The sequence below is a fragment of the Nyctereutes procyonoides genome, unplaced genomic scaffold (assembly GCF_905146905.1).
Source record: "Nyctereutes procyonoides isolate TBG_1078 unplaced genomic scaffold, NYPRO_anot_genome, whole genome shotgun sequence".
Taxonomy (NCBI): domain Eukaryota; kingdom Metazoa; phylum Chordata; class Mammalia; order Carnivora; family Canidae; genus Nyctereutes; species Nyctereutes procyonoides.
The window spans coordinates 24,543,034-24,610,623 of NW_026575139.1; the positions used below are offsets into that span (position 1 = coordinate 24,543,034).

The 67,590-nt window shown below is 48.2% G+C and overlaps 3 protein-coding genes across 3 annotated transcripts in view; 2 read left to right on the forward strand and 1 right to left on the reverse strand.

Moving 5' to 3' along the window:
- Positions 1–6,947: 6,947 nt before the first annotated feature.
- On the forward strand, positions 6,948–22,440 carry RPS6KL1 (ribosomal protein S6 kinase like 1). The gene is made up of 11 exons (XM_055304541.1): positions 6,948–7,019; positions 8,285–8,572; positions 9,797–9,921; positions 10,800–10,892; positions 16,554–16,601; positions 16,968–17,100; positions 17,907–18,515; positions 18,946–19,035; positions 19,212–19,294; positions 20,577–20,672; positions 20,980–22,440. Exons 2-11 carry the CDS (start codon positions 8,308–8,310, stop codon positions 21,073–21,075), a joined length of 1,638 nt encoding a protein of 545 aa, XP_055160516.1. The 5' UTR covers positions 6,948–7,019; positions 8,285–8,307; the 3' UTR covers positions 21,076–22,440.
- Positions 22,441–23,697: 1,257 nt separating this feature from the next.
- Positions 23,698–45,599, reverse strand: DLST (dihydrolipoamide S-succinyltransferase). The gene is made up of 15 exons (XM_055304123.1): positions 45,478–45,599; positions 44,917–44,950; positions 42,252–42,300; positions 38,366–38,421; positions 38,161–38,235; positions 37,876–37,931; positions 37,292–37,403; positions 34,591–34,746; positions 34,042–34,118; positions 33,066–33,163; positions 29,201–29,331; positions 27,615–27,688; positions 27,039–27,122; positions 26,473–26,640; positions 23,698–25,173 (listed from the first exon to the last, which is right to left on the reverse strand). The coding sequence occupies exons 1-15, from the start codon at positions 45,538–45,540 to the stop codon at positions 25,039–25,041; spliced, it is 1,368 nt and encodes a 455-aa protein (XP_055160098.1). The 5' UTR covers positions 45,541–45,599; the 3' UTR covers positions 23,698–25,038.
- A 16,943-nt stretch (positions 45,600–62,542) lies between these two features.
- The window catches only part of PROX2 (prospero homeobox 2), a 10,166-nt gene continuing 5,118 nt past the window's right edge, over positions 62,543–67,590 (forward strand). Inside the window, 2 exon segments of the mRNA XM_055303609.1 lie at positions 62,543–63,431; positions 63,434–63,861. Of these exon segments, the coding sequence (XP_055159584.1) occupies positions 62,543–63,431; positions 63,434–63,861 (1,317 nt within the window).

Here is a 67,590-nt window from a genome sequence, read left to right on the forward strand (position 1 = left end):
AATAAATAGATAAATCTTTAAAAAAGGAAGGAAGAACGTCAGTGAAAGTCTTTGTAGATGAGATTAGCATTTGAATAAAGCAGATGACCTTCCCCCAGGTGGGTGAGCAAATGGATGGAGGAAAGGAGAATTCATTCTCTGCCTTGACTGAGCTGAGACCTTGACCTTCTGCCCTTGGCCTTGGACTTATACCTTCAGTTCTCAAGCTTTAGACTTGGAGTGGAACTTATACTATCAGATCTCTTGGTTCTCTGGCCTTTAGTTCAGACTTCTCTAGGTTGCTAGCTTGCAGATGGCAGATTGTGGGTCTTCTCAGCCTCCATAATTCCATAAATCAATTTCTTATAATAATAAATCTACCTACCTACCTACCTACATATCTATCCTACTGGTTCTGTTTCTCTGAAGAATCCTAATACAGTATAAAATGTCAATAATATATAGTATTGTTTTGTGTCTGTATTTAATGAATAAAAATCTAAAAGCTATCACACTGTAGGTAACATTTGGGAACTGTTTTTACTCAACAATATGTTTTGGAACTTGCATGTTCATACACACAGATTTAGTTCTGATTCATTCTTCTAAAATGCTGAATAATAGGGATATCTTGGGTGGCTCAATCAGTTAAGCATCCAACTCCTGATTTCAGTTCAGGTCATAGTATCAGGGTTGTGAGATTGAGCCCGGTATTGGACTCCATGTTCAGTGAGGAGTCTGCTTGAGATTCTCTTCCTCTCCCTCTACTCCTGCCCCCTCTCATACACACTCCCTCTCTCTAAAATGAATAAATAGGGATCCCTGGGTGGCGCAGTGGTTTGGCACCTGCCTTTGGCCCAGGGCGCGATCCTGGAGACCCGGGCTCGAATCCCACGTTGGGCTCCCGGTGCATGGAGCCTGCTTCTCCCTCTGCCTGTGTCTCTGCCTCCCTCTCTCTCTCTGTGACTATCATAAATAAATAAAAAAAAAAATAAAAAATAAATAAAATGAATAAATAAATCTTTAGGAAATGCTGAATAATAATAATTCGGTACATGAAATGCCACATTTTATTAATTTATTTTTATATTGATATTCTATAATATACTGAATTTGAAATGTTTTCCCAATTTTTTGATATGGCTGGCAATGCTGCCATGAATATCCATATACATCCTTATGTATGTGGGCAAGTGTTTTCCTGGATTAAATATCTAGAAGTGGAACTGATAGGTCATTGATTACATGTATTTCTACTTCAAATGGTTCTGAGAAACCAACATTCAAAATGTATAATTACATATCCCTCCCACTACGAATATTTAAAAGGCACTTTCTACCCAAAGATTGTACTGACATTCTTTGATATTTTCTTTTAATAATTTGAGATTGTTCTGGTTCTTTTTCATCTAGAATTTTAAACTTGGATTTATTTTTATTTATGAGTAGGGATTAATTTTTTTTCCACAAGTTGATTTAATTGTGCCAATACTTCTTATGAAGAATTCATCCCGTCTCACTGGTTTGAAATCGCTTTTTTATCCTAAGTCAAATCTTTCAAGATGCATGAGTTTGATTTTGGGCTCTATTCTATTCTTATCCTCTATTAATGCATACCCATCACCTTTTTTTAAAATTTCAGCTTTAAACAAAACAAAACAAAACAAACAAACAAACAAACAAATAAATAAAATTGCAGCTTTATGGTACATCTTTTTATCTGGTAAGGCGAGCTCCTAACCCATTTGTTCTTTTTCAAGGGGCTATTGTTGCACATTTATGTATACTGTCTATAATCACCATGAGATCTATGTGTTTATGATTCTTTAAAAAGATTTTTTAATTTATTTATGAGAGACACAGAGAAAGAGGTAGAGACATAGGCAGGGAGAAGCAGGTTCCTTGGAGGGAGCTCGATGCAATACTCGATCCCCAGGCCCTGGAATCAGGCCCTGAGTCAAAGGGAGATGCTCAACCACTGAGCCACCCCAGGGTCCCTATTATTGGTTTTCTCCCTTAAGAATGAAAGCTCCAGGAAGGGTTTTTTTATTTGTTTCATTCACTACGATATCTTCAGTACCTAGAACAGAGTCACACCCATAGCAGGCCCTCCGTAAGTTTTTGTGAAGTGAATGAATAGACATAGGAATTTTAGAAGCATCCTCTCAAGTTCTATGAAGAGTCCTTTTGAAATTTTGACTGGAATTGCATTGGATTTTTAAATTAATGGTGGGGGGAGAATCAACATCTTTACAATGGTAGTCATCCTATTACAAAACACAGCACTTTTATTTGGGTCTTTTTGTGTCTTTCAATACAATTTTATTGTTTTCTCCATGAAGGTCTTGTATTTCTAATTAGTTTATTTGTAAGTATTTCACAGTTTTTGTTACGATGATGAAAGGGATTTAAAAATTATTATATTCTCAAATTGTTATTGCTGACAAATGGGAAAGATCTTGATTTGTAAATATTGATCTGGCATCCAGCCACTTTGCTGAACTCATCAATTGTTGCTCTAGGTTTTCCAGGTAGATAATCACATTATCAAAAGTAATGGAGATTTGGCCTCTTCTCTCCCAATCTTTAAACTTCTTGTTTGTTTTTTTATTTCTTAGCCCATAAGTTGTAACATCCAATATATTTTTTAAGAGTAGAGGCATTGGTTCATTTCTGACTGCATTGGGTGTATCATTCCAGATGGGTCAGGGTACGCTGCAATAACAAACAGTTCCAGATCTTGTGGTTCTACACAATAATTTGGTTTCTCGTTCAAATTCATTTCTCACACCTCTTGTCCAATGCAAGTCACGGGGCAGGAGGAGTTCCTTGTTGTTTCTCAGAGAATCAGGCTGAGGGAGGCCATGTGCCTCCATGAGCACGCTTTTATGTTCCCCGTGGTAGGAGGAAAGGGGCGGAGTGAATTATACACTGGCTTTTGAAGCTTCCACCCTGAAGTAACTCTTGTTCTGTCCATTAACATTTCAAAGCAAGTCTCATGGCCAAGCCCCTTCCAAAAGGGCAGAGAAGTGTGATCCTACCATATGCCTGAAGGACAGCTGGACCCTGGGAAAGCTTCTAATGCCCTACCATTACATATGGTGTTTGCTCTAAGTTTCTGGTAGATAAGCCTTTATCAAGTTAAGAAGGAGGTTCATAAGTTTGTTTAGAGTTTGTTAAGTAAAGAGTTTGTTCTTATCATGAATGAGAATTAAATTTTTTCAAATGATTTTATGCCATGCCATCTGTTTGATGTGCAAATGTTATTTTTCTCTGTGAATTTGTTAAGACATTTATGCATGCCGTTTCTCTGCCCAGAAATTTTCCTCCATTGCCCTCTTCAAACACTTCTCCTGGTTAATTCTTTCTCATCCTTTGGGGCTCATTCATTCATTCAGCAAATATTTACTGAGCAATACTAGGTACCAGATGCAGTTGTAGCCACTTGGGATAAGTCAGTGAACAAAGCAGATAAAAGCCCTTGCCCATGTGGATCTTGCCTGGAGGCAAGGAAAGAAAAGAAACATATAAAAATAAGTAAGTAAGTGATATTGCATGCTAATGGGCTGAGAATAATGGAAAAGAAGTAGAATAGGGTAAGGGAGAGGGGGTGTTGGGAGGGTGTAGTCAGTAGGTCTCTCAAGAAAGTGACAGGAGGGCAATGAGTTGAAGCAAGGCTAGGGTTTACCAGGCAGATGTCCAAAGGCAGACTATTCCAGGCAGAGGGTAACTGCAAGGCAAAAGCTCTGGCATGGGAGCGCTGGGTGCATTCCAGAAGCAGTGAGGAAGCTAGAGTGACTGGTGTTGAGTGAGTGAGGCTAGGAGATGAAGCTGGAGAAATAATGGAGAAGGGTGATCATGGGAGCCTTGGGGGTCATAGTAGAGACTGAGTTTTTCTCAGGAGAAGGATGGAAGCTCTTGCAGACTTTGGAGCAGAAGAGGGACAGGATCTGACGTGGGCTTTGAAAGGATCCACTGACAGTGTTGAGAAGTGCCTGGAGGGTGGCAAAGGTAGAAACAGAAAGCCAGGAGGAATCCTCAACAGTAAATCAGGTATGAGAGTATGAGATGAAGATGGCCCTATAAAAATCATACCACTGGAGGTGGAGGTGAGAAGTGGCGGGGGTGAGAAGTGCTCAGAGTCTGGATATATTTTGCAGGAAAAACCAGTATGATATTCTCATGGATTGGATGTAGAGTGTGAGAAAATAGAAGCCAAGGTGACTTCAAAAATTTTGGCCTGAGCAATTGGAAGGATGGAGCTGGAAGAGAGTTTAGATAGACGTCTCAGGTTGGGGAGGATAAGGAGGTCCAGTTTTTTTTTCCTTTTCATTATGATCATTTTTAAATTGAGATGTAATTCACATACTGTTCACCTCTTCAAAATGTGAATTTGGTGGTTCTTAATATATTTACAAGTGGTATGACCATCACACTAATTCCAGAACATTTGTTGATCCCCAGAAGAAATCTATTCTTTAGCCACTCCCCATTACCCCCTCCCTGAAATCTATTTTCCATCCCTATGGATTTGCCTGGTCTGGAAATTTTATATAAATGGACTCATACAATCTGGTCTTTTGTCTCTGCTTTCTTTTCTTTAGGATAATGTTTTCAAGGTTCAACCACAAGTCAGTACTTCATTACTTTTTCTTAAAGATTTTATTTATTTATTCATAGAGAGAGAGAGAGAGGCAGAGGCACAGGCAGAGGGAGAAGCAGGCTCCATGCAGGGAGCCTGACATGGGACTCAATCCTGGGTCTCCAGGATCGTGCTCTGGGCTGAAGGCGTCAATAAACCGCTGAGCCACCCGGGCTGCCCTGTAGGCTGTATTTTAAGACTGCAGTTCTGGATTTGTTGAATTTGAGACATTTTATTAGACTATTAAACTTGAATGGTATGTGAATTATATTCAATTTAAGAAGAGCAATTTCATTTTTATTTTTTTAAGATTTTATTTATTTATTCATGAGAGGTACAGAGAGAGAGGCAGAGGGAGAAGCAGGCTCCATGCAGGGAGCCCGATGTGGGACTTGATCCCGTGTCTCCAGGATCACGCCCTGGGCTGAAGGCGGCACTAAACCACTGGGCCACTGGGGCTGCCTACAATTTCATTTTTAAAAAGATTTTATTTGAGAGAGAGACAATGAACAGCATGTGAGTGGGGAGGGGCAGAGGGAGAGAGATAATCTCAAGCAGACTCCCTTCTGAGAGTGGAGCCAAATGTGGGACTGGATCCCACCACCCTGAGATCATGACCTGAGCTGAAACCAACTTGGATGCACTGACTGAGCCACCCAGGCACCGCTCCCCCCCTTTTTTGAGAGAGAACAAGTAAGTGGCCAGGGTTTGGCAGAGGAGGGGCAGAGGGAGAGACTTAAGCAGACTCCACACCCAGTGCAGAGCTACATTCAGAGACCCACACCAAACTCCATTTCACCACCCTGAGATCATGGCCTGAGCCGAAATCAAGAGTTGACCACTTAACCAACTGAGCCACCCCACCACTCCAGCCAAGAGCAATTTCAGAGCAATGTTGAAGGGTCATCACAGCAGGTTCAAGAAAGAGTAGGAGAAGAGAAGCTGGAAACCGTGAGTATAGACCTCTCTTTCAAGGAGCTTTGCTGCAAACCTAGATAGAGGGAGGAGTGAGGAATGAGGCCAAGAGTGGTTTTATTTTGTTTAGTTTTCTTGTTTTGCTTTTAAAATGGAAGAATCAACAAAAAAAAATAAATAAAATGGGAGAATCAGTGTTATGCTTGTATCAGATGAGAATGATTCAGTGGAAGCCAAAAACTAATGATGCTCTCTACTTAATGATTAATTAAGGAGAGAGAGGGGAAGCTTGCTGGTGCCGTGTCCTGGAGTAGGTGATGGGTGGGGCTGATCCCAAGTGGAAGCTGGCCTTCAATGGGGCACAGACAGGTCATCTGTGGGAAGAGGTGGGGAGGCAGTATGTGGGTGCAGATCTGGCTGGTGGGCAGATAGCAAATAGAAGAGAGCTCCAGTGTTTTCAAGGAAAGGAGGAAGCACCTGTCTGACTGGGAGTGAGGACAGAGGAGGAGACATTGGGATTCAGGAAAGGGGAACCGTGTGATAAGGTATCTAGGGGAGAGCAAGTGCGCTAAAGTCAGTATGAGTGCAGCACTGGGGTGCAGGTGAGGTCTGCATGTCCAGTTCAGATATCACTTCCTCCAGAAAGCCTTCTGACCGCCGGCCCAGGTCATTCCCCTCCTTATAAGTCTCATAGGCCCTGTGGTGCTCCTTTCACACAGCTCTGACCACACCTGGAATGAAATATCAACTGTGTTCTTTAGTTCTTTAATCCCTATAGCCCTCCCTAGACGGTAAACCCCCTGAAAGACGTGAGCAGAGACTGTTCCAGCGCTGGGCCTTAGCATCTCACTCCTGCGTAGCACCGTCTCAATACAGAAGTATTACATAGTTGAATGAATGAATGAATGAATGAATGAATGAAATAACAAATGAGAAAAGTCCCAACGGTAGCATGCACGTTTTCTAGTCAGCCTAGATTTCCTTTTTTTTTAAAAAAAAATTAATTTATTTATTTGGAGAGAGAGCCCCAGGGCGAGCAGGGGGAGGGGCAGGGGGGCGGGGGAGAGAGAGAGTCCCAAGGAGACTCCTCGCTGAGCGCGGAGCCCTCCCAGAACTCGATCTCAGGACCCCGAGATCATGACCTGAGCTGAAACCAAGAGTCCCAGCTCGACGGACTGAGCATCCCTGCGACCGCGGCTGGCTTATTTCCGGGGCGGGCTCTCGCGCACCCCTGGGTGATGCTGGACACCCCCACCCCTTCCCGGGGAGCTGGGGCTTTAAGGGCCGGCAGAAACGCAGCCGGGAGCTGATTGGCGGTTTATTCTAACGCTAGAGGATGAGCTCATCCGCAGCCAATGGCCGGGCGCGGCGGCGGAGCCCTGCACCTGGCTGGAGGCGCGGCCGCGCGGCGGGGCGCGGGGTCGGGCGGCGCCGAGGGCTGCGGCAGGTGTGGCGGCGCCGACCGGGCTCCCGGCTCGGGCAGGTACGCGCTGGGCCCGGCTCCTCCTCCGCGCCTCGGTCCTGCAGGCGCGGGCGTCCCCTCCTCCCCCCCAGCACGCTCCCCCCCGCCCCCCGCCCCACCGCGCGGGTGGCGCACCTTGTGCCGGGGCTCGCGGGCTGGGCGCCCCGCTTCCCTGCCCCGCGGGACCCAGCCCGGGGGGTGGCCCGGGGCCCTGACTCGAGCGGCCCAGCCCCGGGCCTCGGCATCCCCCGCCCCCATCACAGGCCTCCGAGCTGCTTGTCCCGGGTGGGGGGGGGGAGCAGGGAGGGTGCGGCTTCCCTCCACCCGGCATCCCGGCCCGGGTTGAGGTCCCCGCCGGCTGGGGGATGTGGGTTTTCCTCCCCCCCCCCCCACTCCCCATCCTGTCCTATCCGGCCTGTCTCTCCGCAGAGGCAGAGGTGGCCTCGTCTTGGAAGTTCAGGCCCTGCCCTTCTCCCTGGGGCCTGAGAGCACAGGTGCCACTGAGGCTGCGGGGTGGGGGTGGGGGAGCAGAGGCGGCTCTGCCGGCCTCTCTCAGAGCCCTTTCCTTCTTATCCTTTTGGCCACTTGTGTCACCCACTGCTCAGGGAGGAGCTGCTGTCGGGTCCTTGGAGGCCATGTGGCCTCCCTGGGGCCCTGGCCCTGCCCTCCTTCCTCAGCCTCCATCCAGAATCTGTCACTTGGACGTTTCATTTGCCCACAGATTTAAGGCCTGGCCTTGTGCCTAATTCTCTGCCAGACTTCTGTTGGGGCGGTGGGGGGGGGGGGGTCCTCACTTGTTGACCTCCGCACCAAAGAAGATAAAGCAGGGATAATCTCTCCTGTTCAGGGAGGTGCCATTGAGCTGAACCCTGAAGGATAAAGGAGATTTCTGTGTGAGGATTATGACCAGGAACACAGGCAGGATGGAGGGAACAGTGTGAGGAACAGCCTCGGCGTGTGACCAACAGATGTTTACCATGTGCTAGATACCAGTTTGTCTGTGAGATGCTGTGAAGGCAGTTCTGGATCACAGATATCCTCCACTGTCTCCAGTGCTCAAGAAATACCTGTTGATCTGAATTTGAAATGAAAGAGCCCCAAGTATCTTGTTATTCTATTATCACCCTTTAGAAAAGGTCTGGCCCCGTAGAGGGATGTTACCCACATTAGCTCTGATCCCTCCAGGCCTTGGAGGAGAGTGTTAGTCTCCCACTTTTCAGGAAACCAGGGTGTGGACGGGGTGTTGTTCCCAGCCGGGTCCTCCCTAAGGTGTCTGTTTGTTTCAGGTCCCCACCACAGCGCAGCAGCCATGAGCCTGGTGGCCTGCGAGTGCCCTCCTGGCCCTGGCCTGGAGCCTGAGCCTTGCTCCCGAGCCCGGTCCCAGGCCCGTGTGTACCTGGAGCAGATTCGCAATCTGGTGGCTCCCGGGGCCTCTGACATGACCAAGCGTGACTACCTGGTGGATGCAGCCACACAGATCCGGCTGGCCCTGGAGCGTGATGTCAGTGAGGACTACGAGGCAGCCTTCAACCACTACCAGAACGGCGTGGATGTCCTGCTGCGAGGCGTGCACGGTGAGGGTCCAGCTGGGCAGAGAGGGGAGCTGGTGGGGAAGGGGGACTTGGGGCTCCCCCGACCACATCCTCTGTCCATCTGTGCTGAGTGAACAGGGCTCTGGCTGGCCCCGCAGTGCCTCTGTGAAGGGCGGTGATAATTGCTGGCATTTATTGAGCACTTCCTATATGCCAGACACTGGTCTAAGGGCTTTACCTGTATTAACTCATGGGAGCCTCACAGTAATGGGAATTACTATATATGTTGATGATGAAACATGTAGGAACTATTTTTATTCCTATTTGCCAGATGCAAAAACTGAGGTACCAGGCAGCTAAATCACTTGCTTAAGGGTCCATAGCTATCAGGGCAGATCTGAGGTTTCAACAGTTGGGGCTCTAGAGGCTGGCCCCCAACTCAGCACACTTGCCTGTCCCTAGACACTGGGCTCCTGCCCACTTGGGGCCTGCCTTACAGTGGGGGAGACTGATGAGTTGGCTGATGGGTAATTACCATCTTGGGTGGGAAGAGCACTGAGGAGGAAATGAGGGGAGAAAAGAGAGAAGTTGAGGCCAGGTTGGGCCAGTATAGGGTATTTTCTAGAAGTTAGAACTTTGAGCCCTGAAGAACAACAGTAGGCGTATTGTCCAGCTGAAGGGCCAGGTGGTGTTCCAGAGAGCAAGCTTGCCAGCAGCGTGTTCAGGGCAAAGGGAGGCATTTCCTCTCCAGGGGAAGGATCCCTGAGGGTGGTCAGACTGGGGGTCGGAGTCGGGCCCTGCCTCAAGCTTCCCACCCCCCCTGCCAAAGAGACCCCTGACACCTGGACTTCTGACCACTTGGTGAATCCGTTCCTCTTCCAGTCTGGGTCCCCACTCTGGTCTTTTCACACCGGGTATCAGAGATGGTTAGGGGAGTGTTCTCTGGGAGCTTCTGTCTCCTTCTCTGAAAACAGACATGGAAATCCCTACACTGCTCCTTCTCAGGGTGCAATGACAGCCAGTGGGGTGGCGGGTGCCAACCATGAAGTTGAGGGCTGACTGTGGTTCCCAGCCTCTCCCTCCATCTCCTTTCTCCGCCCCCACCTGCCAGTCTCCCACCCAGAGGAGGGCCGGGGAATGGGTGTGGGGGCACCGCCTGCAGACCAGCCTGAGAAGTAGGCACTGCTCTCCTGTGCGGGGCAGAGGGAACCAGAACCCCAGCCCTCCGGGGCCAGGGTGGGTCCTGGTGACACCCTCGCCCCACAGTTGACCCCAACAAGGAGCGATGTGAGGCCGTGAAGCTGAAAATCACCAAGTACCTGCGGCGGGCAGAGGAGATCTTCACTTGCCACCTGCAGAGGACCCTGGGCGATGGAGCCAGCCCTGGCACGGTGAGGAGGCCCTGCCTGAAGGCCTGCGGGCTCTGGGGGAGATAGGTGGGGCCCCCCCCTGCGGGCCAGAGGACTGTCACCTCCTGTCCCAGGCTGCAGGGCAGGCACTGGTACGTGGTGCATGCCAGGGGCAGGGCTACCCCCCTGCCGTTCCCCTGCTGGCGTCCTCTGTCTCCCACACCATCCTCGTCCTTTCATCTTCAAACACTTAGTGAATCATCTCCAGGCCTGTCTCACACCACCGCGCAGGGTAAACACACACACACACACACACACACACACACACACACACACACACACACCACCTCCAGACGCCCATGCGCAGCTCATGCACAAGCCTGATGTGCACACACTCAAAGTTTCCCACATCTGTGGAAGTTTGAATGGGTCCCAGTGAGCACAGCTGACCCGTGAAGAAGTCGGGTTTGAACTGTGTGGATCCACTTCTCGGATTTTCTTTGATAAACGCACAGCAGTGTTGTCAATGTATTTTCTCTTCTGCATCTTATTAGGCTGCCTTTCCCCAAAGCAGGTGCCTGGGCCACGTGCCTCGGTCTTTGAGGTGTGTTCCCTGAAACCCACAAGTTCCTGGGTTATGTCCCCAGCCCCAGGAGCGCCTACATCCCATGGGTGGGGCTTTCAAGACAGGGCTTCTGAGGCTTGAGGACTCCCTGGGCCTTGGAGGAGGGTTGGCTGGGGGGGGGCACGGAGGTGGAGAGGGCTGTGTGGGCCCCTGCCAGTCAGGGCCAACTTCTCTATTCCCTGGGGGCAGGAGGGAGCTCTGTGTACCCCAGTTCTGCCCACTGTGCCCCTGCTGTCCTGGCAGCTGGAGGAGGGCTGCATCCTGAGTCTGCGTGACCTGTCTCCCACCTCTGCAGGGTTTCAGCAGCCTGAGGCTCCGGCCCATTCGCACACTGAGCTCTGCTCTGGAGCAGTTGAGGGGCTGCAGGGTGGTTGGGGTCATCGAGAAGGTGAGTGACGTTGTGCATGCAAATGGTGGTGGTGGGTGGGGAGAGAGAGCAGCTCCCCCGGCTTCTGCAGAAGGGGCTGGAAAGGGGTCAGTGGGTCCAAGGCAGGGAGAGCAGCTGTGTCCAGTGGTTCCCTACTCTCCCCGCCCCCCTTTCCCCCCCCCCCCCCCGCCCCAGCACACATCCATCAGGTCCTAGAGAGGAAAGAGGGGAACTGAAGAGGCAGATGGTCCCTTGTCCACAGCCCGCAGCCAAGACAGAAAGGCCCTTCCTCAGAGATTCAAGACAGAAGCCATAGGAGAAGCAGTGCCCGGGGCACCCTGCCAGGCACACAGCACCCTGCACTCCCCCCATTTGCCCACACATTCCCTGTGCACCCCAGGGCTGCGGCCACCCTCTCCCCACCAAGCATTGCTGAGGAGTTCCTGTGGTGGAAATGTACACCCCTCTCCAGAAGCCTGTCCTGCTCCCACAGGGGCCTCGGCAGCTCTGCCCCTTTCCTCCTGCACCCCTCCCCATCCTGACCCCATCTGAGGCCCTTTCCCTTAATTTGGGGCAGGCAGGAAGATGGGAGCCGACATCGACATCGCAGCCTGTACGTGGCACACTCATTAGGGGGAGTCAGATGGATAGATACTTGGGTCAAATGAGACCTGAGCCTGTAGCCTTCGATCGCCCTCCACCCCCAACCCAGGCAGCACCTGGGTAGTTGCTAAAGTGGTTCTTTCTCAGGCCTGCTGTTCATCAGAATCACCTGGGGGGGGCTTCGTAAAAAGAGATGCCTGGGCCCCACCCCAGGCCTGTTGAGTCAGAATTTCCAGGGTCAAGCCCAGGCATCTGTAATTTAAACACTCATCGGGGGATTTTGCAGAGCCTGGGAGCCCACAGAGGATGGCTGCTTGGTGCACGGTGCGGCCACAGCAACCCCATCACCTCCCCGTTGGTTTTCCTCAGCTGTAAGTGGGATAAGAATCCACCCTCCCGCCCCCGAAGGGGGCATGTGGGAACTAAAGTGAAATAATTTTTGGGAAAGGCCTGGCACACGCTGAAACATTTGATACGTGTTTGATGGCTCTAAATGCTAGTGACAAGAGCGAGCCGGAGAGAGGCGTGCGGGCTTCCCGTCCCCCAGCCGCGCTCCAGCTGCTTCCCCGGGTCCCTGGAACAGGCCCCAGTCTGTCAGCCAAGGCCCGGCCAGCTTCCATCTGCCTTCCCTCCAACTACACTAGTCTGCGTGGCCGCAGCCCAGCACAGCGGCTCCCACTGCCAGGCCAGGAGGTGACCGCCACCGCCTTCTCGTCACCGGGGACCCCCGCTGCACTGTAGGTGTTGTGGAGAGAAGGGCTCCAGGTCAAACAAGCGTGGGTTAAAGTGACATGACTTTTTTAATTATCCCAGTTTGCAGAGCTCTCAGGATGTGAACGTATACCATGAGTTTCCGAGAAGGAGGTCTCTAGTAGAATTTCCCGAATTTGTTTGACCCCAGGACACACATAGGCAAAGGATTTTCAGAATCTAGTATTCTGAGGCCTGTGCACGTGGAAAGCATACATTAAGGCCAAGCCCAACCGTTCTGTCTTGAAATTGTCTTTCTTTGCATTTTTACCCTTTCTTGGGCACCGAGCTTACCTCCCCCCATCGCCCACCCCCCCTGAGATCTAGCTTCCTTTTCTTGTGTCATTTCCAAGTCGGGACACCATCTTCCACAAATAAGGAGAGGTGGTAGGGCCACTGGGCCAGGTCCCCGCAGCCAGGCCTGGATGTGCTGTGGGTGCAGTCAGTCCTACAGCCGTGGCCGGGCACATCCTGGCAGGAGGGCCAGCTGCCCAGGGGCCATGGAGGGGCAGAGGGCCTGCTCAGGAAGCCAGGAGCGCCCCCCAGAGATGCCCAGTTGTCAGGTTAGCTGGTCTGGAATGGGGGTTCCTAGGGGCTAAAGAGGTACTGGCAAGGGATAGGGGGCTGCGGGGAACTGTGGGTCGGGTCAGGGACTAGATAGGCCTCTGGCTACAATACCCAGGGGTTTGTTCTCGGGGAGCATGGGAGGGCCTGAGAGATAACACCACGTGTTTGCTGAGCCTCATGTAGGAGCCAGGGATGGGGAAGAAAATGAAGGCCATCCAAGTTTACTTCTTGTTTTTTTGGCTCACCCCAGGGGTGTTTTTTAAAATGATCATTACTTACCAACATTTAAAAATTGGCAGGTTTCGTATAGAAATCCAGATTTCCTGCTTCTCCTGTAAGATTGGAAGATCTGGAAATGCTGGCTCACATTCTCCAGTAGCAGCCAGGAGTAGGGGAGTGGGGGTGCTGTCCGTTTCCATGGGACACCAGTCCTCTGGTTTGCTCCTGCCCCTGCCCTGCCCCCTTGGTTCACATCCCAGGCCCCTGTGGGGCGTGGGGTTTGGGAATCTGTTTGGAACTTTTGGATTTGTTTGCTCCATGAGAGAGTCCTCCTGGGATTTTGATACTTTGGGCATTACTTAAAGGAAGGGTTAATGTGTCTCACCAAAGCTTTCATTGTTCCGTGTCTCAAGAACTCAGTGGGTATCTTAAAAAAAAAAAAAAATTCCCTTTATAAAAAGATGCAAAGGGGGCGCCCAGAACTACCTTCCACCCTCCAAATGGCAACACTCACCTGACATTAGTAAGGCACATTCTCATTTGCAAAACTGTTGCATTAAACCCTCTAGGTGGCCCTGGGGGAAAAAGCACTATCCTGCACAGCCCCATCCAGGAAGGGGCCACAGAAGACTATAGAAGTTCAAATTAGTTAAAATGAAATATTCTGCTTCTCATTCACACCAACCACATTTCAAGGGCTTGATAACTTTTCATATGGTTAATGGCTTCTGTATTGGACAGTGTAGCTATCTTTTTTTCATGTTCTATTGGACAGTACTGCATTTTATTTTTTAAAATATTTATTTGAGAGCTTGCTCGCAGGGGTGGGGGCAAGGGACAGAGGGAGAGAGGAGAGAGAAAGAGAGAGAAACCCAAGTGGACTCCGCACTGAGCACAAAGCCCAATTCTGGGGGCTCTGTGTCATGACCCCGAGATTGTGACTTGAGCCAAAACCAAGAGTCGGACACTCAACTGACTGTGCCCCCCAGGGGCCCTGGACAGTGCTGCGTATTAATAATTATCTTAGGGATCAATGGGTGGCTCAGCGGTTTAGCGTGTGCCTTCGGCCCAGGGCATGATCCTGGAGACCTGAGATCGAGTCCCACGTCGGGCTCCCTGCATGGAGCCTGCTTCTCCCTCTGCCTGTGTCTCTGCCTCTCTCTCTCTCTCTCTCTCTCTCTCTCTCTCTCTCTATCTCTCAGGAATAAATAAAATCTTTAAAAAAAATTGTCTTACAGAGAATGGAACGGAGTCATAACGTCAAGTGACTAGCTAGTGCTCTGTCCCCAGTTAAACTGAGCAAAAGAGGAAGGGGATTTTTTATTTGCTTGCTTTAAGGGGAAAAATGCTCCCTCTGCTTTTGAGATCGGAAAGAGAAAGGAGTTGAAACAACATCTATATATTCCCCACCATCCTACCTAGTTCCAAGATAATGGCTATTAATGTACTGGTTTAATTCTTTCTAGATAGGGATGTGTGTGTGCATGCGTGTATTAAATATACGTATATATTTAAACACACTCATTCCAGAATACTGATCAAGTTTTGTATCTGGCTCTCCCCAGCCATCACTGCTGGCTTTTTGGACTCTGTATGAGCGGACCTTTGCCAGGACAAGGTGGTAGGGAATCCCACTTGGCAAGCGACAGTCGGGACTTATCCAGGGTGTCAGTATTTGTGGGAAACTTGATTCTCTTAAATGACCCCAGAGTTTTCTTCCTTGGTTTTTCAGACATTGCACAAATTTGGTCAAGGAGCTGGGGCCAGGCTGGGATCCATCTCTGGCTGTTGGAGGAGAGACCTCTGGCGGTCGGAAGGCATGCATCTCTGCTGCCTCAGGAAGGGCACTGGTGATGGGGGCACTGAGGTCCAGGGTGGAGGGCAGCGCCCCCTTGCAGTTAGGTCTCCAGGGCTTGGGGATCAGCCCTGGCAGGATTCAAATCCTGGTCCCACCACCATTTAGCAGCGGGACTATTGGTAACATCACATCTCTGAATCTCAACTTCCTCATCACTAAAATGGGTCATTAATAATGCTCATGTGGTAGGGCTGTGGGGGCTACAGTGAGACAATCCCTCTAAAGCACCTAGCACAGAAGAAGAGCTCTGTAGCCAGCATGGGGTCCCCCGATGACAGTGTCAGGAACAGTCAGAACAGGTTACTGAGGGTGTCTTACGTGGCTGCTGTGATGGGGTCCTCCTCCTGACCCACAGGAGCTATGATGTGACCCCATTTTGCAGTTGAACAAGAGAGGCGGTGTGATGTGGCAGGTGGGAAAACTAGCATTCTCCTGGCCTTTATAGAAGCAAAGGGCTTTTCTGGTTTTTATTTTGTTTTGTTTTAAAGATTTTATTCATGAGAGACACAGAGAGAGGCAGAGTCATAGGCAGAGGGAGAAGCGGGCTCCCTGTGCAGAGCCCGATATGGGACTCGATCCCGGGACCCCTGGATCACACCCTGAGCCGACACTCAACTGCCGAGCCACCCAGGTCTCCCTAGGGCCTTTCTATTTATGACCTTAACAAATCAGTAATGTAATTTGTAATTCCTGTTGGGTAGATGAGAACATTCACTTGCCCAGGTTTTAAACTCATTGCCCCTTTGCCACCCCAATCCTCGGATGCAGCCTTTGTGATGGCCTGGTGGCCTGACCTCACCTCAGGGTGGCGAAGTGTCTGCAGGGCAGGCAGGCAGCCGAGGAGTCACAACAGCAGGGTGGTGGGCTTGCCCCCATCTGCCCCTCACCTGGCCAAACCTCCTGCGTTCCTGCCCCAGCTGCCCCTGCACTCTCCTGTGGCTGGGGCCCACCCCTGCCCGTCACAGAGATGAGTCAGGGACTCAACTTCAAACAAGGCCCTGACCCAGGGGTTGGCAGGGTGCTGCCTCAAACCAGAAGCCACAGGAGAAGAGGGCTGCTCTCCCAAGACAGCCTCCAGAGAGGGGGGTGGGCAGGCAGGGGAAGCGACCCGAAGGAGCATGCCGAGCCCGTGTGTTCCCGGGTACAGCTCGGCCCGTGGGTGACCTTGGGCCGCACTCTCAGAGCCTCAGCTGCTTCATCTGTAAAATAAGTGATCAGAAGAGGTGACTGGCTCCAAGGTCCCGCCCAGCTGTGACACCCACAAGCCTGCAGGATGGACCACTCGCCGTGCATGTATGAGGCACCTACAGCATCCCTCACTGTGCGGGACTCTGGGAACATGGGGCTCCCTGCCCTCATGTTGCTTATAGCCAAGTGGGGAAACAGGAAATGGGACGCTGTGCCAGGGTTCCCTAAGGGAGAGCCCAGAGAGCACTGGGGACAGATTCAGGCTCCCAGGCTGACCTGAGGGTTGGCACCTGCGCTAATCCTGCCGGTCTGACAAAGGTGGATGAGCAGGACAGGATCGATGCCGGCTTGGTGGGGGCCAGGGGCGTGGTCTGTACCACTACAGCCTGCCCTGGAGTGAGTTGGCCTCGATGGGGGGGCCTGGGGGGCTGGGGCTCGGGTCATGGAGCCCCAGAAACTAGTACGTGCCTTGACCGGTGCCTCCTGGATCTTGGCAGGTGCAGCTGGTCCAGGACCCAGCAACTGGAGGGACCTTCGTGGTGAAGGCAGGTGCCACCTAGTCCCCTGCCACTCTGCATTCCCCCTGGGACTTGGAAACCTCCCCTGTGGGGAACCTCCTACCCCACGCTCCCTCCAAATCTAGAAGCTGCTTGGTCTGCCCCTGAGCATGTCCCCTGCCTCCCAAAAGCCTGTCCTGTCTCACCCTTATTTCGGAGGGTGGGGGGCCTGGATTCCATGGTGGAAGTGAGGGTGAGGGCCAGGTCGGGAATTGGGGGGGGAGGCGGTTGCTCCTCAGGGGTGGCATCTACCCCTTGTCATCTCTTTGTGCCGAGAGCCAGGCTAGGACACCCCCTGGCAGGGCACCCTCTCTATTGGTCTGGCCCCAGCTGACCTGCCTGCCCTGCCCCCAGAGCCTGTCCAGGTGTCATGTGGCGAACCGGGAGCGGCTGACCATCATCCCGCATGGCGTCCCCTACATGACCAAGCTGCTTCGGTACTTCGTGAGTGAGGATTCTATCTTCCTGCAGCTGGAGCACGTGCAAGGTGAGGGGACCTCAGGGCCCTGAGCTCCTCAGGCCTTTGGCATGTCCTCTTTCATCTCCTTAAAATGCCAAGCACGAGGAGGGGGTAACTTGCACCAGATGTGCAGCCCCAGCCAGGGGACCCAGGTGCGCTGGGGGCGGATGGCAGGATCAGGCTGTGGCCTCCGTGAGGTGCTGGCAGGGGGCAGGGGACACCTTGAGGGGGAGGCTCACGTCCTGGGCAGTGAGGGAGTTGGTGCAGATGTACCCTTTGTCACCTTTTCCTCCAGTCTCGGCTCTTCACTTTTCTAGTCTGTGCCCATTCTTTGGAGTGGCCAAGTGGGATAGTGGTGCCTGAAGCCATGAGGACAGCAATGGGGTCACGGCACAGATATTTATCGATCACCCTATTATAGCGATTTTTTTTTTTTAATGAAGGACACATGGATCATGACATATGGTCTTTGCAGGTCCCTGCCTGGCCTTCTTTTATTTTTTTTTACTTAAGTTTTATTATACTGTTCTCTCTAAAAAAAAAAAAAAAAGAAAGAAAAGAAAAAAAAGAAAGTAGAAAGTGTAATATATTGAGCACTGGGGAACCTACCACCCAAACCAAGGACAGGAGTGATGATTTACAACTACCTTGTGGTTAAGCCCCTATTTTGTGCCAGCTTGTGAGGCAGGGTCCCCTCTGGGTGAGTCAGAGGGACAGCAGAGGGCATTCCAGGCTGAGGAGGAAGGGGCACAGGTGAGGACATGAGGGGAGGCAGGAGTTGGGGACCTGGTGTCCACACTCTTCCTCTCCCCTGCCCCCGCTGCATGGCCCAGGAGGCACTCTCTGGTCCCACCTGCTCTCCCAGAAGCACCCCCAACAGCCTGGGCTCAGGTCTGGCTTCAGCCCAGAAAGGACGAAGTCTTCACTCAACTCACCCCGCGGCCTCCAGACCCCAGCACTGCTCCCCATGGGCCCCACCCACCTGCAGGACAGGATCCTTCTGGAGCCTCCACGGACTTCTCGGAGTCTTTCCCCAGCCAGGGAGGCCCCATCCATCACTCCATGGAGAGAGACCGAAGGTGACCCCTCGGCCAGGACCCATACCTCCTGCCCCTCAGACCTTCTGAAGGCCCCAGGTGGCCGCCTGCACCTCCAAACTGGGCGAGGACCTGGCCAGAGCTCGGACATGAGGCCCTCTTGGGGGCTCCCTTGGGTTCATCAGGGGGCTGTCCGGGTGCTGGGGGCCTGTGGCCGAGGCCGAAGCCAGAGCCGCCCCTTAGCAGATCGGGCCAGCCCAGGGTGCAGCAGGGGTGCCTGGTGTGTGAAGGAAGAGCAGGTGAAGCAGTGGGCGGCCGAGACGCTGGTGGCCCTGGAAGCACTGCACGAGCAGGGGGTGCTGTGCCGAGACCTCAATCCCCGGAACCTGCTTTTGGACCAGGCAGGTAGGTGCCTAGGCCGGGGCGCAGGGATTAGGCCGCCCTCACCCCACCTCTCACACGGGGCCCCCAAATCCAACCCAGCATGAGAGGGCCCCAAGGTCAAGGGGACCTCGGAAGCTATCTGCTCCCTCTGCCTCCCCCCGGCCTTTTCATGCAGGACTCCGCACAGTCTGGTTGGCCAAGGTCGAGCCTGGAAAACCAGCCCTCCCCTCCTCACCCCGAGTCCAGGGCGGCCCTCCTCAGGGATACCTGGTTGTCTCTGGGCCTCAGGGGACCAGGCCCGAGGGTGGCTGTGCCCAGTGTGGCCGCTGGCTCCTGCTCTGTGACTTGTGGGGGGAGGCTCTGGAGTCCCCTCCCCATGTCACCTGCTCAGTGATGACGGACCATGATTTTTGTTCACCTTTATTCCTCCCTGCACGCACTGGATGAGAAGGTCACATCCGGCTCACGTATTTTGGCCAGTGGTCAGAGGTGGAGCCTCACTGCTGCAGGGAGGCTTTGGACAATCTCTACAGCGCCCCAGGCAAGAAGGGAGCGGGGATGGCGGGGGGGTGGTGTCTAGATCTTGGGTGCCTCTGTGGGTTGAGCTGGGGGGCACTGAGGGTGACAGAGGGAAGGGGCCACGTCTGGGTAGGACGAGTAGAGTGGAGACCAGCCCTCCTGGGTGAGGCTGGGACGTGTGTGTTCTCATTCCCACAGAGGTGGGGGGGATCTCTGAGCTGACGGAGGCCTGTGACTGGTGGAGCTTTGGGTCTCTGCTGTATGAAATGCTGACTGGAACTGTGAGTAGCTGGGCCGGGTGTGGAGCTCTGTGGGTGTCACTGTGCGCAGGATGGGCTCGGCTTAGTCCAACCAGCCAGTGTGGGGGCTGAGGCTACCTGGTTCTCCAAGACCTGGCTGTCCCCACCCCCCAACTGCCCCCACAGGCCATGAGAGACCTGGGAGGCCACTCTCACCCAGGTCACGGATACACGGAGCACCCCTGCCACACTAGTGGCTGTAACAAGTGACTCTGTCGGCTTGGGTAAATGAGAGTTGAGTTGGGATAGTCAGGGAAGGTTTCTGGAAGAGAACACATGGGTGCAGGGCTGGAGGGAGGATGGAATGTGACACAACTCTTCTTCCCAGGAAGGCTCCTGAATCATCATCCCCCAAGCTCTTCCCACTGCTCGTTCCCCACCCACACACATCTGGGCTGTAACCTCCAGATTTTGGCTGAAGGACGGGAGAGGGCCTCCATCCTGGCCGGCAGCTGCCCTGTCCAGCCCCGCTCAGCTGAGGGCTCAAAGCTGCCCCTGCAGGCAGCCCTGCTGGGGGCGGGGGCCTCCGCCCTCTGTGCCCTCCATGAGCTCAGCACCACACCTGGGGCAGGGAGGGAAAGGCCAGACCACAGTTGGGCAGGAAATGACTGAAGTGTGGCCTGCCATCTGTCCAGGCGCCCTCTTGTCATTGTCCCATAGCTGGGGCCTCTGATGCTCCTGGCTGTAAACAGCCCCCAAGAGTGGGGTTCTCTCTCACCGCCTCCCACCGCTTCTCTAGCCCAGGGCTCCTGGCCTTCCTCCTGGTTGCCTCTTGGGGCTCTGACCCCCAAAAGGCCTCTCTGTGCCCCAGGGCTGCACCGTCCTGGGGCGCAGGGAGGTCTTGCCGTGGCCCTGATGGTGGCATACTGTGGCCTGCTGTGCACATCTTCTTTCTGTAAGGAGACAAGGGCCAGTGCTGTTCCTGGTAGAGTGCCTGCCCCGAATGCAACCCAAGATCGATGCTTCTGGCAAGCTGGGAGCCAGGGGGACTTGGGTTCAAACCCTGAACTCCACATAAATCTCTCTACCTCCCCGAGCCTGCTTCTTACCTTTAAATTAAGGATACTAGGACTTACTCTGATGGCTGTTGTGGAAATTATGGATCAGAGATGTCGGGCATCTCCCACTGCCTGGTGTGCAGTAGCTCCAAAGCAAAAGGCAACCATCATCCCCATCGGAGGGGACGCGGGGGGGGGGGGGAAGCAAATCTTGGCTGCCACTAGGGTGTACACATCCTGGAGTTGCCCCCTCCGTATCTTCCCAGGCACTGTCGCAGAGCCACCCCTCGGGAATCCAGCCCCATACCCAGTTACAGCTGCCCGAGTGGCTCAGTCACCCAGCGGCCTCTCTGCTGACTGAGGTGAGCTACAGCTGGCCTTGCGGAGGTGGCTTCTTGGCCCGAGGGTGGGTGCTGGGAGGGCACAGCCCTGGTATGAACGGCAGCCCCACATGCTGGATGTCTGATGCCGGGTGCAGGAGGGTGATGGGGACAACAGATCTGTATATGCTGGTGGCCAAACAACACAAGTCCCCCAGGGTACCACTGGGGGTTCCGAGGGCCAGGAGGCTAGGAGTGGTGACTGGGGACCCCCATCATCCCCCAGACAGCCCATGCCTCTGCGAAGGGGCTGGGAAGGCCTGCTAAGCCCTCTGGGCTTTTTCCACAGCTGCTGCAGTTTGATCCTGCCCGGCGCCTGGGTGTCAACAAGCTCAAGGCCCACCCCTTTTTCAGCACTACCCAGTGGAGCAAACTGGTGGGGTAAGAGAGGGCAGAGTGGGTCGTGGAAGCTGCTGGACTGGTCTGGATCTCCTTTCCCCTCTGCCTGCCACCCAGAGCTGGCCCTCTAATCAGTGACCCTCAGACAAAGAAGCCAGGGCAGCTGCCCTTCCTGCTCAGCGCCATTCCTGGGCACCATCGTCCCCCTCGCCACCGCCCAGAAGGGCCTGGGCGTTCCCCAGCCGGCTCTGCAGACCCTCTCTGGTCATTGCTGAGGGGGAGGGACCGGGAGCTCACCCGCCGGGCAGCTCGAACCCTCGGCCCATCCATCCTCCACCCGCCAGTCAGCAGCTCCCTCTACCTTGGCTGCAGACCTGCCGTGCTGAAGGGTGCCTTCCACAGCACGGCTCCGAGCTCCTGACCGCCTGCTCGGTGGGCTGCAAGCTTTCCTGACTCACTAGCTGCCACGCGCCCGCTTGGGACAGCTCTGGAGACTCATCTCAGGATACTGGTCCACTGGCTCAGTGGGCCCCAACCAGGGCTGCCCCGCCTGCTCATCCTAGCCCGGCAACGAGCGGGCCTCTCTGGCTCCCAGGCTACTCCTGTGGGGGGTGGGGAGGCTGGGGAAGCAGGAATGTCACAGGCATGAGGTGAGCTGGGGGACAGGATGAGCCACTCCCCTCCCTCCATGCCCCCTTGTGAGTTCAGACTTTGAAGAACCAAAGGCAGGCAGGAGAGGAAAAGGGGTGGGGGGGGGAGCATGGCTCTGCCACTGTCCTTTTGAAAACTGAATAAAGAGCTCCCTTCCCCAGCTAGCCCACCAGTGTGGAGAGGGGGCCCTGCCTGTGGGCCTGAGCGGGGACCACAGTGCTGCAGCCTCCAGGCTGAAGCCACTACCACACTTCGTGCCCATTAGGACTCCCTTCTCTCTTCTCGGACGTTTGTCCTGTTTACCATTTTGCATTTTCGTCGTGAGGGTCCACCTCAGCTCACCGTCCACTGTGACTTCACAAAACACATGGAATGATTGCCTAAGCTTTTAGCCAGAAGCAAAATATTTCTGGTCCCTGAAGAGCTGGGGTAAGTAGTTACCCCAAAGACAGCCCCCTCCCCAGGTTTGGGGGCCGTCTTATTCCTCTCGGTGCTCACCCTGTCACTGGGGTGTGGCCCCTAGGACACATTTCCACCAGACCTCTGCCCCCAACTCCCTGGTTCCAGTGTGTCCCCACCACCACCAGGTGGCGCCTCTGACAGCTCCAGTCGGGCTGTGAAGGCCCAAGGCTAAGTCTAGGGGTAGGGAGCGCTCCTGCAGAGGGCACCCGGGGAAGCACAGCCTGTGTGCATTTTCCCTGGGGCTTGTCCATACCGCCCCCCCACCCCCCTGCCCCCCAATAAAGTCTACTGCTGCCTATGGTGTCCTGGCCTCCTGAATGCAACGAGCAGCCCTGCCAAAAGGGAGAGCGGAGGGCTCCCCCAGAGAAGCTCCAGGACAGTAGAGAGCTTGGAGTCCACCAGAAGGTAGGAGGTGGGGCTGGTGAGGGGCCTGCCAGCCTGTGCCCTGCAGAGAAGCTTTGACCTGAGGAAGCGATGGCATGTAGGGGGGCACTGGGATCTGTGGGAAATACAAGTAGCAAAATAAGTCTTAAAAGAGGGTCAGGTACCTGGGAGAAGGGGGTGGGGGAGACAGGACACTAGTCTTAATCCTCAGTGACCCCAGAGATGGGTGGTGGCTCCCATTAAAGACACTACCGATAGGACCTGGTCAGAGCCTAGTGGAACCTGTCTGCAAGTCTGTTCCTTTGGCTACACAGCTTGGACTGCTTCCAACCACTGCCACATGAAGTGTGACTTGCTTCTGGAACTTCTGGGCCTCATCCGTGCAATATTTGCACACTTGCGGCTTTGCTGGGCTCTGAAAACTGTTGTCCCCACCCTTATGGGGCCTATAGTCTACCTTGTTTTGACATAATGGGGCTAACACCTCCTTTGTAGGTTTACTAGAACTTCTAGCACCAAGCCCAGGACAGGTTAATTCTATAATTTGGCCTTCATTGAACCCATTTCCCCCACCTATGAACTCTAGTTCTACCCTCTGGAGCCATCTGTTCCTGTGACAGACCTTCACCTAGAGGTGACATCACCACAGGACCAGCAGGTGGGGAACTGTGTGCAAAGAACAGGCTGTTTTCAAGCTCAGACACCCTAGGCCAGGGACCTGTGGTCTAGGTTAGCTCCCCACCCGGCCACTTGCTCCCTGGTGGTGTTCCGCCCCAGTCTGTGCTTACCGAGCCCCAGCACCCTGGTATACATGTGGCAACCCAGTCCAAAATGGGACACTAGGAGTTGCACCCACCTCCTTAATCCATCCCAGAGATGCTGCAAGCCCCCACAAAAATGCCAGATGTTGGTAACCTTTGTGAAGTCATCGCCAAGTCTCTTCAAGGGTGTGGCCTGTCAGGCTGGAGGGGCCCAGCCAAAGGAAGCCAGGCACATTCCTGGCAGCACACAGCTAGGGTTCCACCTGCTGTCAAGTTAACACAGGGGGAGCCTCAGAAGTCTGGGATCTCACAGGATAGCCACCAGGACACACTGTGGCTTCCAAGGCTTGGGATGGACGCAGCAGCAAGGATGGGTACAGTGGGAACTAAAAGGAGCGAGGAAGCAGAAACCTTTTGAGAACATTTGCCCTTTAATTTGCATTTAAAATCAGTTTCTTTAAATATTTTAGTTACAAGTTCTGAATAGTGAAGACAGAGTAGATGCTGCAGGCACTCAGTATCAGCTCCCAACCCCCTCCTGCCCCAAGCCTTGCTTCTCTGCTCAAGATCCAAAGGGGCACTAAGTGGCTCCTGGTGTCAAGTGGCCACTGCCTCAGACCTGGATGCAGCTGGATACAAAGTGATGAAGCTCCTGACAAGTATTTAAACTTGCTCCAGGCAATTCCAATGATTGTACCCAGACCCAAAGGACAGTATCACCGCAGAGGTGTGTTAGCATCTTGGGGCTGGTTTCAACCACGGTCCACCCTTCCCGAGACCCCGCGTTCTGCAGATGAAGCACTTAGGCCCCACTCCCCAAGGGCCATGATGCAGAGAAACAGCTGCCGCTTCAGTCCGAGTGCTTCCACCCAGGGCCTTTAAAAGCTCAAATCAATCCAAGCCAGTCCACAGGAAGCCTCCTCACCCCAACCTCACCAGGCTCTCGATCTTGGCACCACACCCTGTCTCACTGCCATGTGCTAGAATGGTTCCAAGCAGCCCAGAAAGGTCAGCACGATCACAGCTGTTATTGTGCCAAAATAGAGCTCTGATGGAGGATGGGCTCTGTTCCTGTCCTGTCTACACCATACTACCTCTGGGGGGGGGGGGGGACGACTTTGTACCACCCCCTTTAACAGGGACCTACTCCCCCCTTCCCTGAGCCCCTGGCCTGTGCTTCCTGGACGAGGTAGAAGAGACATCCTAAAGTCCATGGCAGCAGAAAATGAACGTGTCCTTTAAGCAGCAAGCAGCACCTCTGGGCCTGTGGTCAATACCTCTACCTAGGTGGAACCAAGTGAGAATGTGCACAGCCAGGCCAGAGGCTGCCGTGAGCTTGGGAGACACCACATCCTCCGAGGCGGCTCTGGAGAACAGACTTTCAAAAGATACAAACTTGATCACATGGTCCCCAGTGGTTTCCCTATATATAGTACACTGGCACAGGGGAGAAGCAACATCACCTTTGCAAAAGACTACTGGGAGAAGGGGAGGAATAGTGATGAGCATCCACTATGGCTCTCTTTCCCTCAAGCCTCAAGATATTCGAGTGTAAGAGAAGGGTGGAGAGAGGGGGAGGGTAGAATACCACGAAAAGACCTGTGGGTGCTGGTTACACAGTGCCCTGGTTTCCTTGCTTGAGGCCAACAACATGTGCCTGGCACCAGGGTAGCCTGGGACCCATGAGGGGACAGGGAGAAGACTGGTTTTCAGTTCCTGCATGGTTGGTGTGTAGGGGGTGTGGCTTCCTCCTAGATGTCCAGTAGTAGGACTCTGGGATCCTCTACCGCCGCCTTGATTTTGCGGAGAAAAGTTACTGCCTCTCTCCCGTCGATCAGCCGATGATCATAGGTCAATGCCACGTACATCATGGGCCGCACCTCCACCTACAGACAGGACAGGTTGACAGATTTATCTGCAGCAGAGGAAGCCCCACTGGAAATGGGGAGATGAGAAAGCATAGCCCATAGAGAAGTTTCCAGTTCCAGAGCTTTTCCTATTGATGTTGCTTCTGGATACTTATATTTTCAAAGACCAAGGCTTACCGTTAGTGCAAAGTTTTCCCATTCAAGAAAGCTTAACCAAGAAAATAGTTTCCTCTTGTGCCTTTTAAAAACATTCTTGGGCCGGCTGGTTGGCTCAGTTGGGTTGAGCACCCAACTCTTGATTTTGGCTCAGATCATGACCTCAGGGTCTATGCTCAGCGGGGAACCTGAGGAGCTCCCCTCCCACCACACACATGTCCTCCTCTCTCAAACTTTGAGGGGGGGGAAAAAGTCTCTGCTCTTTCATTTATCTGTTGTCTAAAGGAAAACTTTTCCCTTCAATTCTGGCAACTGGAAGTTTCTTCTTTAGGGTCAGAATTTTAAAAAGTAACTAAAGATCCTCAAAGTTCTGTGAAATTGTATGCGAAGTTGGGTATGTGAGCATTTTCAAGGGAGAAGACCTAGGATTTTTGGATTCACCAAGGAGTTAGTGACACAAAAAGGTTCCAAACAGGAGTCCCAGAAATATTTTCTACCAGCTTATCTTCTAAAGCCAGCTCAGGACCCTTTAACTTCATTCCCTAAATTCCCAGGAAACCACTAAACCTTCATACAACCTGGGTGCTCGTAAAGTTCTTCATTGCTGCCCTCTGTTTCCCAGGGGCAAGGACGTTTCCAACTGTGTCCCCACTACCAACAGCACCTAGAGAATGGAGCTCGAGGACCACTCCAGATGAAGGAGCAAGCCACCTCAATTCCATGGTCTTCACACTTTAATTTGTATTAATCATCTGCAGTTTCTGCTTCATCAGGTCTGAGAAGGGGTCAAAGAATTCTGCATTTCTAACAAGTTCCCAAATGATGCTGACACACACCATTTGAGGATCAATGCCTTAGCTATTAAGGAACTAAGAGATGGGACACCTGGATGGCTCAGCGGTTGAACTTTACTTTCACCTCAGGGCATGATCCTGGGGTTCAGGGATCATGTCCCGCAGCAGGCTCCTTGATGGGAGCCTGCTTTTCTCTCTGTGTCTCTGCCTCTGTGTGTGTCTCTCATGAATAAATAAATAAAATCTTAAAAAAAAGAAAGAAAAGAAACTAAGAGATGGAACTCAGGACAGATTCGCTATAATTTCAGGCATGATTAATAGCTTTCTCTTATCTAGCTGCTAGGACATTAGCAGTGATAGTTCCTACCTTGCCTCCCACAGCCACTGGCCTATCAAAGATGCCGTGCATGCCCAGGATGGCCGACTGAGGGGGGTTGATGATGGGTGTTCCAAACAGCGAGCCAAAAACACCTCCGTTGCTAATGGTGAAAGTACCACCATCCATATCTTCAATAGCAAGTTCATTCTTTCGGGCCTAAGAATGGAGATTTAATAACTGAAACGTTAAGTGCAACCCAGCTTTCTCCACCTAAAGAGAGCCCAGAAGACTTCTGAGACTGACAGTTCAACTTCTAGCTACTGTTCAGTTGAGATGCTTGTAGCCAGGGCTCCACAGAGGATAGGCACGATGCCGTAAGGACCTTTGCTTTCCCCAAGAGGCCTCCCGATGTCTTCCATGACAGAAACACGCTAAGCTCTGCCAGAGAGCTAGCCTCTGGCTCCTGGGTGTGACTGCCAGTCTCGGGCTCTGCACACCTTAGCCAGCAGAGTGCAGCTCCCATTCCCTGACAACTGCCCACTGGGGAGCCTGGCCTTCCCTGACTCCTCCTCTCTGACCCAGCAGCTGACACACATGCTGCTTTTCCACTTTACCTTCTCTCCCAGTTCACTGATGGTTCGCTCGATATCTGCGTAATTCATAGCTTCCACGTTCCTGATGACGGGAACCACCAGACCCTGATTGACGGTGAAAAGCGGTTTTCAGTTGCAAATTAATAGTACCCTTTATAACTATAACTCCCTTGTTTCAAGTAGAGGTTTTCCCCTCCCCATCGAGTATCTTAATTATTCAATAGGATTCAGAGTCTAAAATACTTAGGCTTGACATTAAAAGAATGTGGTAGGGGGATCCCTGGGTGGCTCAGCGGTTTAGCACCTGCTTTTGGGACCAGGGCGAGATCCTGGAGACCCGGGATCGAGTCCCATATCAGGCTGCCGGCATGGAGCCTGCTTCTCCCTCTGCCTGTGTCTCTGCCTCTCTCTGTCTTTCATAAATAAAAATCTTTAAAAAATAAAAAATAAAAGAATGTGGTGTGGTCAAGAGGTTACTCTTTTACTGACTCCCTTCTGAAAAGATAGAATTACAGAAATGTTCTCTCCCCCAAGGGTCTGCTTTTTCATACAAAGTCAGTTTAAGATCAGAGCTCACCACCTCTTTCCCTAACATACCCGTGGGGTGGCCACCGCGACACTGATGTCAATATAATCCCTATACACCACCTCTTTGGTTGCGTCATCAATCACTGTAAGAGAAAATATAGGTTACATACAACTCCCTAAGCCTAGGCTAATGTGGAAATACTTGCATTAACAGAGTGAAAATCCACATGCTTGGTATAGTGTGGGCTGAACAACCAGTTGTAACATCTCCTAGGTGCCCTGAGCCCAAGCATAGGAGCACCCATTTTTAAGCAGCCCTCAGAAGGGCTCAGTACACTGGTTCACACAGAACAGGTATGCAAGAAGTTCTCTTTAACTAACTCTGCCCAAACCCTCCCTTAACAGAGAATGGCTAGGTTTAAAAAGTGCTCCCAAGGGGCCTCTGGGTGGCTCAGTCAGTTGAGTATCTGCCTTCAGCTCAGGTCACAATCCCAGTGTCCTGGGATTGAGCCCCATCATTGTGCTTCCTGTTTGGCTGGGAGTCTGCCTCTCCCTCTGCCTTTCTCCCAGCTCATGCTCTCTCTCAAATGGATAAATAAAATCTTAAAACAAAAAAAATAGTGCTCTCCAAAAGACAAATTAGCAAAGGGAGGGGTGGGAGTGCCATCCACTCCACTGCCTACTGTCAAGAGGTGAAGGAAGCCCCTTCTAGGAGACTCCGGAGGAAGCAGGGTAGTGTAAGACAGCAAACCAGCAGCTGAAAATGCAGGTCTAGTGCTCATGAGAAAATACAGGCTTGAGAATCTTTTCCACAGAAAGTCTATGTTGTGTTGTTAGGTCAGCCACCAAGGAAAAGCACGTAAAGTGAGAAAGAGGCCAAAATAACTCGGAAATGCCTCCATGTACAGGCGGACAGAAGAAAGGAATAGAGAGCCAATCAGGAAGCATGAAAAGAACAGAAAAACAAGGAGGTACATACTTGGGCAAAACAAAGACAGCCCTCTACCTACCTAGAGCACAACACACATGAAAAGGACTAGGGCTTCTGTTCCTAAATCTTTAGGGACGCTGGCACTGCTGAGGATTGCAAAAGTGTACTGTCCTCTAACCTTCCAGAGAACAGAGAAGTGTCTCAATAGGAAAGAGAACTGCTTGTTAGGTCAACATTTCAATGACGTAGGTGAGCAGAAAGGAAGGAAAATGAGCACCAAGTCCATGAAAAAGGGGCCAAGCCCAAGGCCTTCCATTGAGGTCCATCGACCAGAAATCAAAGGTCACCCTGGAGCATATGCCAAGTGGGGGAATCAGGCCCCAAGATCCTGGGGCCCATAGGAAGGCAGGAGCAAGATAGAACATGAGCTTCCACCCTGACATGAGAAGCCCTGAGAGCTGGGCTCAGAAATGTTTGCTGGCAGAGCAGCTGTCAAGCTATGAATTAGGAAGAAAAACCATTCTGTCCAGCTAGTGGGTAGAAAATCATCATGATATCATTTCAGGAAGGTGAAACAATAAATATCTGGGCAAAGACACTCATGTTTTCACAGGTATGAAAGAAAAGTTTCAGTGTGTTGACCCCAGCTTTCTGTGTATAGGAGCAAGTCTGTTTCTGCACACACCTCCCAGGACTGCTTCAAGTCCAGCCACCACAAACTCACCTGCATTTACAACAGGCTGCTCCTGCAAGGCAAAGGCTGAGGCTTTCACGAATGCTGACATGAAACCTAGTTTGAGGTTATGTTTCTTCAGAAAAGCATCTTTGTGCCGAGCCCTCATCTCCTGGATGTTACTGTAAAAACATATTACAAAACAAGGTGACCACAAAGCCTTTATTCTGACTTTCATACCTGTTTCTAACTCCGTGTACACACTGGATAAGCGTATCTGAGGCCCAAACGCTCCCTTACTCTGGACCATCTACCTAAGTTCAAGTTTTGAAATAGTCCAGCAGAGGTCAATACAATAACCTCGCTTCTTTACAAAACCTGGAATCAAAAAGAATTGGGTCCAATTAGTCTTTAAGGTAGGCTGAGCCCCTTACAAGACTCCTTATTTCACAAGTCACAGAATTCAGTGACAAATAATATGAATAAGAGATCACAAAGCACACCAACATCCTTGCCTGGATGAGAAAGTGATTTCTAGCTACCCTAAAATGATGAGCTCTCTCTTCTAAAAAAAATGCTTTAAGCATAAACAAAGTCTACAAGATAAACAACATTCTTATTATTTGTTAGAATTAGGTCCAAAAAGCCTACCATACCTGATTATGACTTCCTTGTGACATTCTTCCTATCTCTTACTTACTGAAAACAAAAAACCTTAAAAAAAAAAACAAAAAAAAAAAAAAACAAAAACAAAAACCCACAGGTGTTTGGGCTCCATGTGAGCAAAAGCATCCATGACTATATATGGTCAGGCATATAGACCAGTGTTCTGTTAGGCTCATGGGAAAGTCAACAGACTCCTTTCTAATCTCCCCAAAGTTAGTTCCATATACTTGTTCCTTCAAACAGGTGCTAACACTCACCACATGTAAGGGCCAAGGCTGGGCATCAAGATAATAAAAACACCGCTCTTGCCCTTCCTATCAGTTTAATGGATGTGGTTTCCTTGGTATTTTAGAAAGGTAGAGGGATCCCTGGGTGGCGCAGCGGTTTGGCGCCTGCCTTTGGCCCAGGGCGCGATCCTGGAGACCCAGGATCGAATCCCACATCGGGCTCCCGGTGCATGGAGCCTGCTTCTCCCTCTGCCTATGTCTCTGCGCCTCTCTCTCTCTCTCTCTCTCTCTCTCTATCATAAATAAATATCATAAATAAATAAATTTATCATAATCATAAATAAATAAAAATATCATAAATATCATAAATAAATAAAAAAAATTAAAAAAAATTAGAAAGGTAGACATGTGTGGACCTAAGCTTTTAAAGTACAAGCAGCTGGAGCTTCTGGGAAGCCTTATGCAATACACACAGCCTTTGGTCATTTAGGATTGGTTTTCCACAGATGTGCCACATACATACTGCAGTTAGTGGGAAATGGCTTTCCCATTATTTTGCCACAGAAACCTCAGTATTTATCGGAATACAGTTCTGTGATGGAAATTGAATTTACCTCAGACCCAAATGCTCAGTTTCCCTTTCTCCCCATAATGGCCTAATTCGTCATTAGCATGAAAGAGAAGATGGTCTAACTTTAACTCCCCCTTCAGACTGTTTGCCTTTGAAAAAGGAAGTTTTCCTAAGGGGGGGGGGGGTGGTGCTGATGAGGTTTAAATGTTTGTTTTCCTGAGTCTAACCTTATTTAGTGCTAGGATTACCACCCTAAAGACATTACTGGTTCCCAAGACACAAGAGCTGCAGAAGAGGGAAAGAGATGTGATAAACATCTCTGCTCTCAAACCTGCCCAAATGCTATTGTCTGGTCATTAAGTAGTTTCTATTTCAGAGCTCTGCCCTTGGAGGCAGGGCCTGGGACAACAGGGCAGAGGAGAAGGTCTCAGAAAGGCCCCTGATGGGTAGCTGATCAGCACAAGACCCAAGGGCACTCAATCTAAACCACATTACCGACTGCAGTGAGACCCCAGGCCATCATTAAGTGACACCTCGATTAGCTGCTGAAACGAGAGCCAGCTGCTGCATTTACCTTCCAATCAAACCTGCTGGGCCAACTGCATCTCCCAAGGCCACAAATATTTACATGTTTTGTCTTAAGGAATGAGGTAGAATTTCAAAGTTCAATTCAATTTGTGTACAATTTGGCCCTAATGCACTGAAACATAAGCTGCAGCCTTTGTGATTCATTAGTCAAGGTCCTTCCCTATGTCCTACAAATAGGAAGGAGAGAAATCTTTGGCTTGAATGACATCCAGTCTTTTAAAGAAGCTTCACAAGAGCGTGGATGACATCTAGTGAAACCTGCCACAGAGCCCAACTCTGAACAATACCACAGCATACTGTCCATAAACCACTCGCTTCTCTATGCTTTTCAGATCCCTTCCAAAAGAAAACAAATATCCCTAATGAAAAGTAGGTTAGCAGACTAAACAAGAAAAAGCAGCAAAGGGATGACCTGAAGACTTCATGATTTACCTCCTGAATTAAATATAAACTCTTATGTCTGGCATTCAAAAGATTCTGAAGTATGGATCCAACTTTCTTCCTATTCTTTCCCACATATTCCTCACAGCAGATAATTCTCAAATGCGTCCGGTACTTTCCTGTGTCAGGTTCCTATTATTTATTTTGTCTGGAATGACCCTTCTCCACAATGCTACCTGTGTCAAAATGCTAGTGGACCTTAAGGCCTATTAAAAATCTTTCCTCCAGGAAACACTGTGAGCACTTCCCCTCCCCACCTCTACCCTCCATCTCAAAAACAAATGATCTCATTCTCTCCAATTCATACTCTGTACCCTTCTGATACTTTTTCTAGATTTAACTTTGGGTATGTGTGGTTTAAGATTTATTTTGGAGAGAAAGAGTGCTCAGGGGTAGGGAGAGGCACAAGGGGCAGGAGAGGAGAGAAAGAATCCCAAACTGATTCCCCACTGAGCCTGAGATCCTGACCTGAGCCGAAATCAAGTGTCATTCAACCAAATGAAGCACCCAAGTGCCTCTTGCTTTGTGTTTATCCAAATCAGATGGTGAGCTCTAGAAGGGTAGTGCTCTTTTCACTTATCTTTGTATGCCCCTCAAATACAGTATAGCATCTTATACACAGTAAGTGCTCAAACACTGCAAAATTTAACTATATTCTGTTCCCTGCAGTGCTGACACTTGTACACATCAAAACCTTGAAGAAGGGGCAGCTGGGTGGTTCAGTGGTTGAGCATTTGCCTTTGGCTCAGGGCATGATCCTGGGGTCCTGGGATCGAGTCCCGCATCGGGCTTCCCACAAGGAGTCTGTTTCTCCCTATGCCCATGTCTGACTCTCTATGTCTCTCATGAATAAATAAAATCTTAAAAAACGAAAAACCTTGAAGAAAATGGGTAAGTCAACAGCTCACCAAAGAAATGGGTATACTAAATTTGCCCCTTTGGTTATACATTTTTGAGGTTTTTACTGAAAAACACAACTTGCTTTCCATTTCATTATCACAGCTGGGAAAGGTGAAAGCTATGACAAGCCTGCACCTTTCCACCACTCAAAACTTAGGAACGTGAATCAGGAGCAGTTGCTGTGAGAAAGGAGCAGGGTACTGGTCTCTGGCTGAGCGTGCAATCAACTGGTTCTCCAACCCAAGGGCAGGCCAGCTGCCCTCTACTTGGCAACTGGACACTAGTCAGAGTTTAACACCGTTACCAGCCTCATTTATTAGACATCACAAGATTCAGGTATAAAAGGCTAAGTTTTTTAAGTTACAGAGGTAAGCAAGTAGAGAACGAGACCAGTGGGTCACTCTTTCAGTCAACGAGCAGTGCAAAGTACCTCTTCTTGCTGTTTTGGAATCAACATTAGGTAGTGCTGGGGAAAGTTGAAGTGTTCTCCAAGAAAAAGGGCACAGGGAGTAAGAGTTCTCACCTCATGTCGATCTCATTGAAAGTAGTCAACATCGCACACGTGTTCTGGGCCTCCTTCAGACGCTGGGCGATGCGCTGCCGCATCCTGTTCATTTTCTCCTGAAAACAGGACAAGGATTGATAGTCTGGGTTCTCTGGACCAAGCCCCCACCACTCATTCTAAGGGGGCACTCAGCTTACAAGGACCAGATGGCCAGACTATGATACCTAAGTACAACAGGAGCTCCAGGCTCTCTTTTTCCCGTGTGGTGGCCTTGCTCCTCTGAGCAAGGAGGTAGCCAGACAAAAACTACCCACTTAGATGCGACTGAGTTTGACCAAGAGTGGAAGTTCAGGAAATGGTGTGACTTTAAAAATCAGAATCAATTTATGAAAAGGAAGAGTGTGGTGTACGGCTAGTCAGCCCAAGAATCACTACAGATTTCTAGTGATAAAGACTTACATGAGAACAGCTACTTGTGGAATGGAAACAAGTAACAAACTTTTGAGGCTATAGTATTTTTAGGAGGTACTCTCAGGCAGAGGAACCCACACTCTTGACCATACTTCCTTGAGGTTTTACATCAGCTCCTGCCAGCTGCTGCTACCATGTAGCCCTCAGCTAAGTGTCCCGGAAGAACAGGAACAGGGCTCACTAAAACACCTCTCTGCAGTGTGTTACTGTGGGAAGGAGGGAGCATATAACTTAGCTCCCATCCCCCATTTCCATCCCCTGCAAATATTTTACCCACCCAAAGGCAGTTCAGTGGTAGCACAACACGGGGGGGGGGGGGGGGGGGGGGCGGCACACTGGAGAAGCGCTCAGAAGACTTGATGTTCTAGTTCTATCATATGTCAAGCATGTAACTATGAACAAGGCACTTCCTAAACTCAGTTTCCATGAACTGCCAACAAGTCAAAGGTAACAATGCCCACACTCCACCAATCTCAACACTGTTCCCTCTGTCTCTTCCTAGAAGTGGTCCCTAGAGGCTTACCCGATGTTCTGAACGCAGACCCTTGCCAGCTCCTGGCTCAGCTACTGGAGGGGCAACAGCGGGTTTCACCGCAGACACTGAAAACGAAGAGAAGGTACAGCTGCATCAGAAAATCAGAGAGGTAGCAGCTCTTTCGGTCCATGGGTCTTGTCCCCATGCTTTAATAAAACCACACTTTTGCACCAAAAAAAAAAAAAAAAAAAGAAAGAAAAGAAAAAAATCAGAGAAACATTTACTAAGTGCCAGTGCTTTCATACTGTACTGTCACTTAATTCTTAAGACATTCTGAGGCATACTAGTACCATTCCCACTTTACAAACACATGCTCTGCTCAAAGAAGTTAAGAGCTAGCCTAAAGTCACATAGCTGTAAACAGAAAGCTGGGCTCCAAAACCCAGGTTTTCTCATACAAAGTCCCTCCCTTCCACAAAGCAGCCAATGAAGTCTGTTCGGAGCCACGATTAGTCTCAGAGTCTGCCCTGTGAAGGAATGTGGCATTGATGAAATGTTCTTCTCCCACACAGAGACACATGGGAGGTGGAGGCTCACCTGGTTTGCTAGCAAGAGGTTGTGAGGGCGAGGGCATTGGTGGCATCTGAGTGGGTATGGATGCTGCAGGGGGAGGAGGAACTGCCGATGCTGCAGGCTCTGCTTTTGGGACTGCAGCAGCAGGAGCTTCAGCAGGCTTGGCCTTAGCAGGAGCAGCTGTAAGAAAAACAGAGGCCATTGGCACTGTCTGGAATGAAAAGCAACCAAATCAGATGCTAAGCAAGGTTTAGTAGAAAAGCTCCATCTCCAATCCCTTGACAAATGCTAACCGGGTATATACAAGGCACTATGATATGCGCACATTAATATAAGGCACCATCCTTCCGTTCCCCAGGGCTCCTATATGTCCTACATTACATAACTGACTTAATTCAGTTGCCTTCCTGATTTCACAAATATAGACTGATGATCAAATTTAGAAAGTACTTTCAAAGCACCTACTAAGCCCATGGCAATGTAAACTACCAAGTAAAAGAAACCCAATGGAGGATGTTGATACACATACACAGAAGTAACACATTTCTAATAATAGGAGTACTGACAGCCTCATCTTCTATTTTAAGAACACATATGGAAGAATTCTCTTAACTATTAAAAAAATAAAAGTTTAGGGATCCCTGGGTGGCGCAGTGGTTTGGCGCCTGCCTTTGGCCCAGGGCGCGATCCTGGAGACCCGGGATCGAATCCCACATCGGGCTCCCGGTGCATGGAGCCTGCTTCTCCCTCTGCCTGTGTCTCTGCCTCTCTCTCTCTCTCTCTCTCTCTCTGTGTGACTATCATAAATAAATAAAAAATAAAAGTTTAAATAATCAAAATCTCATAGTTCAAAGCATTTCATCTAGCATAATGCTCATAAACCACAACTTTAAATTAGATATTCATTTTGATTTTATCCATCTGTACATATCTGGTTTCATATTTAAATCAGAATAATATTCTTTTTGGGGGCGCCTGCCTTCAGCTCAGGCAAGAAGCCTGCTTCTCCTTCTGCCTGTGCCTCTCTCAGTCTGTTTCTCTCATGAATAAATAAATCTTAAAAAAAAATAAAAAGAAAAAGAAAAAATTCTTTTTAAGGAATGATCAGAAGATGGAAGAATTGATCTTATTCCCTTCTACTGCACATTATTTTCATTCTGGGCTTCTGGTGCTCTGATCAATCTCAATGATGCAATCTACTATCTCTCTCCTTAACTATTTTAGGATAATGAAAAAGAAACAGACTTTAGTAGTTACAGAATTTAACTAAGAATCAGAAAAATATTGTCTTATCTAATCTCTCATATTAACTGTAAAGTGCCATACAAATTCATTTCCTATTTCTCACTTCTTCCCTAGAGAAAGAGCAACATTCCCTAAAAATGTTAGGAGAGAATAGATGTGTAAAAACCATGCTGACTTCTCCAGAATAGACACCATGAAATATTGCTTACTTTAGAATAGTGGTTCTAAGCCCTTGCTGTGTATCAAAATCAGTTGGAGAGCATTAAAACAAAACAAACTAGGATAACCAGGATCTGAAAACCTCAGATTTAATATATCCCTGGACCATGGGGTCTAGGCATTTGTGTTCTACATCTATTTTATGATTTATTTATTTGACAGGGAGTGCACACACAAGCAGGGGGAGCAGCAGGCAAAGGGAGGAGAGAAGCAGGCTCCCCACTCAACAGGGAGCCTGACAAGGGGCTAATTCCAGGACCCTATGATTATGACCTGAGCCAAAGGCAGACCCTCAGCTGAGCCAAGGTGCCCCATAAATTTTTTTGTTTTTTAAGATTTTATTTATTTGTTCATGAGAGACACAGAGAGAGAGGCAGAGATGCAGACAGAGGGAGGAGTAGGCTCCATGCATGAAGCCCGACGTGGGACTCATCCTGGGTCTCCAAGATCACGCCCTGGACTGAAGGCGACACTAAACCGCTGAGCCAAAAACTAAACTAAACTAAACTAAAAACTAAACTAAAATAATAAAAAATAAATAAAAAGACCACCGCTGAGCCACCCAGGCTGCCCCCCCTTTTTTTTTTCTTTTGAGACACACAGACACACTATCTTAAGAAGGCTCCACACCCAGGGTAAAGCTCAATCTCAGGACCCTGAGATCATGACCTAAGTGGAAATCAAGAGTTGGTCACTTAACCAACTGAGCCACCCAGGTGCCCTGCATTTGTCTGTTTTTAAACCCCGATGGGATTCTGATGCTAGGGATGGGGAGGGGAAGGAAAAAAAAAATCACTATCTTAGACTCTTCTTCATTCTATTATATCTTTAAAAAAGGGCTAGCATGGGACACCTGGGTGGCTCAGAGACTGATCAGCTGCCTTCAGCTCAGGGCGTGATCCCAGGTCCAGGGATCAAGTCATGCACTGGGCACTCTGCGAAAAGCCTGCTTCCCCCTCTGTCTATGTCTCTGCCTCTCTCTTGAATAAATAAAATCTTTAAAAAAATAAAAAACAAAGGTCTAGCATAAGAAACATACATGGAAAGAAAATTATACTTTTTTTCTTTTTAAATACCCTTTTCTTCTAGAACTTGGCATTTAAACTACCCTCTATGTAAATATCACCTGTCTTAGTCTCTCAACTAACAGGAGCTGGAATGCCAAATAACCTCTGAGGTATCAAGGTATTAGTACATTATGCTCAGCCCCAATTCCAAGGGGGAACACTGGAGACCTTGACAACCAGGAGAACTTCTTTACCGCCAGTTTTCCTGAGTGTGAAAAGAGGAGTGCCTCCTTCTACTTTTCCCCCATCAGGTACCAAAAGAGCTTCAATCACGCCATTTGCTGGTGATGGAACCTGCACAGATGTCTAGAAAACAAGGACAGATTGTAAAAGAGTCCAAATTTTTACTCAGTATTAGAAAATTGTCTAGAATCTCAAATGAGTCACAACAGATATTAGACTCTGCTTATAGAAACACCAAAGCCACACTTTCAGAGTAACGAAAAGTTAATGCTATTGTGAAGATTCACCCTTTGTCCTTTTTCAGAAACAATGTTCAGTTAATGTGTTTCCAAGTGATACACAAAACCAAAACAGTTCATGCACGTGCACACACACATGCTACAAAACTCTGCTAAAGTACATAATACATATACCGCGAACAATCCAAAATTAAAACTTTTAAGTTTTTTTTTAATAAGCTATTCCAACACTTTTACAATTGAGGTTAGAGCAAGTTAAAAATTATCTTTAAACAGTTCACAAGTCCATTTAAAAAAAAATTAGGTTAAACCAAGAGGAAACCATGAAAAATTACACTAACATAGGACAAGCCTACCTTGTCAGTTTCAATCTCACAAACCACTTCATCTTCTGCAACAGTATCTCCAACAGCTGAAAAGATAGTCAAAGGCTACCTGTTAAGGGGGGATGTCTCCAGTAGCCACAAAATCCCTTTTGATTGGTGTGTTACAAGCCCCCTTTCCTATAGTGTCAGGAAAAATTACACTGCATGTAAAGAAAAGGGAGGAACCCAATTACTGGGGTGGGGGTTGGGGGAGTCGGCAATGACAATTTTATTAAATATTTAAACTTAAGAAGGAGTAGAGCCTAAAAATCTTACCTTTCTCCCACCTGACATCTCCCTCTGTGACAGATTCTGCAAATGCTGGGGTTTTGACTGTAATCACATCATCCTCTAGGAAAAGAAGAAAAAAAAATTCAAATGTAGTCCATATTTCTCCTTTTTAATTAAACTCTGTTCATTGTTGCTCTTCCCATTAAAATGCCATTCCCAAGAAGGTAGGGAACTGAAGGCAGGTACTTACTGCACACAGCTGTAGTTCTGAAGAAGCGAACACTGAAGACACTACTGTTGTTAATACTACAGAAAAAAAACATAAAAAAGTAAACTCCTTTAGCAAGTGAACCACTCACATTGTAGTCTAGACAAGGGACCATGGACCACTTTCCCTTAAAAATCAGTGATTCTCAGCCAGGGGTGCCTGTGAGTGTTATCTAGGGAACCTTTTTCAAAGCCTACATGTCCAGGCCCCAACCCCAGGGATTCTGACTCAGCAGGTCTACAGCAGATCCTGGATGACTTGGGTACCCAAGGAAGTAAACTCCTTGGGTGAGTCCATAACCCTCAGTGAAATGCCAGCAGTGAAATGCCAGCTTGCGCAAAATAGAGATTTTTCACTGGGTTCAGTGAAGAAAAAGATAAGCATCTTGGTCCTTTGCACACCCACCAAAAGGAATTAGCTTCCCCATTAGGTTTTTTTTCTTGACCAAATCTAAGTACAATAAATTGTGTGCCCTCAGAGTACCTGCCATTGTGCCACAAACAATGAAATTTCTGTCTGCGGGATTACAGACTGAGATAAGGCAGCAAGATGAGACAATTAACTCGGAATTAAAACAAGGTGTTATAGGCCAGGGGTGGGAAGGGAGCAGAACCACCAAAACACTCCTATGATCTCTCCTAGTTAGCTCTCTTGCCAGCAGGCAGCACATTGGTTCATTCTGCACTCATTCAAGAGACCAAGGGATTTTCTGATACGACACTAACTTCAAATAAACTAGAGAAGGATACTACGTTGTATGTGCAAACCATTAATAGTGGTTAACTCTGGAGAGTGGGAGATGCAGATATATACAGTACCTATGGTTATCTAATATATACATACACATTTTGGGAGAGTGATCTGGACTGATGGGGACTTTCACTTTCTACACTTCAGCATTCTCAATATTCTACAACAAGCACCTTTATAATACAGAAGTAAAACAGATTTAAGTTGCCATTTGATATTTTCACTTTTGTAATGTCAAAATAACTAAGATTTATTTAAAATCAAGGGGGAGGGATCCCTGGGTGGCGCAGCGGTTTGGCGCCTGCCTTTGGCCCAGGGCGCGATCCTGGAGACCCGGGATCGAATCCCACGTCGGGCTCCCGGTGCGTGGAGCCTGCTTCTCCCTCTGCCTGTGTCTCTGCCTCTCTCTCTCTCACTGTGTGCCTATCGTAAATAAATAAAAATTCAAAAAAAAAAAAAATAAATAAACCTAAAATCAAGGGGGAAATGTACATAAAAAACAGAGAACAAAGTGACTGCATAAAGTTTATGACCACGTGTTAAGTGTTCATGGACAAGAACTCATGGTAGTTTGTAATCCCCAGAGACTGCCTTGTGGGACACTCAAGAACCTGGAGCGGAACTTGGGGGCACTGTAGGACAAGGGTAAAGTCTTTTTACTGTTGAATCACAAAAAATTGAAATGTTTTAATGATAAAAGGTTTTTTAAAATGAAGTGAGTACTTTATTCACAGAAAACAGACAAAAGACAACACAAAAATAGTTATTAGATTAGGGTGATCTCACTCCTTAAAGTGTTTTTTAAAAAATAATTTACTGGGGCTCCTGGGTGCGTCAGTTAAGCGTCTGACTTTGACTCAGGTCATGATCTCAGGGTCCTGGGATCAGGCCCTGAGTCAGCCCCATATCCTCAGCCCTATGTCAGGCTCTGTGCTCAGCAGGGAATCTGCCTGTCCCTCTCACTCTCCCTTTTTGCCTTTCCCCCCCTTGCTCGCTCTCTGATAAAATTTTTAACAATTTACTTTTAAATACTTTTTGTATTTATTGCCTCAAAACTTGTGGTTGTTCCACTTTCCATTTAAATTGCAGGTGGGGTGGGGGTGGGCACGCCAGGGTGGTTGAGTCGGTTACACAGTTAAGAATCTGCCTTCAGCTCAGGTCATGATCTCTGGGTCCTGGGATCAAGCCAGCCGCAGGGCCTCCCTGCTCAGCAGAAGTCTGCTTCTGCTTCTCCCTCTGCCCCTCTGCCTGCTCGCACAAACACCCACACTCCCTCTCATAAATAAAATCTTTAGGGATCCCTGGGTGGCTCGGCGGTTTAGCGCCTGCCTTTGGCCCAGGGTGTGATCCTGGAGTCCTGGGATCAAGTCCCACGTCGGGCTCCCGGCATGGAGCCTGCTTCTCCCTCTGCCTGTGTCTCTGCCTCTCTATTATGAATAAATAAAATCTTAAAAAAATAAAAATAAATAAAATCTTTAAAAAAAATTTGCAGATGAGTAGCACATTTTGAATCAGTCTAACTTCTAATTTACAAAAGTATTAGATGTCCACTGTATAGTATTTGGAAACAGCAAAAAAATATTCTGTACAGTAAAAAACAGAATCCTTTTATAACCTGTGTTTTCCCCACTTATCATAGCATGAACATGTTAACAGGACACATCTTAACCAATTCCCTGTTGTTTGGCCATTTTGAGAGAAATCTGGGTATACCAGGAATTCTTCAGCATAGATTATTAGAAATGGAACTGTTTCATCAAAAAACATACACAGTTCAGGGATGCCTGAGTGGTTCAGCGGTTGAAAGTCTGCCTTCGGCCCCGGGTGTGATCCCGGTCCTGGGAATAAGTCCCGTATCAGCCCCCTGTGAGGAGCCTGCTTCTCTCTCTCCCTGTGTCTCTGCCTCTCTCTGTCTCTCATGAATAAATAAAATCACAGTTCAAAGACTTCATGAATGCTAACTGCCCTCCAAATATAACACAGAAATTCATACTTCTAGTACTAAGTACATCATTTTCTCAATTGAAAAAATCCCATTGTGATGCACAATGAAGGAACTAATCGGTGATCCTTCATTTTGAAGAGGCTCCCTAGCCAAAACATAGCTGGACAGTGGTTTAACAGATAACTAGAGAGCATCCTCTTACCATTACTCTGAAAACACTTGGAATGCAAAGCAGCATTAAGCAATACTCATAAGCAGAAATTAATCTGGAACACACGAGTGGCCTTTCTCCAAACTGTCTTATGCAATAGTAGCATTCTGAAGTAGTCGAAGTCCCAGGACTCAACTGACTCATCTTTTGCTTTTACTATTTCTGAAATAACTATGCTACCAAGAGAATGCTCTAAATCTCCACAATAGGGCAGCCTGGGTGGCTCAGTGGTTTAGCACTGCCTTCGGCCTAGGGCCTGATCCTGGAGACCCGGTCCTAGGTCAGGCTCCCTTCATGAAGCCTGCTTCTCCCTCTGCCTGTGTCTCTGCCTCTCTCTCTCTTTCTCTCTCTCTCTCTCTCTCTCTCTCTCTCGTTCTGTGTCTCTCATGAATAAATAAATAAAATCTTTTAAAAAAATAAATAAATCTCCACAATAAATGTTAACTTCTTTTGGCTGCACTTGTATCCAACCAGAATACTTTATTTTTTTTTTAAGATTTTATTATTTATTTATTCATGAGAGAGGGTGGGGGCAGAGACACAGGCAGAGGGAGAAGCAGGCTCCACGCAGGGAGCCCGACATGGGACTCATTTCCGGGTCCCCAGGATCACACCCTGGGCTGAAGGCGGCGTTAAACCGCTGAGCCACCAGGGCTGCCCATCAACCAGAATACTTATGAGTAACCTTCTATCTTTTCCCATAAAGAGAGGGTTCCAACCTCACTTTCATTACAATCTAAACATCTGAGGACAAGCACACTCCAGGGCCAGCACCTGACATGGGGCTGAAGCTTAAGGTACATCACACATCATAAACCAACATCAAGGTCAGATCTAAAGACTAAAATAAGCACCTTGATTATCAAGGCCTGGAAGCCAGTGAAGAAAGCAGATGGTCAAATTTAGAACCGGTGTCTTAAATACCCCATGGCCACACATCTGTGCTCCCCAGAAATACTTACACAATCTTCCTGCTGTCAGGGTAACCTGGTCCCTGACATAAAGAGACCCCTGTAAGAAACAAAACAACTCTTAACCAATAACTCTTATACAGGATACCTGCTGGGATTGGAAAAGAAGTCTGTTCACCCCCTAACTCTGACAAAGAGCAAGATCAAACATAGGCAACAATATAATCTTTATCATGCAGAGTCCTGCTTCTCAATGGCCCAGAGCAACAAGTATGTGGGGCGGGGAGAGTGGGTTTGTGTTTGAAGAAAGGGGAGAATGCTAAGGGCAAGGCCTGAAGTACTTTTATAATCTTATTTACCTTAAAATTCATAAACTGTCATTATCCCTATATGTTTTCATAATAAAACCTCCCTACTCCCTCAAGTGTTCAAATATAATTGAAGCTTCAGAAAGACCCATGATGGCTTATCCTGTGACTACACAGAGCCTAATGTGAGAAGCAGTGGGCATGTTTAGTCTGGATTTGTTTCCCTGGTTACCTAAAATGCACTGAGCTGGAAGTCTTACTACATAAACCTTAGTAGCAAAGACTGGGCTACCAGGAGCAAATCTTTCAGTTTACCTCCTTCCCATGATCTCTCTGAGGTCTTCCCCTCTGGTCAAACTCAGCAAGGTGGGAGACTCTTTCAGCCCACCAAATGTCCTTATCACAGAAAACTGCATTTCCCCAAATGACAACTAATTACAGCTACTAACAGCTGTCGCCTCCCATGGACATATTTTTCCAGAGGTCTTATTTTTTTCAGATTAACAACTCTTTTTAAACCATGGGTTTAACCATGGTTCAGGAAGCACCAGAGGAGAAAGAGCTCTCCCTTGTGCTCCCTCCTCCCCAAAATCTCCAGTGTTTCTCGGAGTCAAGTAAATCACGTCCGTGTCCAGCCGTCAATGCCTCTGCAGTAGAAATCCCAAGTATAATGTATCTTTGAGCTAGAACTGCCAGCAGCCCATACGGAGTTGTGGAACCCTGAGTCCAAATTAGAGTTCATCCTGCAGCAAGTCTCATTTGTATAGTGCTTTTGGGTTTATAAAAAACTTTCACATAATGACCTCATTTTGATTTTCATGTCTCACAACTCCCTAAAGTAGAACGACCATCTGCTATTATTCCCACTTTATATATAAGCAGGGCTTCTGGAGGTTTCAGGGACTAGCCCAAGGTGAAGTCCTGAGCCCCAATGCAAACCCCAAGTACAAGGTTCTTTCCTTTGTCCTGCCAGTCTATAAGTGGAGAAATCGTTTACTTTTAGGATTCCTAGTTTAAAAGAATATTTATTATTGAGAGTCCACTACGAGCCTACACCCTGCTAGGTGCCTATGATCTCATGACTCTCAGAATAAAGTCCAAAAACTTTACCCATTCCTGTACTGTCCAGCCCTCCCTATCTTTCTAGCCAGACAGGCTTCCTTTCCATTTCTATGACCAGTCAAGTCCCTTCCTGCCTGACAACCTTTGTACAAGCAATTCCCTTTGCTTGGAATATTGTTCTCTTCGCCGACTGCGACATATTCTTAGAGACTTGACTTAAATGTCACTTTTTCAGGGAAGTCTTTCACTGATATTCTCACCACACTCTCCACCCTTCCCAAGCTGGGCTATATCCCACCCTTTCATTACACCCTGCACTTCTCGCTCATAATCCTCACAAGGTAAATGTGTCCTTCTGTGTGCATAAATGTGTATTTGCTGTCTCTCCAGCTAGCCCATAAGATCCGTGAGGGTAGAGACCATCTGTACCCCCGTCACCCAGCGCAGGGCCTGGCACGTACTAAGAACTCAAACGATCTGCTGAGCACGAGTAAATGACATCACGGTGGGTTAAGAGTTTAGGCTGAGGAGTCAGGTACACATGGCTTGACCAATAGGTGGCTGAATGACCTTGGCCAAGGCACTTACCCTTGGATCAGGTGTTCGTAAAACAGAGAGAATACTCCCCTTGTTGTCTCTTGATGATTAATTGCAAAATGCACAAAAAGCACCCAGAACCATGCTTGGCACGCAGAAAACTCATCCAACAAATATTTATGCCGGATGTTTAAAAAAATTATTGGGATGAAATCTAAATTCCTTCCACTTGCCTCTACACCATCTTCTGTCGCGTGCCATTTCTTCCTTTAACCAAAATTCTCTGGTTAGGTCACTTCCCCCCCCCACCCCCCCAGTTCCAAAACATTGCCAAGCTCTTCCCTTCTGCAGGGACTCTGTCCGAGCTATTCCCCTTTTCCTGCTCTACACTGAACTCGCCCTATGTACATCCCCCGGGGGCTGCAGCTTTAACTGCTCCTACTAAAGAGGGCCCTTTCCTCCACCTTCATCTGTTTCCACCTCAGCACTTAACCAAAATTCATGATCCCTCACTTGCTTAGCCATTTATACTTTGTGTCCCCCCCCCCCCCCCCCCCGCCCAGACCGTAAAGCTCCAGGAGGGGAAGAACTGGTAACTGCTGCATCCCCGGGGAGTGCCTGGCACAGTGCCTGACAGGCAGTAGAAATTCAGTTGACTCCGTGGCCAAACGAATAAGTGGCTAGCTGTTATTAAATAGCACTTTGTTTCAGTCCACGGCGTGTGGAGAAACCTCGGCACCGCGGCTTCCTCACGCACCGCTCTGCCCAGGGGAGCATGGTAGCTGACGGCAGGCAAGGGCACAACTTACCAGGCAGGGAACGTCTCCCTAGAGGGCAGTTCCCCTGTTGAGAAAGAAGACATTATCGACGTCACCCGCGATGAAAGGAGGGAAGAAACCGCTTTCTAAGTACAGCCTCGAAGCTGTCCAGGTGCCAGTGACAGGTGAATCCCGTGCCTCCAGAGGGCAAGCGCGACAGCCGGGGGGCGCTCCTTCCCAGCCGGCACCCCGAACCCGCCAGCTCTCCCAACTTCCCACAGCGCTGGCACCCGCTGACTACCGGAGGGAGAGGGCGGGCCCTGGATGCAGCCCCGGGACTCCGCCGCGCCTCCTCCCAACTCGGAGTCCCGCGTCCGGACCGGCGCGGCTCTGGGCTGCTCCTCCGCCCCGGCGCGGACGGCGGGGCGCCGCAGGGGACGGGGCGCCGGCTGCCTCGGGAAGGCGCCCCCGGGCCGCCCAGCGCGCGGCCTCCGCGTCCCGGTGCCCTTGGTGCCGGCTCGACCGGCGCGCCGCGCCCCTGCTCCCCAGGCCGCCCCGCTGCCCGCCGGCGGGGTTCTCACCCGCCGGTGCCCCGGCCCGCCCGGGCCGTACCTTCTGGAAGGCAGAGAGCGAACGGCTGAACGCCCGGGACACGCAGCGGGTCCGGGACAGCATCGCGGCGGCGGCGGAGCCGAGGGCGGGCGGACACCGGATATAAGGCCCGGCAGCGACCGGAAGCGGGGCGGGCCGCGGTACCCGCCGCGCGGGGAGGGGTGTTCGGAGCGAACCACTGGCGGGCGGGCGTGGGGGGGGCGAGGGGCAGCACCACGCGGCCCCAGCCTCGGCTCGCGGGTCTGCGCCCGGAAGCCCCGCGCCCCGGCGCGCTCTCGGAGTCCGCTGCGCTGCCTGGCGGCCTGGGCCGCTCCTCCCGGGGGTGCCAGCGACCCCCCGGAGACCGGGCCGCCCTCCCGGGCCTCTCCGCGGAGTCGGCTCTGAGCTTGGCGCCAGTCTCTCCGAGGACCCCGGGACCCCGCGCCTTTCTACCTCTGCATGGCCGGAAAAGCGCGGGAAGCGGGCAGGAGTTTTGAACCCCGGGCCTTGCCAGACACGCCTGCCCGATCTTGTACTTGGGTGGCCTTGGGCTAGTGACGTTGCTTCCCTGAGCCTCAGGTTCCTTAAATATAATTAAAAAGCGAGAGTCACTTCCCTGCCTCCCTAACCCCAGAACAAAGAAACAGCCCAAAGGAACCTCTGAAGGGTTCCCATTGCCCTTCTACCAGAGGATCACCGAGCAGCCTTACTTCTGATCTTCTCTAGTCCTACTCGCACTCGGTCCAGCCAAGCTAAATGTTCCCCATACATCCTGTGCATTTTGGAGGTGGTTTATTAGTCACCCTATATCCCTAGAATATAAACCACTAAATTAGGGACCTTGTCTGTCTTGTTCACTGCTATATTCACAGCATTTGGAACAGAAACTGGCATAGGCAAGTAGGTGTGTAACAACCATTCTGCCTTCCAAGTGCAAACACATAGCTTCCACTCCCCGCTTTTAGTTTTCCCTCCCCTTAAATGGCCAGGACCCTGAACATTCACCTTTATAGCTCACCTTCCTTTTCTTTAAGATTTTATTATTATTTTTTAAAGATTTTATTTATTCATCACACACACACACACACACACACATACACAGGCAGAGGGAGAAGCAGGCTCCACGCAGGGAGCCTGACGTGGGATTGGATTCCAGGATCCCAGGCCAGGATCACGCCCTGAAGCCAAAGACAGATGCTCAACCGCTGAGCCACGAAGGCATCCCTTAAGATTTTAAGTAATCACTATGCCCAAGGTGGGACTGGAACTCACAACCCCAAGATTGAGAGTTGCAAACACTACCAACTGAGCCAGCTGTCCCTATAGCTCACCTTCCTAATAGAAAAGGCTTTCTATAAACTTTGGTGGAATTGAGAATGAATGAATGAATGAATGAATGAATGAGCCACTGGTGCCTGCTTATATTGTTTTCTTCAGCTGAGTCATCATCATCTTGCCTGGTCCTCAGGCACCTTTATGGTGCCTTCACTCATCCAAACTCTGAAAGCACTTCCATTGGAATTCTGGAGGGAGGGGCAGAAGCCCTAACTAGAAATGGAGAAAACTTTCTTGCCCAGCTGCTGCCCCCATCACATATTTAGCATCCTTCACCTGGACTACTTTTAAAATTTTATTTAAATTCAGTTAATTAACATATAGCGTATTATTGGTTTCAGAGGTAGAGGTCGGTGATTCATCAATCTTATATAGCACCCAGTGCTCATTACATCATGTGCCCTCCTTAATGCCCATCACCCAGTTACCCCATCTCCTCACCCCCTGACCCTCCAGCAACCCTCAGTTTGTTTCCTATGATTAAGAGTCTCTTATGGTTGTCTCCCTCCCCTAATTTCATCTTGTTTTATTTTTTTCCTCCTTTCCCCTGTTTTATTTTTTTTCCTCTTTTCCCCTGTTTTGTTTCTTAAATTCCACATGTGAGTGAGATCATATGATAACTCTTTCTCTGATTGACGTATTTCACTTAGCATGCCTTAATGCCCATCACCCAGTTACCCCATCTCCTCACCCGGACCCTCCAGCAACCCCCAGTTTGTTTCCTATGATTAAGAGTCTCTTATGGTTGTCTCCCTCCCCTAATTTCATCTTGTTTTATTTTTTTCCTCTTTTCCCGTTTTGTTTTATTTTTTCCTCTTTTCCCCTGTTTTGTTTCTTAAATTCCACATGTGAGTGAGATCATATGATAACTGTCTTTCTCTGATTGACGTATTTCACTTAGCATGCCTTAATGCCCATCACCCAGTTACCCCATCTCCTCACCCCTGACCCTCCAGCAACCCTGTTTGTTTCCTATGATTAAGAGTCTCTTATGGTTGTCTCCCTCCCCTAATTTCATCTTGTTTTATTTTTTTCCTCTTTTCCCCTGTTTTGTTTATTTTTTTCCTCTTTTCCCCTGTTTTGTTTTATTTTTTCCCTCTTTTCCCCTGTTTTGTTTTATTTTTTTCCTCTTTTCCCCTGTTTTGTTTCTTAAATTCCACATGTGAGTGAGATCATATGATAACTGTCTTTCTCTGATTGACGTATTTCACTTAGCATGATACCATCTAGTTCCATCACCTGGACTATTTTTAAATAGTTCTAAAGAAACCTGGGCCTCCACGATCACTGTCTCCAACCATCCTCCATATCTGTGTCAAAGATCCTTTGAAACACAGATCTAGGGCAGCCCTGGTGACTCAGCGGTTTGGTGCTGCCTTCAGCCCAGGGCCTTATCCTGGAGACCCGAGATCGAGTCCCACGTCGGGCTCCCTGCATGGAGCCTGCTTCTCCCTCTGCTTGTGTCTCTGCCTCTCTCTCTCTCTCTCTCTCTCTGTCTCTCATGAATAAATAAATAAAATCTTAAAAAAAAAAAGAATTGAAACACAGATCTAATCCTGTCACTCTCATGCTTGAAAATTTTCAATTGCTTCTTCCTATCAGTAGGATGAAGTCCAAACTCCTCAGTGTGAACAGGCACCTGATAATGTGGCCTTGGGCTCTGTTGTGATCCACCCCTTGATTTTCACAGGTGCTGAGTTTTAGTCCTACCACACTATTGGCAGTGGCCCCTGAGGGCTATTTCACTCCTTCCCATCTTTGGTGGGCCCATCCCACCTCCTAGTTGCCTAGGGACTCCTTTTTTTTTTTTTTTTGCCTAGGGACTCCTAATCATTCTTCAAGTCTCTTTTGAACCCCTTCCTAATGCCCTCTGTCAGAGTTAACAAAGACCTGTTCTGTGCTTCCAAAGCATTGCACCTGTGTCTCTTCTTTGCATTTTAATGTCCTTTTTGCTTGTCTGTCTTCTCTCCTGGGCAGAGCAGGAGGAAAGAGATGATTACTCTATTTCCCTGAACACCTGCACAGAACACAGTGCCTGGTACTCCATAAGTACTCAATAAATACAAGTGGGATGACTAAAGACCATTGTACTTACAAGGCTGCTAGATGCAGCTAAAGAGCCCCCAAACAGGAATCCCTTGAAAGGCTTACTGTTAATATTTCTTACACAGCCACTTAATTTTTTCTGCTTTAAGAAATTAATTTTAGAGATTCTTTTTTTAAAAAGATTTTATATATTTGAGAGCGAGAGTGAGAGAGAGCATGAGTGGGGGGAGGGGCAGAGGGAGAGGGAGAAGCAGGCTCCCTGCAGGGAACCTGATGTCAGGGCTTGATCCCATGACCAGGGATCAGCACCTGAGCTGGAGACACTGACTGAACCCCCCAGATGCCTTAATTTTAGGGATTCTTATCTAAAGTTTAGAAGCTCAGGCCTGGATCATGTGGCAAAGCATTCCTTTTGGAGTTTCCATGAGCTTAGATTAACCAAATTAATCTTAGATATTATGATTTTAGATACACACACATGCACAGTAGCATGCAAAGTCTCTTTCAGAGGATAAAGGTTGAGATTGACTTCCTTGAGACTCCTAATGAGCTTCCATGGAGTCCAAGGTGCAACCCAATGAGCTCTCTCTTACCCTCTTCTGTATTTACAGCCTCCTAGGACACAGTGTCATCTATTAGGACAGAGGTTATGAATAACAGTTGGTAAATTTGTGTTTATGGCTCTAAAGGGAATTTATTTATTTCACATTTTAAAAATTCAATTCCAATATAGCTAACATTTCAGTGTTATATTAGTTTCAGGTACAATACAGTGATTCAACAATTCCATATATTACTCAGGGCTCATCAAGATAAGTACACTCCTTAATCCCCTTCACCTTATTTCACCCAGGCCCCCACCTCCCCTCAGGTAACCACAGTGTGTTCTCTATAGCTAAGAGTCTGTTTTTTGATTTGTCACTTTCCCCCCTTTGTTTTATTTCTTCCATTCCACATATGAGTGAAATCATATAGTATTTATCTTTCTTTGGCTTATTTTACTTAGCATTATATTCTCTAGCTCCACCCATATTGTTGCAAATGGCAAGATTTCGATCTTTTTTATGGCTGAGTAATATTCCAGTGTGTGTAGCTATATCTATCTATACGACATCCTTTTAAGATTTTTATTTATTTATTCACAAGACACACACAGAGAGAGGCAGAGACACAGGCAGAGGGAGAAGCAGGCTCCTCGCAGGGAGCCCAGTGTGGGACTCGATCCCAGGACCCAGGATCACGCCCTGAGCCAAAGACAGACGCTCAACCACTGAGCCACCCAGGCATCCGTATAGGACATCTTCTTTATTCATTCATCTATCAGTGACACTTGGGCTGCTTCCATAATTTGGCCACTGTAAATAATGCTGCAATGAACATAGGGTGCATGTATTTTTTTTTAATTCGTGTTTTTGTATTCTTTGGATAAATACCCAGTAGTGTGATTATGGTATCATATGTCTTATTTTTAACTTCAAAAGGGAATTTTATTTTAAAGATTTTATTAATTTTTTTTACTTATTTATTTATTTGAGAGAGAGTGCACAAGTGGGGGGAGGGGCGGAGGAAGAAGCAGACTCTCTGCTGAGTAGGGACCCAGACATGGGGCCCCCAGGATCATGACCCAAGCTGAAGGCAGATACTTAACAGACTGAGCCACTCCGGTGCCCCATCAAAAAGGAATTTTAAAAAATTTTTTGTTATAAAATATATACTCAAGGGTGCCTGGGTGGCTCAGTCCATTAAGCATCTGCCTCTGGCTTAGGTCATGACCTCAGGGTCCTGGGATGGAGCCCCTGGGTTAGGCTCCCTGCTCAGCGGGGAGTCTGCTTCTCCCTCTCCCTCTGTGCTCTTTCTCTTGCTCTCTCTCAAGTAAATAAATAAAATCTTTAAATATGTATATGTATATATATATATATTCTAAAGGGTATATAAATATATCTGTATGATTTAAAGAAAAACAGTAAAAGGAATACTCATATCCACCATCCAGCTTAGAATGGAAAAGCCCTATGTGGCCCTTCTTGCAGGTACTCCCAGAGTTAACCACTGCTGGGCTCAACTATATATTACCCAGTCCCTCCCTTTCACTACAGCTTCTATACATGTGTGTCTAAACTATAGACTTGTTTGGCCTATTTTTTAAAGTGAAGAAAAGATGTATTTACTCTCAAATTATGTAAGAAAAAATTTTGTTTCTAGAAAGGGTAAATGGCTTAGTTAATGAAAAACACAACAGAGTGGGCAGCTCACCTTAGGTAATACACACAACATTCTTTTACCTGAAATCCCCCAGTATTCATATGTGTATGGTCTGAACTATACGCTCATATCATTGTTTATATTTTTTGAATATTATTGATCAGGTAATGATCAATGGCTGGATGACAGCCTGTTTCCTTCTGGACTCCTGTTTCCATCTCTGGATATAGAGACTATATGCTATATTCACTTTGTATATTACTCATGATACCTAGGTTCCATTTATCTATCCATCTCTCCATTCAGTTGTAATTAAAGATAATGGATGAATGAATATACTCAATGAAAATCTAGACATTGTTGGGCCTATTTTTAAATGTAATATAAATGGAATCCCAGTGCCTCTATCATTCTGCGACTTCTTTCAGTTAGCATTATGTTTTGAGGATTTACCCATGTTGAGTTGAGCTGTAGTTCACTGATTTTCATTGCTGGATAACACAACATACACTCCACTTCCCAAACTGAAGGAGGAGAAGATGGCAAAATTCAAGTGATGTTTGAGGTTAGGTGGATTTGGCCAGTGAGTTCTCGCCAGCTCTGCCAGACACAGAGGCTTTAGGCCCAGCAAACAGCCTCCCCAACAGTGTTTAGACCTCTGCTGGAAGGAAAAGCCATGCGGCCACTCCTTCCTGCACAGCTGATATCCCATATTTTGGTGCTGAGCTGGTTTTAGTATCCTCAGATGCTTGAGGCACAGGGAGAAAGATGTTCAGTTTGGAGCAGCCTCACTGGGGAATTTGGAAGCAGAGGTCAGGAGCTCCCCCGGAGGCCAGTATAATGGGAGAAGCCGGGTAATTCAGTCCCCCACATTTTTAAGGGACTTCATGGGTTTTTAAGCAAGAAGAGATGGCATTTCTGGAAGGTCTTCTCTCAGCTGGCTTTTCTGGGCATCTGAGTTGGGGCGGGGGTGGGAGATGGCAGGGGGGGTAGCCAACCAGCTCTGGCCTCTATCTGCATATTCATAAGCCCCCCACACTGGTTGGCTGCGCTAGGCAGCCCCCACTGTCCTCGGTGCTGCCTTAGGGCTGGGTCTGTCAGACGGTGCCTTGCACTGAGAAGGGGCGGGCAGGAGGCTTCCCTCACTCAGCCACAGGCACCAGGCCTGCCTGAGCCAAAATCACTTCCTCACCATGGTTCTTCTTGCCCAAGGCTGGTGAAGAGTGGGCTGCTCCATCTTCTGGGGTAGTAGGCCCCACCTGGCCGCAGAGCCCACCACTTGGATCTCCCTGAGGGCATCTTCTCTGTGAGTAACATCATCTCTTCCATTTACCTTGCCAGAGCACTTTTTTCTTTTTAAATGATGGAATAGTTATTATAAAAATTTTCAAGTATGCAGAAAAGTAGAGAACCTAGTATAGCCATCCCCACCACCTAGATTTAATCAGGGTTAATATGGTGCCATATTTGCTTCATCTGGTTTTGTTGGCTGAAATATTTTCGAGCAAATCACAGCAGGACTTTTCGCTCCTAATGCCTCACTCTGTACCTGATACACATCTCCAGAGCACTTTTTAATATTTTTTTGTTAAACTTTTTTTTTGAAGATTTTATTAATTAATTCATGAGAGACACTGAGAGAGAGGCAGAGACACAGGCAGAGGGAGAAGCAGGCTCCCTGCAGGGAGCCCAATGTGGGACTCCATCCCAGGACCCCAGGACCAAGAGCTGAGCAGAAGGTAGACACTCAACCCCTGAACCACCCAGGACCCCCTCCAGAGCACTTTTAAAACTCTTCTTTCATCAGGTTCTCACACCAGTCTTCAGTGAGGGGATGATTTCATCCCCATTTTAGAAGAGCAGAAGAAACTGGCTTGAGGGCAAATGGCTGTAGAATAGCCAGACCTCCTAACTCCCAGCCCAGGGTCCGGGTCTTGACCACATGAAAGGATCTCACATCCGCAAGAGTTTTGCTAGATAGCAATGATAAACTGCAGCCACTTTGTGACCTTGGGTATGTCCCTTCACCAGGCTTTGGTTGTCTCATCCATACAGCAAGGGTAGGGCATGAAGATCCAAGGTTCCCTAACACTGGTCTGTGATGTTTTCATTGGTTTTCAGAAAAGACAATGTAAAGAGGTTTTTTACAAATCTAAATAAATTTGAATATTATGCCCTTCCTCCTTCCCTCTCTTTTTTTTCTTTTTAAAAATCTGGGTAGTTAAGATTCTTTTATGAGATAAAAATGATAGCAGATTGTAGTCTTTTGCAGATTTATTTTTGGGGGGCTCTTATCTACAAATAAAATGTCAAGACCACTCAGGCTGGTCCAATTTTTTGTTTGTTTTCATTTTATTAATGGTTGAAATCTAAAAATCTGGAAACTATGCACAGTACCAGATGAGCCCTAAAACCCCTCCAGGCCTAAATAAAGTTCCAGGGCTGTGGGGCCTCCCAGGCCCACCCTGGAGGAAAAGGAAATTGCAAATTAAGGAGTGCCTATTGTTGGTGCTGGAGAGAGCAGACACTACAACCCTGGGAAATAGCAGTGTTACCAACCCAATTCCCTCCTGTAGATGAAGAATCTGAGAAGGGAAAGAGGCAAAATTAACTTACGTAAGATCACAGAAGAGCTAGTAGTGAGTCTGACCCAGGTCCAACACCCAGGAGATCACCCTCACAGACACCAATGATGCAGACCAGCAGGGCTTCTGACTTGGTTGTATTTATGTCTATGGACTAGGCTGTCAAACTGACCTCCTCTACCCATTTCCACCACCAGCCAATGCAGGGAGAGCTACCCAGAGTTGGGCCAGAGATGGCTGGGGTCATCCATCCCCAACCTATAGCCACATAGGGATGATGCAGGGGGGCCCCCAGACAATGCAAGAGATGAGGCTGTATACGAAAACATCTTAGTAAGTATAAACATGCCGTATGACCTTGAGATGTGCCACCCTGAACAGGTTTACATTGGCAGCTAAAGTTTGTTAAGCCTTGTAAGTACCTAGATGTGAGGCTGCTCAAGAATACTGTATTTGTACATGACGTGTGATCACTAACAAGGGTTCTCTGTGGTGGACCCTTAGATCTTGTGACATCTGCTTGTGAGAGGCTATTTCAGGCTAAGGCATCTTCCTCCCTATTTGTCCAACCATATTGTGGGTGGCAGGTGCAAGACTGGTCCCACTGAATCCAGCCGTCCTGCCTAAATATGGATCGAGCATCAATGGCAGCAATAAGAATGTATCTCTGGGGCTTCATGTGATGCCCCACAGCCCACCTTGCTTCACTGATTGGTTCTCTGGTGGCCCTGCTGGAGTGTATCAGAGGTGTTTGTTGTTCCCTAAACGTGGGCACCGCACAGAAGGAGAGACACAGCCTGTGAGCTGCTGGTCTCACCTCAACCAACCCCATGAGCTCTCCTTTCCCTTTGTCCCCTTGGACACATATCAAGGAAGATTTTTTGCAAGGGCATAGACTCACAGGGAGAAGGGCTGGGGTCATCCTTCTGTGATCTGTGCAGTTGAAAATTCCATGGACCTTGGCTGTCTTTTCAGCTCATGCCCACGGCCTCTAACACTTCAGGCACACAATTTCTTTCTTAGGCCTATTATTCCCTTGAAATTCCACCTTATTCTCATTTTACACTTTCTATCTGTAAAATCCTACATAACTTTGCACTTATCTCATGAGCCCTGTGTTCTGTGCTCAAGTTTGTAGCTAAATTTGCTTCTCTAGTGGAGCTTTTTATTCTTGTGCCCAGAAATGTATATCTAGGAAAGAGTCAATGAGAAAATTCAAGCTTTGTTTGTTTGTTTGTTTAGTAGACTTTAATTTTTAGAACAGTTTTAGGTTCACAGCCAAATGGAGCAGAAGGTAGAGAGATTTCCCATAGATCCCCTGTCCCCATACATGCATAGCCTTCCCCACAAATGCGAATTTTTTTATTATCAAGGGCACTGTTTGCTTTTTTAAAATTACAATGTGAAAATGTACCCATTGAAAATATGGAAAATACAGAAAAGCAAAAAGAATAAATAGAAAGAACTATCCATGGTTCTATCACCTGTAAACAACATTGCTGACATTTTAATGTATTTCTTTTTCATCTTTTCTCCTTTGTATTTTTATTTTTTATTTATTTTTTCCTTTGTATTTTTAATAAGTGATTTTCTCTTTCCCTACTTATTATAAAATAATGTTCTATAAACTCTTCCTAAACGTGATTTTTAAAAAATGGTTACATAGTATGCATCACATTGATAATACCATATTTATATCTAACCCATGCCTACTCTTTAATTGTGGGATAATCATTTTTGACATAAATCTGTGGGTATGGCATCATTTTCTTGATTTTACTTCTTAGACATAGAATCGTTGACTCGAATAGTATAAACATGTTTAAGTTTTGTAATATATAATCCATAAGTATTTTCTCCCCAAATATGAGAAAAAGGAGCCAGCTTGCTGAGGATCAGAGGCACAAAGGGTAAGGTGATATTTTCACCCAGCATGTTAGCAAAGATTTAAAGGACAGGCAATGGCCAGTGTTGATGAGGATGAGGGGCTGTGGGGACACACGTTGTTTTATAGATATGTTGGTAAGAAGGAAAATTGGCTATTTAAAAATATATATACAAACAATGCAATATTTGTACATATCCTTCTGAAAATTCAGTTAATATAGAAATATACAGAGTAACCATGGAAAGTTCTCTTTCAGTCCCTCATCTCTACCACCGATCAGTTGGTACAATTCTGGAGGGCAGTTGAGCAATAAGTATAAAAGTATCACACATGCCTAATCTTTGACCCAGAATTTCCACTTCTAGAAATATATTCCAAGCAAAAAATAGTGTAAGTTCCCAGAGATATAGACAATACTTTTCATCCCAATATTATTCATAAGAACACTAGCTAACACTTATCAGTAATTTACTAGATGCCAGGAACCATTCTGAAAACTGGATCCTTAAAACAACCCTATGGTAACAGTAGGTGTTTTGGCTTTTTCCATGTAATTGATGAGAAAGTTGAGATACAGAGAGGTCACAAAACTAGTAAGTGGCTCTAGGGATTGATTGATTGGTTGGTTGACTGATTGATTTTTGGCTCTAGGGATTTAAATCGAAACAGTCTGACTCTCTGGTCCATGCTCTCTACCTCCAAGCTCTATTGTTAGTATTGCTATACTAGTGACAACATAAGAAAAAAAAACCTGCCTGTCTAATCGAAAGGGACTTTATTAAATAAATTATGATATATACATACAACGGAATATCATCAGCTTTTACAATGTTGTAGATTGGTAATTATTGACATGAAAGACAAAAAAAAGAAAGAAAGAAAGAAAGAAAGAAAGAAAGAAAAAGAAAAGGAAGCTAGAGGACTTTAGCTTTATTTATAATTCAATTTTTAAAATTTTATATAATTAGGAGAAATCATGTAAGTTTATCTGTACACAGAGAAAAAAGTATGGAAAAAAAAATGACAAACACCAAAATGTTAACTGTGATTTTTTTTCCCTAGGAGGCAGCATTATAGGTGTCTTTCTTTTCCTCTCAATACAACTATCTATTTGGGAAGTAAAATGACCTTCTAGGGCTTTCATCATCTAAGAAAAGCAGTAAAGCTATTTTTAAAGGGTCATGCCAATTGCTATTCTGTCAACGTGAATGCAAGCTGCCAGTTAATTTTTAAACAGAAAGCATTGCTGCTCTGTGCCACACCCAGGTAAACGGCTCTGGGTGGCCTGCTGGCCCAGCGCAGAGGTTTCCTGTTTCTTAGCTGCCTGATGCAGACTTTCCTTCCGTGATTGTCCTACAGAGATGGGCGTAAACGTCTCTGGGCATCCAACCACAGTGGAGTCTGGCTGGATTTCTCATTTCTGGCCTCAGGACATTCCCGCTGATTGTTGCTTCCTTAGGCACACTGAGCTCCGTCTCTTCCCCTGGGAGTTCTGTCTTCTGGAGCACACAGACTGCATGGAACCCCAAAAAACAAAACCTGCAAGGGAGGTTTGGCAAAGTCGGTGGTTCCATGCCCTAGGTGTCTATCTGACTCTATATTGATTTTGTTCCACTTAGATGCTAGAAAGATCTGAAATAATGTACCTCTGATGAAGAGATGAGAATCAGTCTCTGTGAAGTGCATACAAAACATTTTATGCAACGGAGTCAGCAAACATCTATTTGGTGACAATTGGCAATCAGGCGCTACTTGGGGACACAAGAGAACTCACAGTCTATTTTTTTTTTTTGAACTCACAGTCTAAAGAAGAGACAGTGATCACTTCGGAGAGGAGGTGACATTTCAGTAGGATTTTGGAAAAGGAGTAGGGGTTTGTCAGGTGAAAAGTCAGAGCAGGGCCTTGCAGGCCGACGGAACGGCAAGTGCAAAGACCCAGAGTCGTGAAGGAGTCTGGCGTGCTCAGGGAACAGAGCCCAGGACAGCTCAGTGGCAACCTTAAAATGAGGCAAGTTTTGAGGACAGTGGCTCCAGAGGAGCTGAGACATCTGTACTTATATTTAACAGGGAGCTAGCAAAGACTCATTCCGTGCAAGGGCATAAGCAGGCCTGTGTTTTAGAAAACTAATGCTGATGCCAGTGTGGCTGACAAAATGGAGACAATAAGAAGGGAATTTCTACCAGCTTCCATCACTGCAGCTACCGCTTGGCAGCTCCTGTCCACATAAACTGCCTCCCCCCCTCTATCATGGACGAACCAAGGGTTCTTCTCTCTAAAGTCCATCTCTCCCCATGTATGACATTTCACCCCCACCTTCCTACCCAAGGACAGGATGGGCTCCAGAAATTCTCCCCCTCTGGCCTACATTAGCAAACTCTCCTTTTTTTTTTTCTTTAGCAAACTATCTTTCTACAACATCACCATTTGCCCACAAATATGCTGTTATTTCTTCTTCTTCTTCTTCTTCTTCTTCTTCTTCTTCTTCTTCTTCTCTTCTTTTTTTTCTTTTTTTAAGATTTATTTATTTATTTATGATAGACATAGAGAGAGATAGATAGAGAGAGAGAGGCAGTGACACAGGAGGAGGGAGAAGCAGGCTCCATGCCGGGAGCCTGATGTGGGACTCGATCCCGGGACTCCAGGATCGCGCCCTGGGCCAAATGCAGGTGCTAAACCGCTGAGCCACCCAGGGATCCCCTCTTTTTTTTTTTTTAAGATTTTATTTATTTATTCATGAGAGACACAGAGGGGGAGAGGGAGGCAGAGACACAGGCAGAGGAAGAAGCAGGTTCCATGCAGGGAACCTGACGTGGGACTCCATCCTGGGTCTCCAGGATCAGGCCCTGGGCTGATGGCAGCACTAAACCACTAAGCCACCCGGGCTGTCCATGCTGTTATTTCTTCTATCTTGAGATACCCTCCTTGACCCCATTTCTCCTTCTAGCCACTTGTCCCCATTTCTCCTCTTGCAAAACTCCTTGAAGGGGTTCTCATAGTTACACCAATTCCTGCTCTTGTCCTTTGCCTTAAATCCACTCCAACCAGGCTTTTTCTCCCTGCACTCCACCAAAATTTCCCTGATCAAGCTCTGGAACACCTCTATGTTACTAACAATCCTTATGTGACTGGACATCTCCCTGCTTCTAGAAACACTGTCTTCACTTGGCTCTCAGGAACTATACTCCCCTAGGTTTCTTCTCACCTTGCTGATCACTTCTTCTCATCCTTGACTGATTCCCCTCTTACTCCGGCCTCTTCTTGTTGCTACGTCCCAGACTCGGACCTTAGCCCCTTCCTCCTCTCTGTGTACATTCATTCCTTGGTGAGCTCATCCATCTATATAGTGATAACCACCAACTTTATACTTTTAGCCCAGATTTTTTCACTAAGTCCCAGGCTTATTTATCCAACCGCTTTCTCAACATCTTCATTTAGATGTCTCATACTTATCTCAACTTCAACACATGAAAAACTGAGCTCTTGATATTCCTCCCCAAACCCACTCCCCTATAATCCTTCTGACTCAGCTTGTGCAATTTCATCCTTCCAGTGGCTCAGCTCAGGCCAGACACTTTCGAGTCATAATCAGTGATACTTTATTTCTCTTTGTGCTCCATATCCAATCTGTTAGCAAATTGCATGAGCTCCACATTCAACATGTATCCAGGATCTGACTGATGTAACTACCACTTGCATTGCTACCATCCTGGTCCCAGACACCTCATCTACATTATTACCCTCTAGGTCACTGCCTAGATGCCTAGAGCCTCCTAAGGCTGTTTCGATACTTGTTCCCCATCCCCAGTCTATTTTCCATCTAGTAAAGAATGATCCTTTCAAAAAACTGAGTCTGGTCATATTACTTCTAACCTCTGGTGGATCCTCATTTATCTCAGAGTAAAGGCCAAGGTCTTCACAGTGGCCAACATGACCCTATACAATGACCTTCCATACTTACCTACTGTGTTATGACATCTGGCTCCCTTTGCATGAATGTTAGCTCCACATGGGCAGAGGATTTTGTCTGTTGTGAGCACTTGATGCATGTTGTTGAGTGAATGAATGAATGCATGAATGAATGTAAAAGGACCAGTGTGAGGAGATGCTAAAGGATAGGAGAACCAGTCATGAAGTACTGGAATTATCTGGATAAAAAGTTGAGACGCCGAATTGAGAAAGTGTAATGGGAAAGGGATGGTGGAGCAAATTTTTTGCCATAAATTACTAGACGTGGTAACCAAATCAATGTTGAGGATGAGGAGTCGGGGAGGAGTCAAAGAGACTCCCCAGCTTCCAGCTTAAACAAGATAGGTAGTATGAGCCATGAGGCAGAGGGGCAGCTATAGAGTTTAGGTTTAAAAGTGTTGAATTTGGGCAGCTCGGGTGGCTCAGCAGTTTAGAGCCACCTTCGGCCCAAGGCATGACCCTAGAAACCCGGGATCAAGTCCCACATCAAACTCCCTGCACGGAGCCTGCTTCTCCCTCTGCCTGTGTCTCTGCCTCTCTCTCTCTCTGTCTCTCTCTGTGTGCCTCTCATGAATAAATAAATAAAATCTTTAAAAAATAAACAAATAAAAAATAAAAGTGTTGAATTTAAGCAGATGTTCACTCAGCAGTTAAAATAACCATAACCAATCCCCTCTTCGTTTTGGAAAGTACCTAACTGAAAATATGTAGAGTTTGTATTATTGTGAGTCTCTCATTGTTAAAATATCAATTCCGCTAGTTCAGTGATTGTTATTAGTTAGAACCCAGCCAATGCATGCTTAATGAATCACCCAGATATGCCTAGCAGATGGTAAGAGTTGATGTAAAGATAACTTCTTCATATTTTTTTAACTTTTTCATATTATACAAATAAAATATAATCTTTGTCAAATGATCACAGGAAGTTAAGAAACATGTCTCTCTTCAAGAGGTGGTAAAGCATCCAAACTGTTGGGATAAGTTTGGTGATAAGTTTTTAAGTGTATATTAATTTGGCAAAGCATCTATTTTATCTTAGTAATTAACAAATATCTTACTCAAAGCAAAAACCTTCTAATTATTCTGACCCATGAACATTGCTTTCATTTTCTGTGTGATGGCTCTGCAGCTGCCGCCACTTCCCTGCCTCTGCCCTGGCACTTGGGGGGCACATTGCTCACGGGGAGCTTGTGTTGGGTGTCTCTGCTGGTTGTTCGGAAGCTCCAGGTGGAGGCAGTGGCCACGTCCACACAAGAACCCAGTGGCTGCTGAAAAGCTAAGCTCTGCTGGAGGTAGAGAACTCCAAGTAAGCTTTAGATGGGAAGTAGGAAGAGGGTAAGCAGACTCTCTCCTGCCAGCATTTGTGCAAGAGAAGCAAAGGAGAGTGGAAACTCGTAGAGGAAAGAAGTTAATTTACCTCTTGTAGGAAAGGAAGCATCCCCCTGCCAGAGAAGTCAGTCTCTTTTTCTTTTTTTTTAAAGATGCATTTATTCATTTTAGAGAGAGAGAGAGAGGATGGAGAGAAAATCTCAAGCAGAACTCCATACTGAGTGTATAACTCGACTTGGGGCTCAATCTCACAACCCTTAGATCAGGATCTGAGCTAAAACCAAGAGGCAGACAATTAACCGACCGTGCCACCCAAGCACCCTGAAATCAATCTCTTATACAGGTCTTTCTTTCTCCAGGGAGGCAGCTAAAGTGTGGTTGTGTCAAAGGATTTGAGTCGTAGTATCTTAGTAACTGGGGGCCACTCTCAGCCTCACTGAGCCTCGGTTTTCCTCATCTGTAAAATGGGAGCATCATACTGATTCTCCAGCTTGGTGAGAGGTGCAAGGAGGTGGCATGTACAAACGTTTTGTAAACTCCAAGTGCCTTACACTTGCGATCTGAAGCCTCTTGGTTAAAGTATGGTGGTATTTTGTGGGGGAAAAAATAGCTTTAGGCAAGTTTTCCTGAAATAGCTTCCTCCTTCTTCCCACACCCTCAGCCTGATTTCCAGTCCCTTTTTGCACTTTTCATTCATAGCAGGTATTACGACCTGAAAATAGATTTGTTCATTCTCTCTTCCCAGTAGACAGCCAGCTCCATGAGAGCAGGACTCAGCTGGTCTTGTTCACCACTGTCTCTCCAGGTGCTCAGACAAAGGCCCGATGCCTCGGAGGTGTTTTTTTTTTTTTTTTTTTTTTTTTGGAGGTGCTTACTAAATAGTTATTGGATGTGAACAATGAATGTGTAATCAGATTCTTCCAGGAGCAGGACAGTGTAGTGGTCAAACAGCTGGTTCTCAAACTCTGGTTTGCTGTTTTCAAATGCAGGTTCTCAGCCCCAGTATGAAGGGGTTCTGATTTCGCAGGACTGATTGGGGCTACTGAATTTGTTATTTTTAACAAGTGCCTGGGGTGGGGGGGCTGGTGAGGGCCGGGGTTGGGGGTGTGGATTCTGTGGTGGTAGATGCTAAGAAAGTACTCTGAATCAGTTAAACCTTGTTTTGTTTCCTTATCTCTTAAATGAGAATGACAACATTCTCAGGGAGTTGTTATGAGAATTATATTGGGTAATGGATGTAAAGCTCTTGGCATGATGCCAGTTGTGCAGTTAGCTACTGCTATTACATTCATTATTATTATTCTATTGTCATGCCCCAGCTAGAGAATTTCTCCCTGAAGGATCTCTCTTAGGAATCTTCTTAAAGTAGGATCCCAACCAGCAAGCACAGCATCGCCTGGGAGCTGGTTAGAGATACAGAATCTCTGTCCCACCCCAGACCTGCTGAATCCAAATCTGCATTTTAATAACATCTCTAGGTTATTTGTTTGCACAGCTCAAAGTCACATACGCTATTCTTTTCTTCCTGTCTCTTAGTTCTGCAGAGTCTGCTCAGGTTTGTAAGCCCTGGCACCACAGAATTTGAATCCTTGACGGCTGCTTCTCATCCTTCTGAGTGCAGAGGAGGAACCCCTGGCTCACTCTGGGTACCCCTCCACCTGAGGACCTTAGGAGAAGGGATTCCCTTGCGGAGCTGCAACCAACCCTCTGAGCAGGTGCCCGTGGAGCCAGGGGATGGATCCAAACTCTGGCTTGCTTCCTCCTCTGTCCCGGGCTTGCTCCCACCTGGCACAGCCCTGTATGGAAGGCGAGAGAAGCCCAGTCCCCCGAGAGAAGGCCGGAGGCTCCCCCTTTGCCTGGAGCCCAGTCCCCAGTTCTAGCTTTGCCGACCCTGACTGGTTCTGGGATGAGAATATCCAGGCAAAGAGGGCCAGAGTGGAGACCATCGTCCAAGGCATGTGCCTCTCTCCCAACACTCTGCTGCCAGACGGTGCCCGAGCCGGGGAGGCCGCATGTTGCCCAGAGAGGGCGCGGGAGCGGAAGAGGAAGCAGAGCCTTCCCGTGCAGCAAGGCCCCCTGAAGCCAGGCCCTGCTGGGAACCATGACAGCAGGAAAGGGGGCCCTCGGGTGAGAGAACAGCTCCATCAGCTGAAGCAACAGCTAAGACATTTACAGAAGCACATCCTGCAGGCTGCTGAGCCCAGGGACGCGGCTCAGGACCCAGGAGGCTCCGAGACGGACAAGGGCCCTCTGAGTGTGAAGCAGAGGAAGGGCTATGGATCTAGGCCCTGGGTGGTGGGCAGTGACCACTACCAGGGCTCCCATGGGGACCTCTCCGGAGAGGAAAAACACAGGGCATCCGACGTGGAATACGAGTCTGAGGAGCCCAGGTTCCTTCCGTGTGGAGCACGGGCTTTGCTGGAGATTCTGAGGAAAGAGTTGACCGAGGCAGTGTCCCAAGCTGTGGACTCAGTATTACAAAAGGTACTGTTGGATCCCCCAGGCCACCTGACTCAGCTGGGCAGAAGCTTCCAGGGGCTTGTGCCAGAGGGGAGAAGCGAGCCCTCCCCTCCTGAGAGAGGTGCCTGTAAAGATCTCTTTCCTTTGGCCACCTTGCCCAGGAGGGCCAGCCACTGACCGGGGTCCCACTGCGAAACTTATCCCTGGCCAAGTCCTTGGATCCTCCTAGGTACCCTGTCTCCCTGAGGATGTTCTCCAGACCCTGTCAGGGTCCCCCAGCAAACTGCCCTTTGACCACACCTTCCCAAGTCCAGGAAAATCAGATTCTCCGCCAGCTACTGGGGTGTGGACCCAGCAGTCACTGGAGCAGCAGTCTGCCCCAGGACTCATCTTTCCAAAGCCATCCCTCCTCAGAGTCCGCCCTGCGACCTTGGGGAGCAGCCAGACTGCGGCCATCGGTTCTGAGGCAGCAGCAGTACCCCTTGCCCTTCGCTTCCCCGCCTTTGGAAAGACTGGCCCTCCTTCCCTCAGTGAAGCTGGAACAGGGTGGCCTGCAGGCTGCCCCGGATGTGCTGCCTTTACCTTCAGTCCATGTATCCTTTACTAGTAACTGAAGTGCTTGTTGCCACAGCCCAGAGAAATGGGAAGTCTGGAAGATGAGCAGAGTCGGGGACAGATAACTCCATGGCATGACATGGCTTTGCTCTCCCGATGGCCTTACTGTTGCTTCCAGGCTCTCCTTCCCTGTGGTTTGTAGTTACTAGGTTCTGAGAAGGTGGTGGCCACATTCTGGGATTTGAGGCTGCTGGGGAGGTTCATTTACCTTCTTCAATGACACACTGGATTCCACCACTACTGACTCTTTCCTTTGGGTCTGAAAGAGTTTTGTTTGCTTTTAAACTCAAATGGGCTTCCAAAATATGACAAATGCCCTATGGGAAGAAAACCCCCATAATTTGGTTGTCAGTGACCTATACACCTAGGCAGAGAGGGTCCAAGGAAGAACCTCATCTAAAGTATGGCTTCCCCAATCTCTTGGCTCCACAGGCAAAAAAGCATGCATTGTCCAGGCAATTCACCAGGAAACTATGAAGGACAAGAAATTTCTGAGGAAGATGGAAAAGGGGATGCTTTCCTGAGGGACTGGACCCAAGAGGCAGCCAGAAGAGATAAGAGGCCTTTAGTTTAAGGAACAGCTTCTAAGTGGCAGCTGAGAGGATGACCAGAGGTTGGGGGCTAGGCCTCTGGAGGGAGGGGGTGCCCCACCGGCCAGGTCTGTAGGGATCTGGATCTTATTGTAACCCATAGGCAGACTCCACTCTTCCAGATAGTGTTGCCCAGAGTAATCCTCCCTCAGGATATTAATAGTTGGTAAATTAGGGGAAAAAAACAGCTTGGGTAACTACTAGATGATTTCTACTGGTTGTTTAAATACTGGTTATTTCGACCACTGGGAAGTTTGACTGCGGGACTTCTCAGAACCTTTAACACGCCGATGTTGTATGTGAAGCTCTAAGAGGAGGTCTGCAACCTCAACCTCACATGACCAAAGATCCTCTTCCAACAAGCATCCTGGTAGGGCTAAAGTTCCCGACCACATTAGTTTGGATGTTGTTTTTTAAGAGGGTGGAGCTCCACTGCTGGTTCTCATGGGAAGCCTAGACTTGAGTCTCCAGAGGTCAATGCGTCTGTGGAGCTGCTTTCCAGGTGTGAACAGTCATGTCCTTCTCCTGGGAAGCTGTATTTAGGGGCAGAAAGATGGGGTGGGACCCACTTAACGGCCACACCGGTGTGGGCTCTGGTGTCCTAAATGCCATGAGCGCCCTCTTCTGGTCATAGGTGTTGGAAACACCCTTAAAGCTCGGGCACTGCCGAGAGCTGTCCAGGCAGGCAGGCAGGCCACCAGCAACCATGAAACCAACACTGAGAACACCTCACAGGCCACTACTGCTTCTCGGGCAGTAGGAAATCTTGGAGGTGTAGAGATAGATTGTTAGGACATCGCCTTGTAAGACAAAGGCTACCTGTCTGGGCCTTTGGTAAGAGGCTAGTGGTTAAAGTTGGACCATGGTGGAAAAAACCTAAAGGACTCAGCCCCCAAAAGTTCTCTGCTATACTTCCCTTGGGAGGGGCATGCTGATATTTCTTGGGCACCTACCCAAGGTGCCTAGCCCTGCTCCGGAAAATAAGGACTGGAATTCCGAGAGCGTTGGGAGCCCATGCACAGGGCCTGGCTGCCAGGAGTGATTTGAGGCCCCTGGGCAGCATCCTGGTTCCCGACCATTCCCTCGTTCCTGTTGCCTACCCTCCGTTAGAGATGTGTTCCTGGCCCAGGGAAGCTACGGAGAGCAAGCTACTTTGAAGTGTAAAAAAACTATCACAAACTTCTGCAACAGGCAGAGCAGGAGTGACGAGACAGCCAGTAGGGGGCAGCATCTGCTGCGCACCTTCCCTGCGGCAGGCAGCGCCAGCAGCCGTTCCCATGTACGCGTCCACCGCCACTTAGCCACAATTCTGGAACTCAAGAGCTCTGAAAATCCCTGTCATTTCTTCCCTCTAAGGTTGATGGAAACATTTTTGGTGCCAAAACCTGACCTGCACTGATTGGAGGCTCTTTATAGACTATTCACTTAGTGTAAGTAGCCATCCACTTTGCTGTGGAAATAGGAACGTGTTGGTTTATGGACTGCTGCCACAGCCCCTGCTCTGACCATTAACTAACATATGGCACATGCACCGTGTGACCATAATAAAATAACAAATTCTGAAATCTGAACCCCATTTGGCCCAGAGTTTCAGATAAGGGGCTGTGGGCCTGTGTTACCTCTTCATCCTCAAGCATCCACCCTAGATCAGGTGTCTGAGAGGCAGGGACAGAGAAGAAAACTAATCTGCCTAAAGTCATGAGACAGACACACGGAAGAGACAGGATTCAAACCCAGGATCTGACTGCCAAGCACAAGCTTTAACTACCATGCTTACGTTTTAGAAATGAGGCCCAGAGAAGGTAAGTGGCTTGCATAAAATTGGTGGCAAAATCAGTATCTGAAACTGGGTCTTTGGACTCCTAAGTCCAGCCTTCTTTCCCCAGCATTTGTGAACCTTCGAGAAGGATAAGTAGTAGGTCAAATGAGACAAGGGCAGCATCCTGGGTGCCATGGCCAGTGGTAACTGTGATCAGTTGGTTTGGTCTCCTTTGGCTAAACTGGTATGTCCTATGGGAAGTCTTAACTGTCCTAAAGGTATAGCTCTCTGACCTGAACTCCAAGCTTACTCTGTGTCATGCTTTGCACCCAGCCCCAGGACTCTCCCTGGAAATGCTATGTGTTCTTATGTCGGAATCTTTATTTCCTTCCCACGCTGGTGCAAGACAGTCACACCACAGCCCCTGCTCTTATTAGCAGACAAGTGATCTGTCCTCAGGGTGAGGTATGGGGTTGTAACATAATTTCCATATTTTGGTACAGATTAAGGTTGACCATCCAATCACTCACTTGTTCCTTCAGCCAACAATCATTTATTGAGCACCTACTACATTCCTAGCACTGGGCTAGGCATGTGGAATACAAAGATGAAAAGATAAGGTCCTTGCCCTCAAGGAGCTCACATTCTAAATGGGGACACAACAACATGTGATAAAACTTCCAGGAAGGTCACTGCTACAACAGAGATTTGTACAAAAAGCCTCAACAGCCCAGGGTAAGGAAGGCCTGATTCAGCAAGGAAATATTTCACAGGGAAGGGGTGAGGGAGAGCTCTGCCAGCCATGCTGGGAGCATGCACAGTCAAGAAATTCAAGCTTCCTGAGCCGAAGCAAACTGGGATCTGGTACTCAGGCTGGTTAGGCGTTTGTTGGCTTGAACACTGCAAAGGGAGCTGTGAGAGTAGAACAGGGACCAGTTAGCTCACCTCATTTTACAGACAGGGAAACTGAGGCAGAGAAGGGGAAGGAAATCTCTATGTGGGATTTTGAGATCTGGCACAGACTTGCCATCTCTTCCCATTCTATTCTGAAAGCACACACACACACACACACACACACACACACAAAGTACGACAAGCTGAGATCCTATGTGCCACAGAACTTTTACACATCAAAATGTTTTTTAAATTCTGCAAATCTACCGTACATATATGGTATTCAACATCTGGAAAAAGCTCTTTTTTTTTTTTTTAGTTTTTTTCAGTAAGCTCAAGCCCAGTGGGGGTCTTAAACTCAAGACCCCAGGATCAAGAATCATGTGCTCTACCGACTGAGCCAGCCAGGCACCCTAAGAAAAAGTGTATCTGATCAGACTTCATAGAGACAAAAAAAATGGAAC

Excerpts from the sequence above, each read along its gene's own strand:
- RPS6KL1 (XM_055304541.1), top strand. The coding sequence starts at position 8,308 with ATGAGCCTGGTGGCCTGCGAGTGCCCTCCTGGCCCTGGCCTGGAGCCT. Across the intron at positions 8,573-9,796 it reads CCTGCTGCGAGGCGTGCACG|TTGACCCCAACAAGGAGCGA; the intron begins GTGAGGGTCCAG and ends CTCGCCCCACAG. Across the intron at positions 9,922-10,799 it reads ATGGAGCCAGCCCTGGCACG|GGTTTCAGCAGCCTGAGGCT; the intron begins GTGAGGAGGCCC and ends CCACCTCTGCAG.
- DLST (XM_055304123.1), bottom strand. The coding sequence starts at position 45,540 with ATGCTGTCCCGGACCCGCTGCGTGTCCCGGGCGTTCAGCCGTTCGCTC. Across the intron at positions 44,951-45,477 it reads CGCTCTCTGCCTTCCAGAAG|GGGAACTGCCCTCTAGGGAG; the intron begins GTACGGCCCGGG and ends CTTTCTCAACAG. Across the intron at positions 37,404-37,875 it reads GTGAGATTGAAACTGACAAG|ACATCTGTGCAGGTTCCATC; the intron begins GTAGGCTTGTCC and ends CTTGTTTTCTAG.